We start from the raw sequence: 68051 nt of genomic DNA on the forward strand, positions 1-68051 counted from the left end.
GCTGCCCCATCTGCTGTCCACACGCCAGCTGGGGTGGCTGCCTGGCCTGAGGTTGTCTTTTGGCCCAGAGGTTGGCTCTTCCCCAGAAGGGCCAGTAGAGGGCCTCCTTCCTGTCCCCCCAGGTCCCCTGACCCCCACACCATGCCCCCCCATTACCTAGATGTGCAAAATTAGTGCTTATGTGGATGACCCACATTTGGAAAGAAGGAACCCTGAGGTGTGGGGGGGGGGGGGACCGAGCCAAGGTCACCCGGGGTGCCCCAGGATGGGACTGACCCTCATGCTTCTCAAGGCCCAGGCCAGCCCTGCCTCAAGGCCCTAGCTGTCCGAGCTGCAAACACAGATGCTAACCCTGCTCCTTGGGGACCGTCCCCAATGGGACTCCCTTCCTGTTGGGGGAGGGGGCCCTGGTGGTCCTGGAGCCACCCTCCTCTTGCAGACTAGTCAACCCAAGTGTTCAAGGTCACAGGCCTAAGACTGACTCCTGGGAAATCTCCTCTCCCTCCTGTCCCAGGCCAATCCCTTCAGACCCAGATCAAAGCTTCCATTTCCCTCCCCACCCCTGTGGGGCTGACCTCACCAGATGGGAAAGAGGGTTCCATTCTTTCTTTCCTGTTCTTCTCCACCTCCTCGCCTCCTCCAATGTGGGAGTTTGTGGCTCACACCGCACCCTGCTGGGGGGACAGGGCACTACTGAATGGGGCAAAGTGGCCGTGGCATCCCCCACAGGGGACAGCTCTGCCCACACATCTCCCCCCCCCCCCCCCCCCCCCCCCCGTCCACTGCAGTCTGCAGGGTGTCTGCCCCACCCACCCACTCCTCTCAGGTGGGCCTCACTGCTGCCCTGAGGGCCCCTGTTCCTGACCCTGGCTGGGGCACCCCTCGGGCTGTCTCTCCAGAGAACCTACCCTGGCTGGCAGCCCTTGAGGCGTGGTTCTCAGTAGCCCTCAGCAGTGCACTTCGGCTCCCAGGGCCACACAGGACCGACCCCAGCCTGGCATGCCCAGCCTCACCCTCACGTGGCTGCAGGGGAGCTCCATGGACCCCCCCACCCCAGCCCACAGGATCCCTAAGAGCTCTCCTTTCTCTCTCCGGAGGCAGCGAGGGTAGGCCCCCCCCCACCCAGGGAGATGTCACCCTCTTCCCTGTCGAGCCCAGTCCTGCTGTGGCCCCTTGGGCAGACCCTCCCTGGGAGTGAGGGGGAAGGCCGGGGCCTCTCGTAGGAAGCTGGACATGGAGGTTCAGAAGCCAGGGTGCCCGGCAGACCCCCCAGACTAGCTCACGAGAGCCCCTGGACACGGATATGAATGCCCTGCCCAGGAGCAGGGGCGCTGGACCCTGGAAGGGTGAGTGGCAGCCACTGCAGGCCTTGTGCTGCCTCCCTGCCCCCCAGGTGGAACCTGGGCCCGGGTTTAGGGACTTCCTGGGTGTGAGTCTTAAAGTTAAGTGGGGTCCCAGCCCTGCCCACTGAGCAGGGTTGGAGGGTACTGGCCTGGCATGGAAGGCACTCACCCCCTCCTCTCCACCTGGCCAGACGCTTGGGGGCCGAGGGCCCCCAACTCCCTGCCCCACCCTGCCCAGCTCCCCACGAGGCTTTTTGCTCATGTTCCTGTTGGTGACTCACTGTGGCTGAGGAAAAGCTTCTCTCTATTCCTTTCTCATTTTTTTCATGGTTTCTATTTTCCCTGGCAGAGGATGTTGGGCCCAAATCTGATCCATGTGTGAGCCAGCTGAACTCAGGAACATTCCCAGGGAAGTGACGTTCCTCAGACCACCCGCCCCCCCCCCCCAATCCCGGCCTGAGCCTCTCTGCTGGACACACTCAACTGGGGGCCAAAAGAGCAAATTCCAAGACAAAGTTTCAAGAATGATGATTCAGAGGCTCACAGAGGACATTTGCGGGTAAGAGCTTGCTTGCTTCATCCCTTCTGCCACCAGGACCAGCCTGGGGACACGTGACAGGGCAAGTCTGTGCAGGGACAGGAGGCACAGGGGGCCGGGCTGGGGGCTCAGGTGGGGGGGCTTGCTCTCTGAAGGGACATGGCAGGAGCTGGGAGCTGGCGTGTCGTCAGTGCTGATGTGGTGCCAGGTGCGGCACGGGCACAGTCCTGCTCTGCACCTTGGGGCTGCGGAGTCGTGGGGTCACTTGGTGCCATCAGATGGCCGGGAGGGCAGAGCTGGGACCCCACCTGAGTGACCAGTTCTTGACATGGTCCCACTGCCCTTTTAAGCATGAACGAGGATGAGCCGGTGAGAAGTGAAGGAAGGGCCTTGAGCAGGAGACACGCAGACCCTCCCTGAGTCCTGCCTGGTCCCCGGGCTGAGCCAGCTGCCCCTGCAGTGTCCCTCAGGCTGGCCACAGCTGCCTGCCGACCCAAGGCTTCCTGACCGGCTCGTCCTCTTTCCCTTTGGTCCAAGCTCTGCACTCTGCCTGTCGACCACCCAGTGGGGGGGGGGGGGGGCGCTGGGTTTTCCCAACGACCTCACCAGGTCAAACCCTCACAGACCACCGTGGCTCAGGGCTCTGCTGCTAGACTTGACCATGGAGTCCAGGCGTGCATCTTCTGGCTTCCGCATGTCTTCTGCCCTGGGAGCTCTGGCCACAGGTGGATGCCCGTTTGGCGCCAGCCAACATCTGCCCTTCTAGAAGGCTATGGAAACACCAGGCCCGCCATGTGATGATTTCCTGTGCCTGCACCCATGACAGACACGATCTACTGTGGGATTTCTGAACTTTGCTGGCAGCCATGCAGATGACCTGGGCTGGTCCTGACATTCTCTGCCCAGTATATGTGCCCCCAGGTCCATGCGGTGGCTGGAGCCACTGGATAGAGTTTAAAAAGCAGTTCTGGTAGGAGGAGCGAGGGGAACGGCTGTTTGTCCTCACTGGGATCTGAGCTGCTGGGGAAGCAATGTGTGTCCAGAGGTGAGGCAGTGCTCACTGCAAGAAACAGTAAAAATGGTTGGGGGGGGGGACCCAACCAGGGCCATTAGTGCCCCCCCATCAGTGCCGAGGGACTGTTCCCACGGCATATCCCAGCACACAGCTTGGTTGGGTTGGATTGGGTTGAAGGCACATGTCTTCTCTCCCAGCTGGCTCCTCAGGGGTGGAATCTGGTTCACTTTGCCTTCGTGGCCCCCACATCTTCCACATGGAGCTGGGTTCACAGGCACTGCCCCTAAAATCATCCTTCAATCTGATCTGGCTTAACCTGCAGCTGCACCATTTTCAGGAGAGGCCAGATAAGTGGACTGCTGGGACCTAAGTGATCCCCAGGCCATCGGGAAGTAGGCGTGGGCAAGAAACCCTTGACCTTGTACGGAAATCACTGTGGGACTGCTGAGCCCCATTCCTGGGAATTATACACACACTTTAATAAAATGGAAAGGACTCTGCCCCCTCTCAAATTTGCCCTCCTGGGCCAGGAGCTGGGGGAGGGGCGTTGCCTGGAGAGCCCCTACCCCAGCAAAGCAGTTGGAGGGCACCCAGGGCACGTCTGCACCTGCCTCCCACCAGAGTGAGGCCCCGAAGCGCCATCCTTCCCCGCGAACCAGCACAGGGCCCATGCACCCGGGAAGTTAGCCGTCTGAAAGAAAGCTGTGACAGTTGGCAGAGCTGCAGGCCAAGCCTCCAGAGAGAGGGAAGGGTGGGCTCGCCCTGAGATTGGGGCGGGGGGCGGGGGTTGTGTGTGTGTGGAGGATCTCGGAGGCCAGACGCCGCGGCTGGGCTCTGCCGTCAGGGCTCCGGACCCCTCCGGGCGGGCCGGGTGCCGGTTCCTCGCCTCCAGGTCCCAGACGGTTCTGGCGAGGGCGGGGGTGAGGGGCGGGCATCGGACCCCTCGGACCTGCGCCCTCGGGACCTCCCTCCACCGCCCCCCACCCCCACCCCAGGCCCTCCTTCCTAGGCGCAGGCCTCAGGCCCCTGACGGAGGCGGTCCCAGTTACCGCTTCGGAAAGTGCCAGGCGCGCGGCGCCGGGACAGCTCGCCGCCACCCCCCCCCTCCCCCCCCCCGCCCTCCTCCGCAGCCCCTCAGTACACGCCCGGCTCCTCCTCCTCCTCCTCCTTCCCCAGGGGTGGGGGGAGCCGGCTCCGGAAGCCCCGGCCGCCACTGGAGCTTTGGAGAGGCGGTCCGCGCGGGAGCGCGCCACGCGGGGCCGGAGCTCCCAGCCGCCGGCAGTTCCTTGGAGGCCCCCGACCACCCCGGAGTCCCCCGCGCTCCCGGCCCCCACGCGAGCCCCGGCCATGGCGGCCGTGCGCGGGGCGCCCCTCCTCGGCTGCCTCCTGGCGCTGCTGGCGCTGTGCCCCGGGGGGCGCCCGCAGACGGTGCTGACCGACGACGAGATCGAGGAGTTCCTCGAGGGCTTCCTGTCGGAGCTGGAGGCCGAGACCCGGGAGGACGACATGGAGGCCCCACCGCCCCCGGAGCCCACCCCGCGCGTCCGCAAAGCCCAGTCGGGGGGCAAGCCGGGGGAGCCTCCGGGGGCGGCCAAAGAGGGTAAGACCCCTAGGGGCACGCCTGGGGGAGGCCCACAGAGTGATGGGGGGCCTTGGGGCGCCCTGCACCTCAGGTGAGAATGGCAGGGCTTTGGCAGCTGTCCAGCCTGCCCGGCGTGAGCAAGGGCTCTGGAAGGCAGGAGAGAGCCCAGATGTCTGGCGGGACCCGGTGCCAGGCAGAGGTCAGTGCTGGCTTGTGGCCCTTTGCGCATGGAGGCACCTCCCGCAGCTCTGCTGCCCAGTGGTTTGGGTCGTCGGGGTCTCACACCGCCAGCCCCCAGAGGGGCGAGGATTGAGCCCCCTGGGGACATTGCTGCCCCCTCCCCAGACCTGTCCTGTGAACTGCCCTAATGCCCTAGGCAGGCCTGTTTGTGGCACACCCTGGCCATGCCCGCGCCTCCACCAGTCCCAGCCTCAGACTTTCCTTGGGAGGCCTCCCCTTCCGGGAACACAGAGGCAGGTGAGGGGCTATGAAGACCCCTCCCCACAAGGCAGCCGGGAGCAGCGGGCAGAGTGGTTTCCGTGGCCATGTGACTTAGACGAGGTAGTGTATTACCGGGGCGGCCAGCCCAGGGCCCTCTTACATAATCCACTGTCAATAAATCTCAGCTGTTTATGGTGGCTTTCTGGGGGGGCAAGGGTCCTGTTGATCTCCCTCTCCCAGAAGACTCGAGGGTACCGTCCATCATTCCCGAGGTCAGCTGCCCCTCCCCTGGGTCTCCTTCTAGATCTTTCCTGGCTCCTTCCCCTCCCCTTGGGGGGCGGGTCCTAGGACATGGCCTCCCCCCACCTCTACTTCACATTCCAGACTCACTGTCCTGGCCTCTTGGATGCCACTGTGGCGGCCCCGTTTCTCCTGACTGTGTGCGTTTTGTAAATGTTTCTGTGGTTTAGGCCTTGTGGCCACTGTCCCCCATTAAGTCCTGCACAGCATTTACTGGGGGGCTGGGGGATTCCCACAGACAGCCCCCTGCCCTGCTCCCACTTCCTCCACAGACTCTGAGATGGGTGAGCAGCTACAGTGCCTGCCAGTCCCTCCGTCCTCTGTGTGGCCCCAGGACCCCCTACCTACCCCAGACCTCTTACTTCTTGAAGGGACATGAGTGGCCCTTTTCTCTGAAGCTTTTCTTGACCCTGCAGGGAGCTTCAGGGAGGCTCCAGACCCATGTCTTCCAGTGCATGTGACAGCTGGTGGGGATGAGACCTCCTCCCCCTTTAGGCCGGGCCACCCCCGAGGCCTGGGTGGCTGAGTCACGTCTCTGCCCCTTCCGTGCCCGGCACAGTGTAACGCTCCCTGACCAGCTGACTGGACATGTGGGGGAGAAGAGGATGATGAGGGTCCTCTGTTGAGTTTGGCAGGTGGGAGGGTGAGAGCCTGTGTCCTGGGCCAAGATACGGTGTTGGCATCAGAGACTTGCGGACGTTAGGCATGGGTTCCAATCCCAGCTCCTCCATGAGGCCAAGTGACTTAACCTCTCAGTTTCCCAGTCCAAGAACCAGGACCAAAGGAGGCCATGTGCGCAGGTTGTGGGCACCTTGGGGCAGCCATGTGGGGCACAGAGTGAGGACTCCATTGATTTGACCTCAATCTGCATTTACGACAGCACCTCTGGAAAAGGCCAAAGACAAAGGGAAGAAAGGGAAAAAAGCCAAAGGCCCCAAGTCGACCAAGCAGCCCCTGGAGGGGCCCCTCAGGCCACCCAAGAAGCCCAAGGAGAAGCCACCCAAGGCCACCAAGAAACCCAAGGAGAAGCCACCCAAGGCCACCAAGAAGCCCAAGGAGAAGCCACCCAAGGCCACCAAGAAGCCCAAGGAGAAGCCACCCAAGGCCACCAAGAAGCCCTTGGCCGGGAAGAGGCCCCCCACCCTGACCCCCTCAGAAGAAACCCCATGGTGGCCATTGCCCCTGCCTCCCAGCTCCAGCCCTGAGATGCTGCCCCAGGAGGGAGGTGTGTGCAGGCCCCTCCTGGGGTTGTGGGGCTTTGACCTCCCAGGCTACTGGGAGGTGGGGCGGGGGCGGGGTTCCCTGGGCTCGGCTTCCTGCAGATCCCAAGGGCCGCTTGGACAGGGTGGGCTCTGGAGCCTCGTCATTGTCATGAACGTAGCAATTGGGTGGGAGCCCCCTCGGTGCAGCGGTCACCCCTCACCCCGGCCCAGTAGGGGGTGCTTGGCAGCCTCATGGCCGGGCTTTGCCATCTACTGTCCTGGGATCTGTCCCCTGAGCCCCACCGGAGCCATCCTCCTGCATGGCTGTTGGACCAGACAGCAGGGCCTGGGCTTCCTGGAAAGCCCTCCAGCTCTCTGGCTGTGGGGGCGCCATCAGGGTGGCCAAATCCAGAGCGGCCCAGGCCTCCTGGGAGCCATGTCAGGCATCGGGCACTGTCGGCAGGACCCAGGTCTGGCTCCATGCACAGTGAGGGCTCAGGGCAGGCTTCCCATCCACCTGCCTCTGGGGTTTCTGTTGCAGAAGGGGCCCTCCCAAGTCCTTGGCCGGGTCCGGGAGAAACGGATTTGGATCGCCAGTCTGGTGAGTGGGAGATACTCAATTGGCTCTGAGGGACCGATTGCCTTGGCCAGCTGGGTTTCCAGGATGGGCCCAGGCCGGGGCATCTGTGAGTGTCTTCAACAAGGCACCCATGAGCATTTCCCACAGAGCCAGAGGAGGAGACCGAGCCGCCCACATTGGACTACAATGACCAGATAGAGAGGGAGGACTATGAGGATTGTGAGTAGGCCCCCCTCTGCCCCCATCTGGACTGTGACCCCTGGCCTGGGGACCCACTGGTGGTCGGTTCACCTGGGGCCCTGCCCTCCCGGCCCCACTGCTGTCTGGGGCGGTGGGGGGGGGGGAGTTGGACTGGCTCAGAGCCCACCCTCCCCCTCAGTTGAGTACATCCGGCGCCAGAAGCAGCCCCGGCCACCCCCAAGCAGGAGGAGGCCCGAGCGGCTCTGGCCTGAGCGCCCTGAGGAGAAGGCTGAGCCAGCTGGGCCGGGGCTCGAGGCCCCCACGGAGAGGATCGGTAGGATGGGGGCAGCCGGGGGGGAGGGAAGGGTGCCAGGCACAGAGGGAGAGGGCTCTGGACCCACCCCTGCCTCCCACCTCCACAGAGCCTCCTCTGAAGCCTCTGCCGCCCCTGCTGCCTCCTGACTATGGGGACGGTTACGTGATCCCCCACTATGATGACAGTGAGTGCCCTGCCTGCCACACCCCTGGTTCCAGTAGCTCAGTGGGAGATGCATCCCCAATGCCCTGCCACCCCTCCCCTCCATGCCCACTTGGGCTCGCAGCCCAGTCTGCTCTCCTCCCTTGGGCTGGTGCCTCCTGGCCCCCTGGGGTTTCCCTCTCTGTCCTCTGCTCCCATCCTGTGGGCTGAGGCCAGCGCTTTTCTCTCCCTCCTGCATCCCCTTCTATGGGGGCCTGAGTCGGTCCCCGCCCTTGACCTGCCCCCAGGTCCCCAACAATCTCTTGGCCCCAGCTCAGCTCTCACTCAAGTCCGCCCCTTCCTGGCCACAGGTGTCAGGTGTTACTTGAGGCCCATCCTGCGTGTGTCCCACCCCCTGCCCAGCCTGGCCTGCCTTTCCCCAGGCCAGGCCCTCCCAGGCCAGGCTGGTGACGTCCCAGGGTCTTGCCCATTCTGTCTGTGACTAGCTGGCCTCCCCTCAGGAGCCCCTCCCTCCTCATCTCTGTCTAAAGGCCCACCCCGATCCCACTTCTTCACCTCGCCCTCAGTCCTGTCCAGTCTCTGGCTCACAGTGGGGACCCTGGGGCAGCATCTGGGCCACCTCAGCAAGGCTCTCCCTCCCCACAGTGGACTATTACTTCGGGCCTCCCAGACCCAGGAAACCCGACAATGAGCTGGACACAGATGAAGAGAAAGAGAAGCTGAGTGAGTGGAAACAAGCTGTTCCCACCACCAGCCCAACGCCCAGTGCAGGCCTGCCCCCCACACCAGCCCCCTGCCCCCGGTGCAGGCCTGCCCCCCACCCCAGCTCCCTGCCCCCGGTGTAGGAGTGCCCCCCAGGCCTGCCCCCTGCCCCCAGTGCAGGCCTGCCCCCCACGCCTGCCCCCTGCCCCCGGTGCAGGCCTGCCCCCCACGCCTGCCCCCTGCCCCCGGTGCAGGCCTGGCCCCCACTCCAGCTCCCTGCCCCCAGTGCAGGTCTGACTCCAGCCCCCTGCCCTCAGCCCCACATCCATGCCCCCTGAAGCCCGGGGCTAAGATGACAGGCTTCTTCCACCTTCCACCATTCAGAGAAACCCAAAAAGGAGGGAGGTGGCCCCAAGGAGGAGGAGACAGATGACAAATGGGCCATGGAGAAGGGCAAAGACCACAAAGGTGTGTGCCCGGGGGCTGGACCCATACAGCTGGGATCCCTATGGGAGAGCAAGTGGATTCCTGAGGCTCCAGGACCCTCTGCCCCACTTCCTCCCTTTGTTGCCTCCAGGACCCCGGAAGGGTGAGGAGCTGGAGGAAGAGTGGGCTCCAACAGAAAGAGTCAGTGAGTGAGGGGCCCAGAGGCTGCAGATGGGTGTGGGGGGGCTGGGGAATGAGTGGGGGTTGGGGGCTGGGGTGTGGAGGGGGCTGCAGATGGGTGTGTGGACTGGAGGGTATGTGGGGCAGCTGGGGCTGTGTGAGGGTGCTGAGAGGTGGGTATGGGGGCTGGGGTCCCCACAGCGGCAGCAGGGTAAAGGAGGTGGGGGCAAAAGACCCAAAGTCACATGTAGGTCGCAAACCTGGATTTCCTGGTAGTGCTTCAGGTCTCCAGAACTCTTCCTTGCTCTTAAATTCTTGGGGCCCAGAAGGGAGGGAGAGGTGCTGGAGTGTCTCTGCCCTGGGATGAAGCCTAGGGGACAACTCACAGCACAAGGTCCTGATATGGATGATGCCTGTGAGTGGCTGAGCTCTGGGGTGGCTGTTGCCTGTGGTTTCATGTGAGCCCGTGGCCCTTTGGAGCTGGCATCATCTGCCCACGCTCCAGATGAGGAAGCCGAGTCCCAGCAGGGGAAGCACATGTTGAGGTGGAGCTGCCCTGACTGGCGTCTCCTGATGTAAGGGGGGTGGGCTCTGGGCTCCTTGTTCTGGGTTTGGTGGAGGGAGTGACCAAGCCAGTGGGCCACCATTCTTCGGGTGCTATGTCCCCAGAGTGTCCCCCCATCGGGATGGAGTCCCATCGCATTGAGGACAACCAGATCCGGGCCTCCTCCATGCTGCGCCACGGCCTGGGGGCCCAGCGCGGCCGGCTCAACATTCAGGTGGGTGTTGGGATGGGCCCATCTTGCGGCTGAGCACGAGCACGGGGCTCTTGCAACCGCTTATTCTCCCCACTGCCCCCAACAGGCCGGTGCCACCGAGGACGATTACTATGACGGGGCGTGGTGTGCTGAGGATGACGCTCAGACCCAGTGGATCGAGGTGGACACCAGAAGGACCACCAAGTTCACAGGTGTCATCACCCAGGGCCGTGACTCCAGCATCCAGTACGTGAGGGGTGGATGGGACATTCCAGGGGGCCATTTAGGGGCCCTGTCCCCAATCACCCCTCCGTGGCACATAGTGGGCAGGGGAGCCACTCCCAGGGCCAGCTCAAGCACCATACAGCCCTGCTAGCTCTTAAGTTCTCAGGTCCGGAAGAAGGGGCTTCGGCTCCTGAGTGCCCAGGACCTGGGGCAGGGAAGGCAGCCTTGCTCTGACCGCCATCTGCTCCCCAGTGACGACTTTGTGACGTCCTTCTTCGTGGGCTTCAGCAACGACAGCCAGACGTGGACGATGTACACCAACGGCTATGAAGAAATGGTGCGCACTCAAGCTGTCAGCTCTGCGCCCACCATCTGGGCTGAGGGTGGGCTCTTGGCAGGGGTGGGGGGCTACTCTGAGGTCAGCCTCTCCCCAGACCTTCCATGGGAACGTGGACAAGGACACACCTGTGCTGAGCGAGCTCCCAGAGCCGGTGGTGGCCCGCTTCATCCGCGTCTACCCACTCACCTGGAACGGCAGCCTGTGCATGCGCCTGGAGGTGCTGGGGTGTCCTATGTCCCGTGAGTGCAGGGGGCCGGCAGGGCTCAGAGGGGTGGCTGGGGCCACCTGGGGGCTGGCTGGCACAGCTCAGGGCCCTGCCTGTCCCCCTCATCTCCCCCGCAGCTGTCCACAGCTACTATACACAGAATGAGGTCGTGACCACTGACAACCTGGACTTCCGGCACCACAGCTACAAGGACATGCGGCAGGTGGGGTGCTTGTTCCCTGGCTCAGAGCTTGTGTCCAGTGCTCCCATCCCAGACACGCCCCCCTGAGAGGGCCGCCAGCCAGTGCTCAGCTGGGGGCCCCTCCCTCTGGCACTAGGACTGGAGAGGGGCTGGGGTTGCCTTCAGGGCCCACTCCTACCACAGAGGCTTTCCCCACTGTGCAGACCAGGACGGTGGAGAGGCCTGGCCCTCCCCGCAGCCTGGACCGCTTCCATGGGAGGTGGGTGGGGGGCTTCGTAACTCCGTGTTCTCTCCCGAGCCCAGCTGATGAAGGTGGTGAACGAGGAGTGCCCCACTATCACCCGCACATACAGCTTGGGGAAGAGCTCACGCGGGCTCAAGATCTATGCCATGGAGATCTCGGACAACCCTGGGGATCACGAGCTGGGTGAGGGCCCCGTGGACCCCTGGAGGCCTGGCCCTCCCTGGCAGGGATTCGAGGCGAGGCTCTGGCACTGCAGCTGGGCCTCTGCCTGTCTTTGGAGCCTCTCTGGGGTCCCAGTGTGCCTTGCCAGGGCCAACAAGCGTCATCTGCCCCCATCCTACTGGGAGTGAGCCAGTCTGGGTCCTTCCTCAGATTCCCCGGGGCGTCAGGAGGCCTGGTGGTTGCTGAGGGTCCTGCTCTTGCAGGGGAGCCCGAGTTCAGATACACGGCCGGGATCCATGGCAACGAGGTGCTGGGCCGCGAGCTGCTGCTGCTCCTCATGCAGTACCTCTGCCGCGAGTACCGAGACGGGAATCCCCGTGTGCGCAGTCTGGTGCAGGACACACGCATCCACCTGGTACCCTCACTGAACCCGGATGGCTACGAGGTGGCAGCACAGATGGTAGGTGGGTGGGGCGGGGCGGTGGGGGCCAGAAGCTGTGTGGGCGGGTGGGGCAGCGAGGCGGGGCGGGGTGGGAGAGTTGGGGCGGAGCCGGATGACACCACACCCACCGGTTCCTCCAGGGCTCTGAGTTTGGGAACTGGGCGATGGGGCTGTGGACTGAGGAGGGCTTTGACATCTACGAAGACTTCCCAGATCTCAACTCTGTGCTCTGGGGAGCAGAGGAGAGGAAATGGGTCCCCTACCGGGTCCCCAACAATAACCTGCCCATTCCTGAACGCTACCTCTCCCCAGACGCCACGGTAATGCCTGGGGGAGCAGCCCGGACCCTGGGGTCCTGAGCTGTGGACTTGAGGGGTGGGCTGGTGGGTGACCGAGCCAGCACAAGCCTGGGGGGACAGAGGGGGCATGAGTACTGGCAGGGAGGGTAATAGAGGCTACAGCTCAGACGCATGCCCTGGCCACCCCCAGGTATCCACAGAGGTCCGGGCTATCATTGCGTGGATGGAAAAGAACCCCTTCGTGCTGGGGGCGAACCTGAACGGCGGGGAGCGGCTTGTGTCCTACCCCTATGACATGGCCCGAACACCCACTCAAGAGCAACTGCTGGCCGCGGCCATGGCAGCCGCCCGGGGAGAAGATGAGGATGAGGTGTCTGAGGCCCAGGAGACCCCAGACCACGCCATCTTCCGCTGGCTGGCCATCTCCTATGCCTCTGCCCACCTCACCATGACCGAGCCCTACCGGGGAGGCTGTCAGGCACAGGACTACACCAGTGGCATGGGCATCGTCAACGGGGCCAAGTGGAACCCCCGGTCTGGGAGTAAGTCAGCCTGGGAGGGGCCGAGGCGGGGGACGTGGCGAGGCACAGGGCTGACTGCGGTTCCGTGTCTGCCCCCCGCACAGCTATCAATGACTTCAGCTACCTGCACACCAACTGCCTGGAGCTCTCCATCTACCTGGGCTGTGACAAGTTCCCTCATGAGAGTGAGCTGCCCCGGGAGTGGGAGAACAACAAAGAGGCCCTGCTCACCTTCATGGAGCAGGTGGGGGCACGGCAGCATGTGGGCTGGGTGGGGATCGCGGGGGAGCCCTGTCCAGAGGGGCAGGGACCGGACAGGGGAGCCGCTGGAATGCGTGGGGCCTTGGCATGCACGTCCACGCTTGCCTCCTCCTGCAGGTTCACCGTGGCATCAAGGGCGTTGTGACGGACGAGCAGGGCATTCCCATCGCCAATGCCACCATCTCCGTGAGTGGCATCAACCACGGTGTGAAGACAGGTACCTTGTCTGCATGTGGGTACGGGCAAGCAGATCTGTGTGGCAGTGGCAAGGCAACGCCCGGCAGAGCCCTGATCCCCCGCGTCCCCACCGGAAGGTCTACCCTGGGCACAGGGAGGGCCAGGAGTTTGGGGGGCGGGGGCATCTCAGAGAGGAGGGCTGGAGGCTGGGGGTACGGGAGAGTCCAGGGCAGTAGAACCTGTCCTCTCTGTGCAGCGGGCGGTGGCGATTACTGGCGCATCCTGAATCCGGGTGAGTACCGCGTGACGGCTCACGCGGAGGGCTACACCCCGAGCGCCAAGACCTGCAACGTGGACTATGATATTGGGGCCACCCAGTGCAACTTCATCCTGGCCCGCTCCAACTGGAAGCGCATCCGGGAGATCATGGCCATGAACGGGAACCGGCCCATCCCACACATTGATCCATCGCGCCCCATGACACCCCAGCAGCGGCGTCTGCAGCGCCGCCGCTTGCAGTACCGGCTGCGCATGCGCGAACAGATGCGGCTCCGGCGCCTCAACGCCACGGCGGGCCCCACCACACTCGCGGCGCCGACACCAGTCACCACGCTGCCCCCCACCCCCTCCCCCACCTTCAGCCCTTCGCCTGCCCCCAGCTCCAGCCCGGGGCCCTGGCACTTTCCACCCGAGACCACCACAGTGGGCTGGGAGGAGGCGGAAACGGAGACGGAGACCTACACGGAGGTGGTGACGGAGTTTGGGACAGAGCTGGGGCCCCAGGAGGAGGAGATGGAAGTGGACGAGTTGGAGGAGGAGGAGGAGACAGTCATGGGTCCAGATTTCCCATTCACCACAGCCGAGACCTACACAGTGAACTTTGGGGACTTCTGAGCACAGGTCGGCCCACATTCAAGCCCTCGCCGCCACAGGAGCCCCAGCCATCGGCGTGGGCCTGGCCAGGAGGGGGCCCAGTCGGGCACGAGATCTCCGAGCCCAGGTCTGCGAGGTGCTCCTGCCCGGCCTGCCAGCCTCAGACACAACAGGCACGGTGGGGCGGGGGGTGGGGCACACTTGTCAGCCACCTGCCCGACCACACCAATAAAGCAAGCTCACGGCACACGTGTTGGTGGGGAGGGGAGGAGGGGGTTATTGTTGGCCAGGCATCAGGTCTGCAGGAGCTCAACGCCAGCACAAGGTCAGGCTTTTATTACAAAGCACCCCCTGCTGTGGTGCCAACACTGTGGGGAAAGGGTGGCCAGGGTCTCTGTGAGTCAGGGGTCCAGACCCAGGCCCCCCAGGTCCTCCTCCTCAGCTCCGAAGCCTGAGAAGCTGATGGGCTGGCAGGCCAGGCTGCGCAGATTCACGAGACAGGCGGTCTGCGTGCTGCTGAAGTCAGGGACAGCCACCAGCAGCACCCTCTGGTCCTCTGGGCCTAGCAGAGAAGCCACACAGGCGCCCCCTCAGGTTCTGGGTGGGCCTGGCCTCCGAGGGAAGTCACCAGAAGCAAACAGGAGTTCCCCATCAGCACCATCGGAGTGCTGGCCTCGGAAGCTCCTTCTGGCCAGATGCAAGGGCCCAAGACAGCAGGACGGTCAGAGGCTAAAGCCATGCTGACCGGGGTGAGCGTGAACACCACTGCACACGTGTGGGCCGTTTTAGCCCCCACTCAGCCAGCGGGCCACCAGGCAGGCTGCCTAACCCCACGGGGCCTGGGGACTCCAGTGCGGCCTTTTCTGCGAGCCCTGCCCTCTCATGACAGCCCAGGCCTGAGGCCCCCAGAAGAAAGGACTTACCTCGGAAGATTTTAGAGCCAAAGCTGGGGGTGTTCCCACAAAAGTAGACATGAGGACACTCGGGAAAGATGAACGGGTCTGTCTTGTAGAAGGGGTAGCAACCTGGGGAAGGCCCACAGTGGTTGCGGCTTCTGGGCTCGGCACCGCACACGGCCGGGGTGGGGTCCTCCTCACCGAGCACCACAGCCCACCCGCTCACACACACTCAGGCTATGCTGGTAGCAGCCCTGCCTGCTAGGGTCCAGACATCGGCACATGAGCCTGGGGACAGGTGAACGTGCCCGCCACCTTCACCCTCCTGGGCGGCCCTGTGGCAGCGTGCGAGGCTCTGACCAGCCCAAACTCCTGATATGCTCCCCGTGGCCTTCAGCCCTGAGGGAAAGCTCCAGAGTACCTTCCGGAATGAGGGCCAAGCATCTGGACTTTTCCTTAGATAGGTCAAGGCAGGATTGCTGGGTACAAATGACGCCCACCCTCCAAGCACACAGGCCCCCTCATTGGGACCCTCTTGGCCCTTGACCCCATTACCTAGCGTGTCGGGGGCTGTGGGGCTGATGTGACGGATGCGCAGCGTCCACTCCAGTATCTCCAGGTGGTCCTCCATGCTGCTGTACCGGAAAATGTCGCTCACATTCTGTCCTGATGTCCCTAGGAATCTGCAAGGCAAGGCTCAGCTGATCCCCACCCTGGGGGCCAGCAGCTGTACCCCCAAAGGGCCCAGAGCTCCCCCTGCATTCTCACGGCTGCTGTCCCAGGCCAACTTTGACAAAGACACTAGGTCCCGGCCAACTGCAGCCCTGCACCCAACCCTCCCCTCCCAGTGCCACCGAGGCAAGAGGCCAGTGCTCAGCTGGGGTGTGGCCACAAGTGGCTACCTGACTCCATCAATGGTGGCCTGGTAGGGGTTGGTGACCAGCTGGAGGGTTGAGTAGGCAGTGGCCAGCGGGAACATGCAGGGGTGCAGGGGCTGCTGGGGGAGTGTGTAGTTGGTTGGGTCAAATTCTCCCGGCATCACATCCACGGGTACCGAGGCCTGAAGGCATAGGGAGAGTCAGGGGAGCTTTGTAAGGCCCAGCGCCCTCCATATGTGGCCCCTCCAGATCTCACCCACCCCTCCCCCGGCCCGCCTTCCGATGCCCAGCTGCAGCCTCAGAGACCCCAATGTCATCACCCAGCTGGCCCCCAGCTCACTCACACTCAGCTGCAGGAGGATCTCATCCAGCATCTTGACGGCCTCCACGCTGGCTGCCTGGGTTTTCTTGGTTAAGTACTTGGCCTGGGGATACGAGTCAACAGGCTGTGAGGCCCCCGCTGCTGGGTGTGGTTAGGGTCTGCACCACGGGCTCCCCTTCCCTCAGAGTGGGCCCCGAGCAGAGGTCCTGGCATCACCGCAGGGCACGTCCCACCAGACATGTGAGGCCCTGGACCCCGACTCTCCCGGGGGAAGGAGGAAAGGAGGAGCTTGAATGCAGGCAGGCAGGCACTGTACCTTGTTGATGGAGTCTCTGCTCTGGGTGTTGTGGCTCAGGAGGTTCCCGGCCAAGATGACCCGGGACACGTGCGCGGCACTGCACTGCTCCCCCTCGTCCCCCAGCTGCCCGGTCACCACATCCACCAGCAGCTGGGTGCCCAGCAGGCTCTCGCCCCCACCTCCACCCAGGCCCAGGCCAGACACCAGCAGCACAAACCTGCGGGAGAAGTCGGGGTCCTCGTGGGTGCCCAGACGGCAGGTGTCCCTGCTCTGCACCCACCCTGGCCGCCATCATGGGTGAGCAGGGGACATGCAGCCCGGCACCTGTGATTTCCCGGGACCACCGGCCGGGCCCCCGCGCACCTGCTCCTCACCTGTCTGTGTCAAGGCAGGGTGCGGGCTCCTGAGGAGCAAGCTCTGCAAAGCAGTGGTCCTCCACCAGAAACTTCCCAGTGTCTCTCACGGAGCCGAGCACGGCCAGGACCGTCCCTGCAGAGCAGTGCTATTAGCCTCCAGGAGGGAAGCCCAAGAACCGCTTCCTTCCAGTCACTCACAACACAAAACCGTCCAGTTCTCCTGTGCCGCGCTGGCAAATGATCATCTAGGACTTGGGACCTAGTGTGCTTCCCGGGGTCACGGCCTCTGGGTGGAGGCAGGAACACTGGCGCCCCCCTCAGGCCTCACCCACTGTCTGACCCTGAACCCAGCACTCCAGGGAGGCAGGGATGTGCCAGCACCTGTGTGCACAGGCCACCCCTCCTGCCCCTACCTGTGACCAGCTTGCACACATCAATGGTGCCTTCCAGTTTGATGCGCTGCAGTTCATCTTCCAAGACCAGCTCGTCGTCCGGATGGATGTATTTGCTCCGTGGGGGCTGGGGGAGTAGGTTGTGCTGGAATTCGGAGACGGGAGGTAGTTTTGGGGCTGGAGGCCACCAAGGCTCCTGCGCCCCACAAGTGAAATGGCACGGTGACCCCGACCCCCGATTCCCTGGGACCATGGCAGGAGGTCCCACGGGCGCCCACAGGACATGTCCCAGGGGAGGCATGCGTCAGCCAGCTGGCTCACCTCTTCGCTGATCTCCCGCAGGATGGATGGCTGGAGCGGCATGGCCTTGAACAGGGTCCCCACCACACAGCACTTCTCCCCGGGCTGTAGCTCACACAGCTTCTTTATTTGGACTCCAGCACCTGAGTGTGACGGGCATGAGCTCAGACCAGGCAGCCCTCCCAGCCCACCCTGGGGCACTGCAACAGGCTTCACGGAGCCGTGCAGCCCACGGGCCTGGGCTCTGGAGGAGAAAGAGACCTTCGGGGGCAAGGACCCCCAAAACTAGTAGACTCGGCCCCGGGACAGAAGGATCCGGGATATGGTTAGGTCCCTGGATCCCGTGTCCTTATAAGAAAGGCAGACGTGCAGAGGAGGCACCATGAAGACGGAGGCAGAGACTGGGAGGCCCAGGCAGCCACCAGGGACTGGAAGAGGCAAGGAAGGGTCCTCCCTAAGAGCCTCCGGAGGGCACAACCCTGCCAACACCTGATGTCACACTCCTGGCCTCCAGAACTGAGATCACATTTCTGTTGTCCTAAGCTGCTCAGTTTGTGGCTTTGTCATCTGCTGCAGCAAAAAGCAATAGGGAACCAACAGTCTTACATCATTTATACCTAACTGTGACACTGGCTCTGAGGAGGAAGCATGCCAACTCTCTATGCAGCCCTGCCCTAAAAACATCAGAGAGGCGCAGTCGGCCAGACTCGCGGGCAGGAGAGAGGGAATCCAAGTCCCAGGAGGCCTGTGGGTTTGTCAAGAGAGACCCTGAGCCTGGGGAAGTGCTGTCAGGACCAGATGGGGTCCTGTGTATGCTGGACCAACCTCTTCCTGAGCCCCTTCTGCCCTGGAGTAACCAAGAACATTCCACAGATCTACATCCCAGGGAGTGGAGGTGGGTAGTTCAAAACAAGAGGAGAGCGCCAGCACCAGACAGAAATGGCATGGAAACACACCCCCAAAGCCTGTCTGCAGGGCCCTCGCTCAGCCCTGGGGGGGGCCGTGCCGAGCAGCGAGTGGAACTTCTCCACACTGACAACACGCCGGAGTAGATGTTACTGCCCCGACATACAGCTGAGGAAACGGAGGCACAGGGAGATTGAGTGACGCGTCCAAGGGTACACAGCTGGGGCCCAACGTGCGCAGCTGAGCACCTGGTAGAGCCACACAGCCCTGTGTCGAGGGCAGGACAGCTGTCCAGCTGGACAGCGTGTGGGCATCGGGCCAGACACCAGCACCAAGAGTGAACACCAAGGCCTGTCCTCACCCTCCGCAAGCTTCCAAACCAGCGGGAGCCAAGGCAAAGGGAACAAGAAAGCCCTGAGGGCTGCTGTGGCCTCTCAAAGCACAGGACAGTAAGCTGAGGTCACGAGGGAAGACGGGGAAAGAGTGTGCCAGGCAGAAGTGATGCCAACACTGAGAAGGGGTTCAGTGTGGTCGGGAAGCTCAAGAGAGACAGACAAGTCCCGGGACAGGCTGAAGTCTGGTCGGAAAGCCTGGCAACATGCGGAATCCACGCGCAGGGATGCATTCTGGGAGAAGCCAGCTTCAACCCCAGCCAAGGCCCCATTCACCATGGCCGCTGTCTGAACTACTGACCCATCTGTGGGCAGAGTAAGACAGCTGTTTTCTGTCACTGGGCAGCTTTGTTAGCAGGAATGGTGACTGCAAGACAGGTGTGGTACCAGAATGATAGCAGTGACACAGAAACCGAGGAGAATGGAGGAAGCTGCAAGGGAAGCGAGGAAAAGGCCACTGGGAGCCAGAGGAAGGAGCCCCTCATCATGTGAAGAGAGGAAAGGTGACAGCACTCGTGCCTGCAACAGAGACAACAGAAAACATCCCTGGCAGGTGTGATGGTCTAGTTCTCGTGCCTATAGTGAAACCAAAGGCGATGCCGTCGGCTCAGTGGGGTGGGACGGGACAGGCGCCTCTGTCCCACAGCCTTCCTGCTGCTTCCAGTGTGCAGCCAGAGCTGGGACCACCGAGTCCAGTGCTGGGGGCAAGGAAAATGAGTAAGACACGGTCCCACCTATGAACATTCCAGTTTAACAACGTAACAGAGGAGTTGAAAACTACATGGAAAGCCACTCTTATAAACAGAAGAATTGAGTGAGGCAGCAAAAGTCAAAGGTGGGAGTCCTGCAGGAGAGAGCACAGAAGAAGTGGGGAAAAAAGAAAAGATGTGCCTTGCCCAGGCCCCTTGATTAGGAAAGACAGGAGAGCCCCAGGGACAGGAGACTCATGCCCAACCAACACGGAAGGTGCAGAGGAGAAGCAGACAGACAGACAGACATCAGCGAGCACACAGGAAGCCCCCTAGAGAGGCGGTGGGTGTCTTCACGGACACCCTGGTTCCCAGTGCCTGGTGGCTGGCCTGCCACACTGAGCCCCTTGCTAGCCACAGCATGGACACACAATCTGAACTCAAGAAAAGGAAAAACGTACGCTTACACCAGTGAAATCATCACGGCTACGCCAGAGCTCAGCCCCATCTCACCCAGCCTCGGAATTAAACCTCACTCTAAACCTAGCAATTCCTAAGCTAATCCTCATGACTACCTGAAGAAGAAACTGAGGCACAAAGAGGTTTACATTCCCAAGATAACTGAGAAGTGGGATAAATTGAAGAAGGTTCCAGCTCTACCAGGTCCCTCATATGACATTTCTGAAAACTCCAGGGACCCTCTGGGCTGGTGGGGAGGAAGCACTTCCCCGAATTCATCACTTACCCCAGTGCTGTTTGGCCCGGCTCACCAGGAAGGGCCTCATTTGGATGAGGCGGGTGGCATAAATGTGGGCATACTGCCGGCTGAAGCTGCGCTCCCCAGCCGGAAGGGCTGCGAGGAGTTGGTGTACATGGACACAGGCACGCGGGCAAAGGTGGCATTGCTGGCTGACGGCGGGGAGAGCAGAGTATGGGCCCTCTGGGCAGCCTGCTCAGAGAACATGGCTGCGCTGGATGCGTCCAGACCTGGTGCTCACGCCGAGGAGGAGGCAGTCACTGTGAACACACAGACGTGTCCCTGCAACCCCTGCCCACTCCATGGCTTTCCTGGTGTGTCTCCACTGCACCCATGGGCACTGGGAGAGGAGGGGAGAGCTGCGGCTCTCCCCACACATGGTTCAGGATGGCACCTGGAAGTCAGCTGTGCTGGATACCAAAGTGTGCCTTGGAATCCTCATCCAGAAAGGAGAGCTAGGAAATGCTTCTCCCACCCAGAGCTCTCCAGACCTGCCCCAGGTATCCACGGCTGGCCTCGCACCTCCACCTAGACAACTAGCGGGCGTCCCAATTCTACCTGCCATCCACCCCCATCTTGCTCCCCCGCACCTGCCCCATCTCAGGGCATGAGGGCAGTCTCATTATCATATAAGTCTACCATAAGATAATAAGCCTATTTTAAACAAAACAAAATATTAATCAGTCACTCCTTTGCTCAAAAGGCCCTCCGTTTCAGTGACTAAAACCCCAAGTCTCTACTGACATCTGCCCCAGCTCTTCTCCCTCCACTGCCTACAGGTGCAGACTCGCTGGCTCCCCCATACCCTGCTCTCCCTGTCTTTGCTAACGCTTCACCCTCTCCAACTGCAACCGTCCCTTGGCACTTCTATTTCTCCCATTTTCCTGTTTACTGAGCCCCGACCCCGCCTCCCGGCGGCCGCCCAAACCGAACGCAGCCCCGACCCCGCCTCCCGTGGACGCCCAAACCGCACGGAGCCCCAACCCCGCCTCCTGGCAGCAGCCCGGGCCGCACCGAGCCGCGCTCTGAACCACGAGCCGGTGCAAACCATCGGACAGAGCACATGGGACGGCCTTCGGTCCCTCCTTTTTCGTGCATGGTTTCGGGTACCGCTAGGTGCCCGTACCCTGCTTGTACCGCACGGCTCTGGGCCGGGGCGGAATCGGACTGACTTCCGGCCCAAACGAGCTGAGCGGGGCCGCAGCCCTGGAAGAAGTCCTGGCCCGCGCTCTAACTTCAGCTTGTCGAATGCAGCAGGGACCCTGAGAGAGGCCGCCCAGCCTCCGCCACGCGCGGACTCGGAACCCCGGCCCCGCCGCCGCCACGCGGGCCGGGGGACGCGGGCCCTCACTCACCAAGCCGCGCGCTGCCGGCCACCTCCCGCCAATCCGCGCGCACCACCCCGCCCCTCTCCGCGTGCTGCCTCCAGCCAATCACCAAGCTGCCCGCTCCGTCTATCACCTTGGGGCCCGCCCACCTCCCTGGGCTCGCGCGCCCCGCCCCTGACGCCTCTACCAATCACCAACCCGCCCGTTCCGTCCATCACCGTGGGGCCTGCCAATCCGCGAGCGCCCCGCCTCTGGTCGCGCCCCGCGTTTCCCGGACTACGCGGGCCGTTGGGTGCTGCGAGACCCGAGCGTTCGCGTGTCCCGAGGTGTGCCTGAGGTCCGCGGGCGGAGAGCAGAGCTGGGGACTGCGGTCCGGGACAGAGAAGGAGCGCTTCGGGCTAGGGTTAGTGTTAGGGAAGCGGACAGGCCGTGGCCCAGCGTACACTGAACTCTCCTTCATCCTGCACCCGCCCTCGGCTGTCCCGGCGCCGCGCCCGCTGCGGGGTGCTCTCCCCCGCACGGCACGGATTCCCGGAGCCAGGGCGCCCTGGCCGCGGAGCTTGCTCCCTCCTTCGCACGCGCAGCCGCGGGGCGGGTCGCACACACTGAGCGTCATTCCCTGCGCGCCGCTTCCGGTGCCGGTCCGGTCTCCAGGACAACGGGGGTCGTGAGGGCGGGTGACACCCCAGAGCTCCGGCTGCAGGAGGTCCCTCACACTTGCTGCTGCATCGCATGCTGTCACAGCCCGGGGAAGGCGGCGGGGGCCCAGGGCCGGTGCCGTCGGTCGTGGGGGTTGGGGCGGGCTCCCGACGGTGGGGACGCGTTTGTGCAGCATCTGGAGAATTGTGCTCCTTGCTGCCCCGAGCTCGGGCGCAGACCTGCGGCCCACCGATGCCACGTGGCAGCTGGACCACGGCTGGCAATTGCTAAGTTCTTACTTTGCGACAGAAAACGAGCCCCGATTTGTTCTCTCCACATAGGGCTCTTTGGACGTGAAACCAAAGATGTTCTTAAATGTGTAGATACATAAAAGGCCTCAGGGAGCTGAAGGCTCGACAGAAGCTGCGCCTTTGGGAGTGGGCCCCTCAGAGCCTGATAGAGTGTCCCCGGAAAGCCGGGGCTGGGTGGTTGCGCCTGCGGTGCAGGGTAGGGGTCTTCTATGATGTTCACTCGCGTGTTTTTATGTGCAGTTTTTTATTCTGGAAAAATACCGTTTCACCCGCTGTGAAGTGTCTAGTTCAGGGGCATTAAATATATTCACAGTGTTGTGCAGCCATCACCACCACCCATCTCTGGATCCGTTTCATTATCCCAAACTGAATCTCTGTCCCCGTAACACAGTAATCCCCCACTCCCTCCCCCCATCTCCATTAATTCCAATTTGCTGTCTGTCTCTATGAATGAGCCTCTTCTAGGGTACCTCATACAAGTGGAATCATAAACATTTGTCTCTTTGTATCTGGCTTATCATGTATTTAAGGGGTACATCTTCAAGATACCTCCATTTTGTAACGTGTCAGAATTTCCCTCTTTTTTATGGGCCAATAATACTTTGTGGGTACAAACCACCTTTTGTGCATCCATTCAGTTCGTCAATTGACATTTGGCTCGTTTTCATCTTGTGACTACCATGAATAATGCTGCTTACCTACAAGTGCAATTGCTGGAGCAAATGGTAATTCTATGTTTAATTTTTTTTTTTTTTTTTTAAAGAGAGAAACAAAGCATCAGTGAGGGAGGGGCAGAGAGAGAGGGAGACAAAGAATCTTAAAGCAGGCTTCAGGCTCCAAGCTGTCAGCACAGAGCCCGACTCGGGGCCCAAACTCACAAGCTGTGAGATCATGACCTGAGCTGAAGTCGGTCGCTTAACCAACTGAACCACCCAGGCGCCCCTTCCATGTATAGTTTTTTGAGGACCTCCCCCTACACACACACACAGTTTTCCACAGCTGTTGCACCACTGTGCATTCCCACCTACAGTACACAAGGTTTTTCAGTTTCTCCACATCCTGGCCAACACTTGTTCTTTTCTTGTTTTTTAACACGAACTCCTTTTTTTTTTAAATTTTTTAAATGTTTATCTTTTTTTAGAGACAGAGAGAGACAGAGCATGAGCCTTTTTTAGAGGCAGAGAGAGAGGGACACACAGAATCAGAAGCAGGCTCCAGGCTCTGAGCTGTCAGCACAGAGCCCGATGTGGGGCTTGAAGCCATGAACTGCGAATTCATGACCTGAGCTGAAGTTGGACGCCTAACCGGCTGAGCCACACAGGTGCCCCTCTGGTTTTTTGATGGTAGCCATCCTAATGGGTGTGAGGTTGAATCTCAGTGTGGTTTTTATTTGCATTTCCCTAATGATTAGTGACACTGAGTGTATGCACTCTGTTATTTTTTTTATAACCTGTGCCTTTGGTGTCATAGCCAAGAAGTCATTGCCAAATCCAGTGTCATGAAGCTTTCCCCCTATGGTTTCTTCTAAGAGTTTTATAGTTGTAGCTCTTAGGCTTACGTCTTTGATCTGTGTAGGATTAATTTTTATATATGATTTTAGGTAAGGGTTCAACTTCACTTTTTGCATGTACATATCCAGTTTTCCCAATGCCATGTGTTGAAAACACTGTCCTTTTCTCATTGAATGGTCTTGGCATCCTTGTCAAAAATCATTTGGCCACGCATCCAAAGGTTTATTTCTGGGCTATTTCACTGGTCTATCTGTCTGTCTTTATGCCGGTACCACAGTTTTGATTATTGTAGCTTTGTTGTAGGCTTTGAAATCAGAGAGTGTGAGTCCTCCCACTGTGTTCTTTTTCAGGATTGTTTGGCTATTTGGGGTCCCTTGAGATTCCATATGGATCTCAGAAAGGGTTTTTCCATTTCTGCAAAAAATATCATTGGGGTTTTGATAAAGATTGCACTTAATCTGTAGATCACTTTGAGTAATACACTTTAACAATACGAAATCTTCTAATACATGAACATGGAATGTCTTTCCAGTTATGTCTTTAGTTTGTCTTGTTTTTTTTCAGCTAAGACAGCAGAAGAGATGATTTGTTGTACACATGTTATATTCAGCCACAAGTGGAAACAGAGTTAGTCCTGAAAGTCACAGGTCCAGGGCAAAGGACTAAAAGGGACTGCTTTGGTATGAGCAAGGCTTGTGCTGTGTCATTGCAATCAGATGATGATGGATGTTCTAGAGCCATTGAATCAAGTTCTAGAAAGTAGGCATGCAGTCCAACAATTCGTACCAGCATCCCTGGCCTCTGGCTTTCCTTGTTTCTGCTCTTGGGGCTTCTGTGGGTGCACAAGCTAGTGGTTTACTTGGACCTCTGCCTCATCTTTCTTTCTTTCTTTCTCTCTTTCTTTCTTTCTTTCTTTCTTAATGTTTATTTTTGAGATAGCAAGTGGGGGAGGGGCAGAGAGAGGGAGACACAGAATCCCAAGCAGGCTCCATGCTGTCAGTGCAGAGCCCGATGTGGGGCTCTAACCCACAAACCGTCATGACCTGAGCTGAAGAAATCAAGAGTCAGATACCCAACTGATGGGGCTACCCAGGTACCCCTGCCTCATCTTTTACACTTAAGCCTGCACATTCGCTTCTTCCTCCACTTGGCTTTCATGATGCAGAGGTTTCCAAGAAGATGGTGCTAAGGCTAAGAGAGTATGTCCTTGGCTGTTTTCAGCAATGTATTTTAGTGTCCAGTGTACAAGTGTGTCACATTCTTGGTTATGCTAATTCCTAAGTGTTTTGTTCTTTTGATACTATGTAAATGGTTTTTATTTTTATCTTTTTTATTATTTTTTAAGTTTATTTGAGAGAGAAAGTTTGAGTGGGGGGGGCAGAGAGAGAGGGGGAGAGAGAATCCCAAGCAGGCTCTGCACCGGCAGCATGGAGCCCCATGTGGGGCTCAAACCCACGAACTGCGAGATCATGACCTGATCCAAAGTCGGACACTTAACCGACTGAGCCACTCAGGCACCACTTCTTCTTCTTGATTTTAGAGGAAAAGCTTTAAGTCGTTTATAATTGAGTTTGATTTTAGCTGTGGGTTTTTCGTATCTGTATTTTATTACCTAAGGTACTTTCCTTCTATTCTTAGTTTGTTGAGTGGGTTTTTTTTCATATCATGAAAGGATGTTAAATTTTGTCAAGTACTTTTTCTGCATCAGTTAAGAAAATCTCTGTTAATGCGGTCTGTTACAGTGATCCATTGTGGTATGTCTAACCATTCTTACATTTCAGAAATAAATCCCACTTGGTGGATTTATGAACCAGTTGATGGAGTTACAAAGCAATATTACCATAACACTAGCTGAGTTGGAAAGACACGCTCCTCTGTGGTTTCTCTTTCAGCACACACTCACAGTACTTCTGACATAAGATGTGTGGGTTTTCCACACGTTAAGCAATTCTCTGTGATGCCAGCTGAGTCTCCTCTAGTTCACTTGACATCATCTTCCTGGAGTTACTGTCAGATCCCACGAGTAAGGGCTCACACCCACAAGACTGTCCCCACTTCAGATGCCAATCTCAAGTTCAAGGTGTAACTTACACTTCTGACCAGTGGGTTATAAATCAGGCTTCTCACAACCCTGAACTTTGGGTTGAATAATTTGCTATAATGGCTCATAGACCTCAGGGAAACACTTATATTTACCATTTTATTATATAAAAGGATATGGCAAGGGAGACTGATGAAGAGCCAAATGAAGGGATATACAGAGTGATGTCAGAAGGGATCATGAGCATAAGAGCCCCTGCCTCTGTGAAGCCGGACTGTGTCACCTTCCTGGAATATGGATGTTCCCTGGAGCTCTGGGAACCCTGTACTGTAGGGACTTTATCATGTCGTCAAGATCAGTCATTGGCTCACTGTCCAGCCCCTCTCTGCTTCCCAGAGGATTTGTGGGGCAAGGCTGAGCACTCCAAGCTCTTAGTCGTGGCTTCATGTTTCTGGTGAGCAGCCCTCCTAAAGCCATCCAGGAGCCCACTCAGAATCACCCATTAGAGCAAAAGACATTCCTTTCACCCAGGAAATCCCATGAGATTTAAGAGCTCTGCGTCAGGAACTGGCACCAGAGACTGAATATTAAAAAAAAAGATGTGCCCAGGGCTCTCATTACTTAGGAAATTACAAGAGTTTTAGGAGCTCTATCAGCAGACAGAGGCAGAACCCGACATGTACATCTTGTTATTTCACACTAGCTTCTATAATTGTCCATGTATTTATCTATACCGGAAATTTACTTCTTCATTTGGCTTTGAGTTACTGCCTAGAGTCTTTTCATCTCTGCCTGCAGGACTTCCTTGAGTGTCTCCTGTAGGACAGGTCTCGTGTGATGAACTCTCTCAGCTTTTGCTTATCTGGGAATTTCCTCATTTCCCCCTCATTTGTGAAGGACAGTTTTCCAGATATAGGATTCTCAACTGACAGGTTTTTTTTTTTTTTCTTTTAGTGCATGAATCTATCAACCTACTGCCTTCTGGCCTCCAAGGTTTCTGATGAGAAATCTGCTGACATTCTTTTTGAGGACACCCTTGCATGTGATGAATCACTTCTGTCTCTCTTGCTGCTGTTAAGATTTTCTCTTTGTCTTTCACTTTCAGCAGCTTGACTGTAATGTGTCTCTGTGTGGCTCTCTGAATGTTTCCTACTTGGAGTTTGTTGAGCTTCTTGGATGTTTGTATTCATGTCTTTAGTCAAATGTGGGGAGTTTGGGGGCATTATTTCTTCAAATAGTCTCTCTGCCCCTCTCTGTCTCTCTTCTGGATCTCTCACAATGTGTGCGTTGGTCAACTTGACCATGTCCCACAGGCCATCAGGCTTTGTTCACACTTCTTCATTGTTCATTCTTTGTTTCTCAGTCTTGATGATTTCAACCGTCCTGTCTTCAGGTTTGCTCAAGCCTACTTTTGAACACTTCTAGTGAATTTTTCACTTCAGTTATTGTACATTTTAAACACAGACTTTATTTTTAGGGCAGCTTTAGATTCCCAGCAAAGTTAAGTGAAAGGTACAGGAATTTCCCAAGTGCCCCCTGCCCCCCTCTCCTATTGTCAACATCCCCACCAGATGGAACATTGGCTACAACTGATGAACCTGCACTGACACATCATCGTCACCCAGAGTCCAGAGTGGACATCCAGGCTCACTCTCAATGTCGTATATTCCATGGGTTTGGACAAATGTATCATGACATGTACCTACTACTATAGATTTGTACAGACACTTCCCTAAAAATCCTCTGTGTCCTGCCAGTCATCCATTCCCTTCACCCTAACCAATCGCTGGTTTGTTTTTTGTTTTTTGTTTTTACTGTCTCCATAGTTGTATGCTTTCCAGAACATCACAGAGTTGGAATCAAAGTATGCAGCATCTTCAGACTGGCTTTTTTCACTTAGTGATGCATATTTCAATTTCCTCCAGGTCTTCATGGTTTGACAGTTCATTTCTTTTTAGCACTGAATGATATTCCACTGTCTGGATGGACCACAGTTCATTTATTCATCTACCTACTGGAGTACATCTTGGTGGCCTCTCCATTTGGGGAATTATGAGTAAAGCAGCTATAAACATCTGTGTACAGGTCTGTGTATATGTGAGTTTTCAACTTCTTTGGTGAATACCCAGGAGCATAATTGCTGGAATGTATGATAAGAGTATTTAACATGGTAGTAAATTGCCAAACTACATTCCACAATGGCAGCTTCATTTTGCATTCCCACCAGCAATGTTGCTCGACATCCTCACCAGCACTGGGTGTTGTCAGCGTTCCAGATTTTAGCCATTTTAATAGGGGTGTAGTGGTATCATTGTTATAATTTGCATTTCCCTGATGAAACGTTGTGGAACATCTCACATGCTTATTTGCCATCAGTATACTTTTCTGGTGAGGTGTCAAAATCTCTGGCCCATTTTTTTAAAGTGCCCATGCTAGGGGTTTAATGCTTTGTGGCCCCCTTTTGTAACTCTTAATAGTTTTATTTTTCAATATTTTTATTTATTTTTTTTTCAATATATGAAGTTTATTGTCAAATTGGTTTCCATACAACACCCAGTGCTCATCCCAAAAGGTGCTCTCCTCAATACCCATCACCCACCCTCCCCACCCTCCCACCCCCCATCAACCCTCAGTTTGTTCTCAGCTTTTAAGAGTCTCTTATGCTTTGGCTCTCTTCCACTCTAACCTCTTGTTGTTGTTGTTGTTGTTGTTTTTCCTTCCCCTCCCCCATGGGTTTCTGTTAAGTTTCTCAGGATCCACATAAGAGTGAAACCATATGGTATCTGTCTTTCTCTGTATGGCTTATTTCACTTAGCATAACACTCTCCAGTTCCATCCATGTTGCTACAAAGGGCCATATTTCGTTCTTTCTCATTGCCACGTAGTACTCCATTGTGTATACAAACCACAGTTTCTTTATCCATTCATCAGCTGATGGACATTTAGGCTCTTTCCATAATTTGGCTATTGTTGAGAGTGCTGCTATAAACATTGGGGTACAGGTGCCCCTATGCATCAGTACTCCTGTATCCCTTGGGTAAATTCCTAGCAGTGCTATTGCTGGGTCATAGGGTAGGTCTATTTTTAATTTTTTGAGGAATCTCCACACTGTTTTCCAGAGTGGCTGCACCAATTTGCATTCCCACCAACAGTGCAAGAGGGTTCCTGTTTCTCCACATCCTCTCCAGCATCTATAGTCTCCTGATTTGTTCATTTTGGCCACTCTGACTGGCGTGAGGTGATATCTGAGTGTGGTTTTGATTTTTATTTCCCTGATGAGCGACGTTGAGCATCTTTTCATGTGCCTGTTGGCCATTCGGATGTCTTCTTTAGAGAAGTGTCTATTCATGTTTTCTGCCCATTTCTTCACTGGGTTATTTGTTTTTCAGGTATGGAGTTTGGTGAGCTCTTTATAGATTTTGGATACTAGCCCTTTGTCCGATATGTCATTTGCAAATATCTTTTCCCATTCCATTGGTTGCCTTTTAGTTTTGTTGTTTGTTTCCTTTGCTGTGCAGAAGGTTTTTATCTTCATAAGGTCCCAGTAATTCATTTTTGCTTTTAATTTCCTTGCCTTTGGGGATGTGTCAAGTAAGAAATTGCTACGCCTCTGGCCCATTTTTAAATTGGATTGTTTTCTTATTTTTAGTTTTAAAAATTCTTTGTATATTTTGGATAACAGCCTTTTATCAGATACCTTTTGCAAGTATTTTCTCCCATTATTGTGGCTTGTCTTTTCATTCTCTTGACAGTATCTGTCACAGAGCAGACTTTTTTTATTTTAATGGTCCCACTCAGACATGATGTATAATTCTTTTTATATGTTGCTGGATTCTGTTTGCTAGTGTTTCCTTGAAGAGTTTTGCATTCCTCTTTATAAGAGATATTTGTTGTTTTATTTTCTTGTGATGTCTTCGTATAGTTTTGGTATCAGGGTAATACTGGCCTCAAATAAGATGTGAAGTGTTCTCTTCCCTTTTATTTTTGGAAAAGTCTTTGAAGGATCGGTATTAAATTTCTTTGAATGTTTGGTAAAATTCAGTGGTGAAGCATTTGGCTTTTTGTGGATTGTTTTTTGATTACTGATTCAGTCTCTACACTAGCTAATACGTCAGTTCAGACAATCCATTTCTTAAGTCAGTTTTGGTAATTCATGTCTTTCTAGGGATTTGTCCATTTCACCTAAATGACTAAAATTTTGGTGTACACTTTTTCATACTATTACTTTAAAGTCCTTTTTATTTTTGTACAGTTGGTAGTAGCGTCCTTACTTTCATTTCTGATTCTAGTAATTTAAGCCTCTTCCCTTTTGTTTTAGTTAATTTAGCTAAAAGTTTATCACTTTTGTTGATCTTTTGAAACAAACAGCATTGGTTTCATTGATTTTTCTCTATTTTTTTCTATTATCTATTTCATTAATTTCTGTTCTGATCTTCATTATTGTCATTCTTCTCCTTGCTTCAGGTTTATTTTGCTCTTCTTTTTCCATGATCTTAAATTGGAATAGCTTGTTGATTTGAGATTTTCTTTTTAATGTTGACATTTACAGCAGTAAATTTCTCTCTAAGGACTGCTTTGGCTGCATTGTGTATGTTTTGATATATTGTGAATTCCTTTTCCTTTAGGTTAAAATATTTTCTGATTTACTTCTTGCTTTCTTCTTTGACCCACTGGCTACACAGAAGAGTGTTGTTTAATTTCTATGTATTTATGAGCTTCTAAAATCTCCCCATTATTCACTTCTAATTTCATTTCATTGTGATTAAAGTACATACTTTGTATTATTTTATCCCTTTAAATCAATTGATATTTCTTTTGTGATGTAGTATGTAGTATGCCCTATCCTGAAAAACATTCCCTGTGTATCCTGCAAGAATGCATGTTTTGTTGTTTGTTGGCGTGTTCTGTAGGTGTCTATTTGGTCTGGTTGGTTTATAATGTTGGTTGATTCTATTCCCTTATTGATCTTCTGCTTAGTTTTTCTATCCATTCTTGAAAGTGGGTACTGAAGTCTCCAACTGTTATCATTGATTTGTCTATTTCTCTCTTTCTGTCAGTTTTTGCTTCATGCATTTTGGTGCTCTTTTATTAGATGCATGTATGTTTGCATTTGTTGTATCTTCCTGATTACCCTTTACCTCTAGTAACATTTTCTCTTTAAGGTCTGTTTTGTCTACCCTGCATATAGTCACTGCAGGGTATTTTTTTCATCCTAATACTTTCAGTCTATTTGTGTCTTTGAACCTAAAGTATCTCCTATACAGAACATACAATTGAATCATTTTTTTTTCAAATCCAGTCCGATAATCTGTTTTAAAAAGCAGATTGGGTGACTTATTCCATTCATATTCAATGTTATTGATATAGTTGTATTTACTTCTGCCATTTTACTTTTTACTATTGTCTGCATTGTGTCTTTTTCCTCTCTTCCTCCTTTACTGCTTTCTTTTGCACAGAGTGATGATTTTCTGAGATAGCACTGTAATTTCATTCATTTTTTCTAAACTATGTTTTTGATTGTGTTTTTTAGTGGTTGCTCTAGGGTTTACCCTATCCATCTTAACTATCAGAATCACATTCAGAGTTATACTAGCTTAATTCCAGTAATATGTAGAAACATTACTGGGGCACCTGGCTGAGTGACTTTTGATCTTGGGGTTTTGAGTTAGAGTCTCACACTGGGTGTGAAGATTACTTAAAAAATAAAATCTTGGGACACCTGGGTGGCTCAGTTGGTTAAGCCTCCGACTGGATTTCAGCTTAGGTCATGATCTCATGATTCAAGATCTCATGGTTCATGAGATCAAGCCCCACACTGGGTTCTGCACTGACAGTGCAGAGCCTGCTTGGGATTCTCTCTTTCCTCTATGCTCCAGACCCTGCTTGTGTTCTGTCACGCTCTCAAAATAAATAAACTTTAAAAAAAGGGCGGGGGGGGGGGGCAACTGGGTGACTGGGTCTGTTGAGCAACCAGCTTCAGCTCAGGTCATGATCTTGCAGTTCGTTAGTTCGAGCCCGGCGACAGCACTCTGCTGTCAGCGTGGCTCTCACTTCGGATCTTCTGTCCCCCTCTCTGTCTCTCTAAAATAAACCTTAACATTTTTTTAAATGGAAATTAAAAAATGAAACTGTCAGTTATTTTACCAGAAAACGGGAGGGGGGGGGGGTTGGAGGGGGAGGAATAACATTATTGGAATCCAGGACAAGCAAGCTACAGCAAAACCATAGGCAACTCCAGAGAACAAAGCAGAGGTTCTTCCACAGAGAAAAGGGGGGCTATTGTAAACTGAAAGTCCATTGGAGTAAACTGGGAGCTGGAAGTGTAGTGGCTTCCCATTGGCTGAGCGGTGGCTGTCTCTTATTGGCTGAGCTGTTGCTGGGGTAGGAGGAGCCCTTTTTTCCTCCTGCAAGGGTAGTAAAGTAGGAGCCACCGCACCAGGGAGCGTGTCCCTGTTGAATCAGCACCAACAACGACAGCGAGTGGTGGTGTGAGAGCTTTCCTTCCTCGTATTCATCTCCACATTTTCCACTTTGGTCAAGATCTTTCTTTGAAAATATCCCTAATGGAGGGTCAGGGTTTCCTCAGTTCCGGGAAGAAGCTTCCCTAGTTGTCCTAGGCTGTATGGGAGGGACAGGGCGGAGACGGCTGACCACTTAGGCCCCACGTGAGCAACAAGAAAGGGTCAGGAGGGAGACCTCGCAGGTGCTTCCCATCCCAAGTCTACATTTTCTCTAGGTCTCGAGTGTCGGAGATCATCCTGAGGCACAAAGCCAACATCACTATTGGACACAGCATTTTTTTAAAAACAAAATATGAAACTTAATTATACAAAACAGAAGACGTAAGGCTACAACTCCAAAGTGTTTGATGGTTGTAAACCAGGACTATATCTGAAAGTAGCCAACTGAAATATTTACTGGCATTTATTCTGACTCAGGGGTGGAGGGTTGTCTCCACAAAGGGAAACCAGGGGGTCACGCATGCCTCCTGTTAAGTGACCAGGAAAGCAGAATAATGGATACCATAAGAACACAATGAGAGAAAACCCAGGTGCCTTTGGGAAGATACGGGGTGGGAATAAACGTGAAGCAACAGCTGATAAACTTTTTGGAAAACAGCAAAACTTCAAAGATGTTTTAAAACAGTATTGGTATCGCAAAAGAACTGTTTAGAAACATACATTTTATCAAAAATAGTCCATAAAGTTGTAAATTCAGAGACATGAATTTGGATAAGAATCCAGAGTCAGTTAACAGTTCAGATGAAAGAAAGACTTTTGTGAACTCTGAACCTTCTAATCCTTCAGAAAAAGCAAGAGAGAGATTAATTTTTCCAGGGTGATGATGAGCCTGTTTCCAAAAGATCATAATCATGGAAGAGGTATCCTCCTTTTGTAATAGTTTGGGAGTGCAGACAAGGGCATTTTCTTTCCATCAGAGAGAGAGAAGACGCAGAAGTGAGGAAAGGTACACAGGCCAGTCCAGGCATCTTGGGACAGAGTCTCGTCAGATGTCGTCCACGTGGATTCCAGACAATCTGCACTTTCAGGCCACCACACGTAGTGCAGGGCCAGTCCCGAGATTCCAAGAGTCTATTCCCAGGAGTGTGTCTACACAAAGTTGCTCAACAGATCCCGATAAGGGTCTTTCCAGGAGGGTTGAAGAGTCTGTCTGGAGGTGTCTCTTCCAACAGATGAAATCTCCAGGCTGCAAGGTGTGAGGCTTCGGCATCGTCTCCCAGGAGTGCACCATGAGGGGTCTCCATAAAAAGCAAGACTATTTTAATTGAAGCAGCTAGGCCTTTGCGATATGAAAGTATATCACCTTTTACGTCAACCGTGTGTCAGAGGAGGCAGAGGCCAAGTGTACCGGATGTCCTGTGACAACCTCAGAGTGTGAGAATCTGTGAGCTCCAAGGGGGTGGATCCCAGATGTAGAGGACCAACAGCAATGCTTTAGGCCACGGTATTTGGAAGGTCTTTACAAATTTTGCCAATTGAGTCTTAACAGTGCTGTTAGTGCATTTTATTAGCCCTGAGGATTGAGGACGTATGCACAACGGAAGTATTGTAAAACCAGTCAGACTGCAATGAACTCATCAAGGCGTCTGACTGGTAAAATGGGTTTCCTGCTAACCGTAAAGGGGGTTCCCTAGGTAGGGGGTTATCTTTGCTAATAAAACTTTGGCCACAGAACAGATGTTGGCCTGTCTACAAGAGAAAACTTTGGTCCAGTGAGAAGGCAAAGCAAAAATGACTAAAACATGTTTATATCCATGAGAAGGGAAAGCTGTATGAAATCCATTTGTAAGAACTGGTTTCTCTGGATTTATACTTTGGGGAGGTGGGACAAATGAGGTTGACACTTGTCATGGCCTTATTCAGACTTGCCCATCAGCATTGGTTCATGAGTGCTGTCATTTTGTCACTAGAACAATAGTTCAATGCATGTACAGTGGTAAGTAGGATTTTTAGCATTTCTGGGAGGGCTGGATTGTTATTTGGTCTAAACCAGAGTTTCCTCTCTCTCTCTTTTTAATTTTAGAAAGAGAGTGTGTGTGCACTATTGGGGGAGGGAAGGAGAGAGAGAGAGAGAGAGAGAGAGAGAGAGAGAGAGAGAGTCTTAAACAGGCTCCACGCCCAGCATGGAGCCCTGGAGCCCAACACGGGGCTCAATCCCACAACCCTGACACCATGACCTGAGCCGAAATCAAGAGTCAGACTCTCAACTGACTGAGCCACCCAGGCGCTCCCAGAGTTCTCTTTTTATGGATCCAAAAATTATTAGATTCCCAGTATTGTTTTTCCTTTTCTGGGGCCTGTTTTTGGGCATCTCTTGTCACTTTTTCCAAGTTACCATGTAAGAGAACATCTCTCTGCACTGTGACAGAGGCTTGGCCTGAGAGCAGTGTTTTTGGCAGAAATATCAGTGGGGTGGTTCACTTTAGCCTCCGGGGAGTTGAGCCAGAATGCCCAGGAACTTTAATGACAGAGCCAGCACAGCATGGAGTCTACTAAGCTTTGCATATTGGAGCCATTCATAATTTGATCCCATTGGAGGCAAGGACACCTTGCTATTTTCATAATATTTCATATTTAATATTTAAATCATTAAAAATCTTCATTGTTTTCTATACATTGTCATGGGGATTCAGAAGGCAACCTGTCAGCACCAAGCAGTTGTGAAGGGCTTCATCTGGATCCAGATGTAGCCCTCATTTCAAGATCAGATGCTGCAAGTATCAAAACTGAGTTTGAGCAAACTTACAGTTTCCTTGGGGATTTTATGTCCCTTTAAGGCCAAAAAATTTTCTTTTTTAACTTTTTTAACTTTTTTATTTATTTTTGAGAGAGAGAGAGCAGGATCAGGGGAGAGGCAGAGAGAGAGAGGGACACACAGAATCCCAAGCAGGCTCCAGGCTCTGAGTTGTCAGCACAGAGCCCCACACGGGGCTCAAACTCATGAACCATGAGGTCATGACCTGAGCCGAAATCAAAAGTCGGACGCGACTGAGTCCCCCAGGTCCCCACAAGACTTAACTTTAGAGGGGCAGGGAGGAACTAGGGAGAGATTCAGAGGAAAAGGGAGTCTTGGCAGAAAGAACAGAGCACAGTGGCCCCGGAGGCGGGGCTCTGGCACAAGGTGGCCACCACTAGCCTGTAGACAGAGAAGACAGGAGGGCAAAAAAGGTCTCAGAAGCCTTTCTGACTTCTTTCCATTCATTGCTTGCCTCAGTTACTTTATAAATAGTATTTTGCAAAGAGGCAAACATAGAATCCTGAAAATATTTAGAAGCCTCAAGGTGTCATCAATTAAAATAGGCATCCCACCAGGCTCCTGGACAGCTCCATCAGTCAAGCTCAGATCATGATCTCACAGTTTGTGGGTTCGAGCCCCACATCGGGCTCTGTGCTGACAGCTTGGAGCCTGCTTCTGATTCTGTGTCTCCCTCTCTATCTGCCCCCCGCCCCCCCACAAAATAAACATTAAGAAAAATAGGCATCTCATTCAGCCTTTTTTTTTTTTTTTTTCGTTTAGAAGCTGTGGCTTTCTAATTTAACTTGGAGGAAAACAAGTTGAGAGAGATTGCAGGTTCCCCATAACTGAAATTCTAAATACTGAGCCCTGTCCATGGCAAGGCCTCTCCTTGCTGAGGCCCATGTAGGGAGGGTCCCAGGGGCCGGGCAAGGCCAGTAGCAGGAGCCCAGGCTGTGGAGGCCTCTGTGCAGGAGGCGCAGAGGAGAGGAAGGTGAGGCTTGAAGGCCCAGACCCAGGGCACACAGCAGGTATGCCCTGGGCCAGGCAGCCAAGAACATCCATTCCCCAGAGCAGGGCCTGAGGCAGGGAACTGGGTCCCAATCACAAGTCACAGGAACCAGCTGGAGGCACCCAAGCACAGTGTGGGTGTCATCACATAGGCACAGGTCTGCGGATGAAGGGCAGGCAGGACACCCCCTTCCATCTGTCACCTGGCCTGCACTCCCCCCCAACCCCTACCTCTCTGTCCCCCACAGACCTGCTGCCTCTGTTCTGTGTCCCTCTGGAGCAGTGGCCACCCCATTTCAGTCGCCAGTGGCCCAAGGCAGGGTCTCATCTCCCTAGAGGACCATAGCAAGGAAGGCCAGGATGGAACCTGGCGGGAACTGGAGGTGGTCCAGCCCAGTCGGCCATGGGAGGGGGCCACAGGGGCCTGCCTGAAGCCGGGGAGAGGGGTGCAGAGTGGGGGAGGAGGAAGAGGAAGCGGGGAGTCAGAAGGGGCCCTGCGAGAGGGGCAGTGGAGGTGATGCTGACGCAAAGCAGGGCAGGCCGGGGCGACAGAGTTCTATTTCGGTGCTGTATGTGTCTGCGTGTCAGCAGCACATCCCTGTGGGGATGGTCCCCAGATGGTGAGAGGGCTGGCTGCAGGCAGGAGATCAGGGGGGTTCTGGACCCCTGGGGTGGGGGAGACGGTTACCAAGGGGCCGCTGTTTGTCCTCATCAGGACGGAGCATAAGACCTTGTGTCACTCTGCTGCCATATCACAAGCCGTCCGAGTCTTGCTGACTTAAAGCCACAATTTCTCATTTCTCATGGTGCCAGGCAGCTCGCCATCTCTTCTCGCCTGAGCTTGGACGTGGCCACTGGACTGGGGCTGGGGCGCAAGAGTTCAGCCTGAGGTGGGAGGGTCCACGCTTCTCCTTCCCTGAGATTTTATCTCGGGCTTTGTCTTGGCCTGGTGGCCTCTGGCTTCCCTGAAGCCACCAGGCTGCTAGAAGCCAACAAGCTGCCAGCCTGGACTCCCCTGGAGAAACAGGCCGGGCCTTCCGATAGGAGCAGCCCCAAAGACAACTGGGCACACTGTATACCTTAACCACCATGCAGCCTCCCTGCCGCCTTGAGGCCACCAAGTTCCGTGGTCTTGCCACTGCCTTCTTTTGTGCTAGGAAATTGTCAGGTCGCCCAAATAGACGGCAAGAGAGCCTGACTGGGCACCAACAAGCCCATACGCCAGCCCATCCGCACGTCCCAGTCTGCACATTTAGTCAGGAAAATGAAATCAAGTGCTAGGTGGTGCCCGGCCCTGTGGATATGTCCAGTGGTCCCCAACTGAAACTAGTGTCACAGGGACTTAGTCTGGGACTTAGATCAGTCCTCAGAAGAGGAGGCTGGGAGGGCATGGTGGGCGCTGTCAGACGTCCTCATTTTCAACCCCCGGGTGTGTGTGGAGCCTGGAGACATCGGGGCTCACAGACCCAGCATGTGGGCAGACTGTGCGGGGCCTTCCGTGACCCGTTTCGCTCCTGGCAAGGGAGCCCCAGACCCACTGCCTCGATGGCCACTGCTTTGCTCTGGGCTCCGTCTGCACAAAGATCAAAGCAGGTCAAACCTGGCTCAGCTGCCACCTGGCTCTGTGTGGTCTTGGATGGGTGGCTCAGCCATGTGCTGCCTCAGTTTATCTGGGAGTGGGGATAGTGGTCAGACGGTACTGGTCGGGACCAGGTTCTGCTGTAAGGGTAAGAAAGTCCAAATATCAGGGCTGTAGTCACACCAGAGCTCACTCCTCTTTGTGTTGGATATGAACGGGGGATCTGGGTTGTGTGGTGCCTCCAGGCATTGGGGACCCGGCTGAGTCCAGTGCAGGAGCCCTACAGTCCCGGGGGCCATGTCCAGCTGTGTTCCAGGGACGGAGGTGGAGGAGGGCACACATCTGTCTCTTGAGGACAAAACTGCTCCACGATACAGGTCTGACACCTGCTGGGTCACACCTCCCAGCAAGTGGTGAGCCTGAGAAGTGTGCTCTTTGCTCTGGGGCCAGAAGCTCACCAAGGCACGTGGCACACACCGGCAGCCTCTCCCGCACAGATGAGGAAAGCGCACTGCTGAGGAGGAGTGGGGCTGGTTCGAGGTTGCTCACATGCACAGGGAGGGAGGCTGCAGGCTGACTCCCGGGGGGCCTTCTCCAGTGCAGGGCCCTGTGCCTCCACACCCCAGCCTTTCAGGCCTCGAGAGTCTAGAAGGCTCACAGCAGAGAAGAGGCCAGTGTACTTAGACCTATTATTTACTCGTCTCCCCACCTTACTAGACACGCCTGCTTTCAGAGCAAAGCACCAGCTCTGCAACACCCCCCAGACCCTCCCGCCCAAACTGGAGAATGGAGAGGGTCCAGCCTTGAGGAGGAGTGAGGGGGGCTGGGGTGACCGTCCAGAAACCTAAGCACCGCCCATGCCCCCAAAGCAGCTGCACACCCCGTCTTTATGGTGGTGGAAAGAACTTGTGAGCCACCACCAGCCAGCCAGAGCGGCCCCGGGTGGGAGGATGCGGGGCAGGGGACGGGGCCCAGGCTGGGGGGGGGGGGGCGCTGGAGGGACCCCAGGATAAAACGGGAAGCAAACAGGCCAGGCCCACACAGACGGAGCTGCGCCGGGTGGACACGGATGGAGATGCAGGTCCCCTGGGAAGGCGGGGAACCAGCCACAGGAGTTCCGAAAGAAGGACCGGGTCTCTTACTGACTCGGCACTCACCCAGAGCTCATCACAGCAGTCCCCTAAGAGATCCCGCAGGCAGGTCTTCTCCGTTCTCCACGGAAGTGGCTGAGCTCAGGGACCTGGCTTTGCCAATCACCTTCAACCACACTCCCGTCTTCCTTCCGAAGTGGGCTTGCTGCAGTCCCCGGCACTGATGCTCCTGCCCTCCCGGGAAACTGGAGAGGGGGCTTCCTGTGTTGTGAAACTGGCAAGAGGCTTCTTAGCTTTCAAATAGATGGATGCAAAAAGAGGTCGAGGAAGAAGGTTCAAGTTTTCTTGCCTTCACAGGGTCCCTGCCTGCCACTACTCCAGCCCAGCAGGCCACACTGGCTCCAGGGCCCTCCTGAACAAGTGTTTGCCGGGGTCTCTTGAGATTCTGCGTTTCCAACCACCACCCCCCTCCCGTGAGGCCTGGGCTGCTGCGGGGATGCCAGCCTTCACATCTAGGGTCTGCAGGGTGTTGGGGGGAGACGGGGCAGTATTTCTCTGTGAACCCCTGGAGAAGGAGGAGGAAGGGGCTGGAGCTGAAGGAAGTTCCCCAGAGTGGACACGGTCCCCGTGAGGACAAGAGGCTGGAAGCCTCCTTCATGGGCTCCAGCCAAGGAGCGGATGCTCGTACACCTGACCCTTGAACAGGGCAGGGCTGAGGGTGTGCCCCGCAGCCGGAAATCCGTGTATGACTTGTGACCCCCCCCAAAACTTAACCACTGACAGCCTACTGTTGACTGGAAGCCTGGCTGATAACGTGAATAGTTGTGTAACACGTCTTTTGTGTGTCGCATGTATTATATGCTGTGTTCTTGCAGTCAAGTAAGCCTGAGAACGTAAAATGTTCAGAAAATCATAAACAAGTGGGTATGTGGGGCGGTCCTGTATTTGTCAGGGAAACTCTACGTGTAGGTGGACCTACACAGTTCGAACCCGTGTTGTCCAGGGTTGAGGGTGCAGTTCACAGATGCTGGCAGGAACTTCCTATTTTATTTTATTTTATTTTTTATTAAATTTTTGAAAAAAAAATGTTTATCTATGTATTTTAGGAGGGGAGGGTGGGACAGAGAGAGGAGAATCCCAAGCAGGCTCCACACAGACAGCACAGAGCCTGACCTGGGGCTCAAAACCATGAAACCATGAGATCAGGACCTGAACCACTATCAAGGGGCAGATGCTTAACCAACTGAGCCACCCAGGCGCTCCCAGAACTTGCTGTTTTAATAGGTGCAACGATGGCTTCTTCCGCAGAGGAAGAGGGGGGTCCTTTGTTCTTCCCCTGGGTCACGTGTTTCTCTGTGTCTAGGGATGGGAACCCTTGGCCTTGCTGTAGGTCATCTACACCTTACAGAAGACAACAAGGTCACAGGGGCCCTGCTGACCAGCACCTTTTTGAAGGCACTGATATTTTTGGTCCCTTGCGTCTTTTACAACTTTTCTCTGCAGAAGCTTGACTTCTGAAATTGCCCCTTATCTTTTGAAATCAGTCTGCTGAACAAGCAGGACTCATGCGAGAATTATAACACCTGCTGGGCTGTGTCTCCCGCCATCCCTGCAGGCCTGCTCTCCTCATGAAGACGGCAGTTCCACGACTCCTGCCATCACTAATCAGCCATAGAAAGTGCTCTGCGGACTTTAAATCTCAGGTCTCAATGTCGTAATTGCAAGTGCAAGTCCCAAATAAAAATAAAAACTGAACACTTCTCCAGGGGAAAATGGCTCTTTCCTCCTGCTTGCTGCCTGCAGGGAGGGAGTGTGATCAGCTCCTCCCTCTTCCAGCACCCCAGCTGAGGGCTGCAGCCAGGCTTGCTGGAGGGGGCGGTTCAGTGCAAGCCCTTGCTTGGCCCTTCCTGTCCCCCTGCTGCCCTCCAGTTCCCAGATGGAGACATGACCCCCGTGCCCCCAGCCCGTTTTCTGCACATGAGGTGGGGACCAGACACTAACAATCCCTTCCAGAGAAAAACTCTCCCTCTCTCCAGCCGCCTGACCCTTCCCCGCCCATCCCCTCCCCCCGCCCTGCCCTGCCAGGAGACATGAAGCCCGTTCTGGCCCCTGCTTCCTGTTATGGAACCTCTGCATTTCCAAAGTGAAGTAAGTCTATTTCCAGATGGGTTCTCAGTGCCTTCCACACAGAGCCCAGCACACCCAGCACACATGCACACACACACACATCCAGTACACTCACGCACACATGTGCACACACATACCCAGAGCACATGCATGCACGCACATGCACACACACGCCCAGCATACACGCAGCACACACAGAGCACACGCATACACAGGGAGGCCCACCTGAGCCAGCACACAGAGACAGGGTCTGCCCCACCAGCGGGACCCTCCCAGAACATGGCTGAGCGGCCTTAGGATGCTGAGTGCAGGGCCCGCCGTGGGGCTGGTTCGGGACTGGGAGGCTGTGCTAAGCCCACAGGTTCCTCTCCTAGAGGTGTGGCCTATGTGTCCCCATCTGTGAACCGGGCAGATGATGGCTCATAGTCACAGAACTGCATGGGGCACCTGGAGGTGAGCTGGCAAAGTGCCTGCCTCATCTCACAGACCCCTCCTGCCTGCCCCCACCCCATCTGTCACAGAGAGGCCACTACAGCAGGTCTGATCGAAAACAGCATTTATTGTGGTGACCCTGGGGGCTGCTCCCCTCACTCCTCTTTCTCATCCCCATGGGTGATGATGTAGCACAGAGACTTGTAGTCGACGTCCCCCGCCAGGTCCATGGGCGTCAGGGCGAACATCTGCTCCACCTGGGGTGGCGGGGACTGGTGAGAGGCAGTCCATCCAGCAAAGCCCGGTGGGGGCCGACCCTTCACCCCCCTCCCCATTCCCAGGGCTGTACTTTGGCCCTACGTCTCTTCGGCTGGGAGCCCCAAACTCTGAGTTAATGTTTTTGTTACCTGACCGTGGGCAGACTAGGGACACAGGGGTGGAGGGTGGGGGCCCGAGGGGGCCATGGGGATGCCTCCCCTCCCTTCCCCGTGCTGCTTGACACTGCACGGACAGAGGCTCTTCCAGATGCCAGTGCCGCTCTCTCGTGCTCAGGCCTTTACATGCACAGCTTCTCCGGCCCAGGACACTCCCATCTAACTCCATGCCTGTCACCCTTGGTAGAGACAGTCCCTCCTGCATGGAGCCCTGCTCTAGGCCCACGAGGGTGGGGGGTCCGCAAGTCCTGCGGGGCGAGGACCCTGTGAAGGGGTCGGCAAGGGAGGGGTGTCTGAGGAACCAGGAATCCTCACCTCAGCCGGAGAGAACTTGTCTGCCTGGGTCAGGAGAAGCTGTTTGAACCTGGTGGGGGAGAGCCAACGGGTGGCCTGATGAGGGGGACGAGGCTCCTATGGCCCAGGTGGCCACCCCCAAGGCAGAGAGAGCCCCACAGTACAGGCGGGGGGTCACCCTCATCTGGGCCTCACCCCCTGTCATCCCATTGCTCACACTTACTCATCCTTGTTCACCACGCCCTTGCCACTGGGGTCAAACATGCGGAAGGCATTCAGGATGGCTTCCTCGGGGTCTGTCCCTGGGAGCCGGAGGGAACAGGTGAGCACCCACACCCCCAGCCTCCCTGGCCCCACCAAGGAGGAACCCGGGGGGGGGGGGTGTCATGTCCCAGAAGAGGTAGGAGCATCCTCCCTGATACACAGCATCCCTTGGGGCTCAGGGATGCTGGGCGGGCCTTGCAAGCAGGCCTGGCCGGGAGACTAGGATCTGGGACTTGGGAGTGGAGGCTGAAGGCACATTTCCCAATTCCAAGTCGGGAGCTGGGGTGAGCAGTGCCCATGGGTCTGGGGTGCAGAGGAGGACTCCATATCCTCTGGGTGGGCAAGGGCCGGCAGCGGGGTGGTCCAGCTGAGGTCTGGGCGGGGTTCAGGCAGACTCCAGGCCTGGCTCACCGTTGAGCTTCTCCCCGAAGAGCGTGAGGAAGACCGTGAAGTTGATGGGACCCTTCCCTTCCTGCAGCATGGCATCCAGTTCCTCTTCCGGGACGCTCACCTTCCCTGGGGGGGTGATAGCCACAGGGGTGGAGAGGGCCAGGGAGGGAGGTGCCCTGGAAGGAAGCTGGGCCCAGTGGGGGTGGGGCAGGGGAGGAGACAGAGGGGAGCAGAGGCAAGAGCAGTGGAGAGTAAGGGGCCTGTCCTTTCTCAGTGGGCGGTGGAATCCCGCTGACCCAGCAGCCCTGGTGAGAGCAGGCCCAGGGTGGGGAGAAGGGGGAAGTGCTCACCGAGCTGGGAGTAGGTCTCCCGAAGGTCTGACTTGCAGATGATGCCATCACGGTTCTGGTCAATGCAGCTGAAGGCCTGCAAGGTGGGGGGCAGAGTGTCTAGGCGGGAACAGCCCCCACCCAGGGAGGGCCGGAGGCGGGAGGGTCCTGGATGGCGGGCATAGTAAGGACAGGGGCCAGGACAGGTTCCAGGCCACTGGGGGTACACCACTTACCTCCTTGAATTCCTGGATCTGGGCTTGCTCGAACATGGAAAAGACGTTGGAAGAGCCTCGCTGGGCCTGCTTGGCAGCTGCGGCCTTGCCCCGGGTCCCTGCCTTCCTGCTGGCCTGCAACACGTGTGTGGGGAGAGGCCCCCGTTTCCAGGTGCACCCCCAGAGCTCCCAGGAGAGCCCAGGCCAGGGCCCTCTTCCTGTCCCCAGACACCACCTCTCCAGGCCCAATGTGGGCTCCATGACACCACCACCCCCAAACCCCTCCTGCAGCCCAAGGACAGCACCTGGTAGTCTGCTGGCCTCTGGCGACCCTACCTGACACTCACCATCCTCTCTCTGTGGCCGCCTGGTTGCTGCAAGGGGCCCACAGCCCCTTTTATGCCTCAGTCTTATCACCTGGAGCACCAAATAAGGACAGGAGGAGAGGACAGGCCCAAATTTGGTAGCCCTGCCTGGGCTGGGGGAGGACAGGGCCCCAGGCAGATTCCAGCCACGTTCCTGGTGACCTTCAGGCCTCCTGATGTGTAACATCCGGGAATGTACCCATCAGCAGCAACGTGTCCCAAGGGCAGAGCTCACAGGCTCCTGGCTGTCACCACTCTGGATGCTGAATGAGGTGTCCCCGCTGAAGGAGAAGTCTCCCCTGTTACCCTACTGCAGGTCCAGCCCAGAACCTGCCCAGGCCAGGAGGACAGGAGCGCTGGCCTGGGGCCTCTATTGGCTTGGGAAGAATAGTGTGTGGCTCTGAGGATGGTCTCTGGCCTGAGCCCAGGGACTCCCAGAGGTCTGGGTGAGGATGGCTGGTCCTGGCCTCTGGCTCGCTGACAAAGGGGCAGAAGGCAGCCCTGAGCTGGCTGTGGCCCCAAACAGCACCTGCATGTGATGCTCTTGGAGCATGGTGCCCTACCCGGACCCCAAGTACCCCCTTGGGCCCCCATGACAGCGGTCACGAGCCCTTCATGTGAGGCTCCACTGTGGAGCCGGAGGCCCGTCACCCTCTTCTCTGCCAGAGTCGCAGCCTCACTGGCTGCTTCCGGGCCCAGGGCAGAGAGGGGCTGGGGCCTGTCTAGAACACAAGTTGGGGGCACACTGGCTGCCCGCCGCCTCTACCCCAGAACCTGGCTCTGCCCCTGGGGCGAGGGATGCAAAGAGGCCAGCTGCTGTGGCAGGGATCGGCGTCAGTCCGCCAGACCCAACGCCCCTTTCGTGTAACAGTAACTATTTTATAATTCCTCCCTGACTATAATGAAATTCATAAAATATATAACCTACCTGCAAAGAAAACTTAAAAAATCAACAGGATGCCCTGAACTGCACTGTGAAGAACAATTAGGAGGTAGTTTACACCGACACGGGTCCAACATGCGACTGCGGGGAGAGGAGCAAGTGGTAGTGATGACAAAGTGACTGGGTGACGCTCCTGCAAATTCTCGTGCGGGACTCCAATTCAAGAGAACTGAAAGGGCCTGGGGCGTCTGGGGGGCTCAGTCGGTTATGCATCCAACTCTTGACTTTGGCTCAGGTCATGATCCCACATTTCCTCAGATCCAGCCCCGCTTCAGGCTCTGTGCTGACAGTGTGGAGCCTGCTTGGGATTCTCTTTCTCCCTCTCTCTCTCTCTCTGCCCCCCACTCACGTGGGTGTGCATGTGCTCTCTCTCTCTCACACAATAAATAAACTTTTAAAAAAGCTTAAAAAAATAAGAGAACTCAAAGGCTCTGACCAGTCCCACACGAGACATCTAGGAACACAAGAGAACATCTGGACGGGGATGTGACAGCTCCCAACCACAGCTGCAGGCTGAGTTCAGAGTGAAATAATAGTCTTTCCAGATTTGCTGGTAGCTCCTGTCACTGAAAAACGAGCATATGTTCTAATCCTGTAAATGCGTTTGTAGGTAACCAGGCTAAGGTGAGAGTCGGCAGTGTCAGGCCCTGGGCTCAGCTAACTCAAAACAGGCCTCACCCAGGAGCACTGCAGGCACCTCAGCAACCCCTTCCCCCCTCACCCCATCCCTGTCACAACCCAAGTGGATCCAAGGGGACCCCTGCAGAGACCGACCGGAAGCAGGAGCAGCCCGGCCCACTTCCCAGAGCAGTGCCCTGGCCCCTAACTCCTCGCAGCCCCTCCCTGGGGCTCTCAGACACCGCAGAGCTGCTGAATGAGCAGATACAGTGGGTCCACACCCACGTCCCCACAGGCAGCCAGCCGGGGCAATGCAGCACCTACCCCCACCACCCGCCAATGCCACCTCATTTCTAACCCTTAGGTCTGTGTGTCACTGCACACTCCCCATCAAGGCTGGGGGGGGGGGGGGTGAATTCCAAGACATACCTAGGCTTGCAAGTGTCTGTGTGCATGTGATCAGGTCTCCCTACTGTCCCACAGCCAGTATGCACAGACATCAGAGAACACTGGTCAAGGCCATGTTCTAAATTTTTACAACTTTTATTTAAAAAACCACACAGTCCCAGGTTGGGCATGAGAGGTTGGTGTGGCACATGGAGGTCTGGTGGGAAGAGGGAGGCCTGGGGTCCCTGGGTGCTGAGTGCTGCCCGAGGTTTCTCTCCAGGCCAGCCCCATGGGAGCTGAAGACTCCATCACAGAGGTGCTCCCAGGCCTGCTGGTGGGTGGGAGTGTGGGGGGCTCCTCTTCCTCCTGGGTCCCTCTGGGCAGGGGCTGTAGGGGCTCTGTGTCTTGCACCCCCTGTGAGGGTGCATCCCAAAACCACAAACCACTGGTGGATGGCAGTAGGACAGCACAAAAGCCACCATCTCCAGGCCTCAGGGACAAGCTGCCTCCACTGTGGAACCGGTCCTGGAGCCCATCCTCTCCCACTTCCCAACCCCCACCAGGCAGGAAAACAGCCAGGCCCGGGTGGCTGGCAGCCTGGGACCCCTGTGGAACCCGGGTCTAGGTCCATCCAGGTCAGCAGGGCTGCATTCCCAGTGGGCTGAGTCCCCATGCCACCGCAGGGTCCAGAGCAGGGCCCACGGGAGGCTGACATGGCCAAAGGCGCCAAGAGGCAGGCAGTACAGAAATGAAGCAAAGTCCTGAGTGAGCAGCTCCCCTCTGTGTGGGTCCTTGATTCCAGCCGGATAGGTGGGGGGCTTGGGGGGTGGTGGTCTCCATTCCTGCTCATCTCAGCTCCCAACCCAGTCAGGGCTTTGGGCTGTCCCACCAACTGCCTCTGAGGCAAGAGGCCTGCCCTGGGCGCTGCAATTCCCCGTCCCCTCCTCCCCGCGGGCCTTTCCGCATCTTCCAGGGTCACCACGGGGATGGAAGGCGAGGCGTCCAGGTCCTTACAACGAAGAGACCTCCTCACTGGGCCAGGCTGGGGGCTCCTGTGGGGAGCGAGTCCCCGGGAGCCCAGGTCCAGCGAGCCCTGCCTCCTCCTTGCCTCGTGGCCTCTGTCGTCACTGGCCCAGCATGCAGGCCTTCTTACAGGCCACCGCGGACACCAGGGCGGCGCCTCGGCCGCTGCCTTCCTCCGACTCGATGAAGGTGATTTCGCAGCTGGGCGTCAGCCTGCGCACGATGGCGTGGAACCTCTCCTTGAAGCTGAGCAGGGGAAGCAGGGCTGGCGCCCCCTGTCTTTGCACTCCCGAAACGCCGCCCCCCCCACCCCGCCTCTTCAGAGCAGCTCAGCTTCAGGGTGCACGCAGCACGCAGAAGGGGTAAGCCTAGGGGACCCTCCCTCCTCCTCGTCTGGCAGACGAGGAGATAACCCTTGGGTCCCGGGATAGCTCGTTTCCGCTTGCGTCGCGCCCTCAGGACTCGCACCCACGAGGGCCGCGGGGCCGGACGGGAAGGGCAGACGTGCCGCGCTCACCTGGGGTGCAGTTTGTACACAGAGCCGTCCACGCCCACGGTGATGCGCATCACGTCCTCGCTGCGGCTCTCGCGCATGCGGTTGATGACGCCCGCCAGCCCCGCGGCGCACATGTGCGCGGCGCGTGTGGACACGCTCTCGCAGGCGCGGCGCACGATGTCGCAGTCGGTGGCTGAGGGCCTCAGCCCCAGAGTGCTCAGGATGTTGTAGATCTGCTTGCGGTCGCCCGAGTCGCTGCGGGGCAGGGGCGGCCGGAAGGGAGGGTGTCGCAGGAGGGTCGCTCGGCCCCGGGCCGGCCCGACCCCGACCCCGGCGGCGGCGGCCTCTACCCCTCCCCTGCCCACCTCACCCAGGCAAAGCCCTTGGGGCTCGGGCTCCGGAGAGGAGCGGGTCCGATTCCATCAGGGACCAGCAGTAAGCTGGTCACTGCGCCTCTCTCTAAGCCCAGGGTCTCCGCTCTAACCTTGGCTACACAGACGCGCCTCGAGGCTGTTGCGTGGATCAAGTGAGACGACGTCCACGGCGGTGCGGAGCCACAGAGGGGGCGCGTGGGTCGCATCAGCTGCCCAGGAGTGGGCTCCACTGCCCTCCAGCCCCCAGACCTCGCCCCCTGCGCCCCGCCCGGAGCCCCCTGCGCTCCTTGCGCCCCGCCCCTGGAATCCTGCCCCGAGCCCCCTGCGCCCCGCCCCCTGGAGCCCCGAGCCCCCTGCGCCCGGCTCCCTGGATACCGCCCCGAGCCCTTCGCGCCCAGCGCACCTCTCCACCTGCGACACGAAGCGCGTCTCGAAGGCGCCGCGCGTGCGCAGCTGCTCCGAGGCCTCCCCGCGGAAGAGCAGGTTCTCGTCCACGAGCTTCAGCAGCACGAGCCGCACCAGCTCGCCCATGTACTTGCCGCCGATGAGCTTCTCGTATCTGCACGGAGGGCGGCCGGGTCATCTCCCGCAGCCGGGGGCGGGGGGGGGGGTGGGGGAGAGGGTGCGGTGCTCAGCTGCCCCAGGGAGGTCCCCACGCGCAGCCACGAGGAGGGCCAGGTGGGGCACTTGACACTGCGTGCAAGCCCGGGTTCCTACCTGTTCCCTCATTTATCAACCTGGGTTTGGGGCCTCTGCACCCTGCCCCTCGGTCCAGCCCCTCTGAGGCCCAGGCATCGTCCCACCCCCACCGCCGTGTGATGGGTGCTGCGCTCACCGCCCAGTACCGGTGCGGTTACAGAAACTCGGGCGCGGAGGGACTGGTGACCCTCCTGGGGCCTCGGCCACCGCTCGCGGCCCTGGGCCCTGCGCCCTGGTGTGCGCAGAGCTGGCGCGTACGTGCTCCGCATTTGTGAGCCCGCGTATTTTCATCGGTAAGTACACTGGGTACGACTGACAGAGCGGAGGTCATGAGGGCCAGAGACGAAGCTCAAGAATTAGGAGAGCAACGACTCAGGCTCTGTGCGGCCGGTGTAGAGCTGTCCAGGCTACACCGCAGCCTTCTGCGAAACCCTACTGTACATCCTGTGAACGTGAACAGAGGTCTACTCTGGGGAACTCTGGGCTGAACCCGTTGCTTGGGGGTCTCAGAGCCGCCCTATGCCGGTGGTCACCTGCCGGCCGGGGGAGAGCCCGGCTCATCCGCTCACAGCCGCTCTTTCTGCGGACTAACCCTTCACATCTCTACTGTTCTGGGTTCACAGAGTGCGTGTGAGCCGAAGGAGAGAGGAGCCAGCTGGCGAAGGGATGGTCGGTTTGATTCCCCCCACCGCCCCCGAGTTGTTTAAAAACAAGCCCGTCATCTGCCTGCAGGGGCAGGACGAGGGGGAGGGGTAGTCCTTACAGCTGCTGCCCAGGGTTCAGGGAGTTCTCGTCCACCACGCGGTCGTACTCCAGCAGGAACTCGTCCAGCTCTCCGGAGTCCCCGAAGGCGCCCCACTCGGTGTTGACGCACATGCGGCCCTCGTCCCCTTCCACCAGCTCCACGTTGTGCATCTCCTCCATGTAGCAGGCATTGCAGCCTGTTCCTGTGGGGGGCGCGGGGTCAGCCCCCCCCCCGAACCCGCCTCTCCACCCCCACCCTGCAGGAAGCCCCCTGTGGCCGGGTCTTCCAGGAGCCCTCCACACCCGCCACTGCATTGCACGCCTTAATGGAAAGGCGGCTCTCCCAGGCACTAGAAGACCTGGGTTTGCTGTGTGACATGGCACAAATGAGGCCACTTCTCTGGGCTTGTTCCCCTTCCTCAGGAAGGGATGGTGACACCTTCTCCTCCTATTACCCGGGGAATTGGGAGGACTCCATGAAATGTGTCCAAGCACTCTGCCACCTAGAGGTGTGTGGGGTTATGGTTTCATTCTGTTTGTGCACGAGCCTTGCTTTTCGGTATTTTCCCTGCATGTGCTTGAGCTTCTCTGGGCCCTGTTTTCAGGGGCACTCAGAGGTGAGTAAGGCACAGCCTGGGCCCCAGGGAGCAGCACGTGGGTTACTGCACATGGCGCTGGTTCTGGGATTTGTAATTTGCAGAGTCCCTTGCAGAGTGAAAAGGTGGTGTCCTTTGGTGATAAATTATCAAGTTGCAAAATGGTTTCTGAGGGTGACTGTATGGGCAGCACGCCCCTAAAGCCATCAGGGACATCATCTCAAATGCTAGTTGTTGGAGCTGCCCAGGAGGAATGGGGGCCCAGTGATGCAGGCCCTTCCAGTTTTTTGTAGGAAAAAACCCAGAAACCCAGACTTTGATGTGCATTATCCCGATTTTTGGACTCTGGTAATTATCATAAACATATTTGTTTTGGTTTGGTTTTTAGAGAGAGAGCATATGAGCAGGGGAGGGGCAGAGGGGGAGAGAGAGAAAGAGAAAGAGAATATGTCCCAAGCAGGCCCCATGCTTAGCTCAGAGCCTGACGCCTCTGGGATCAGAGTTGAGGTTCAAGCAACTGACCCCCCCAGGCACCCCACAAACATGTGTTTAAGCCCTGAGCAGAGCGTTTGCAGGGTGGTTGTGAGCACAGGCCCCCTCTGCCGTCTGTGCTGGGCAGCAGCTGCAGGGCTCAGGCACCAAGCCGGGTGTCCTGGGGAACTGTGCCCCCACTCAGCTGCCCTGGGCAGCTCCGAAGGGGAGAGCCAGGACAGCGGGTTCCTGCAGCCTCTGTTCCGTTGGTGAACTCAGAGGCAGCTTGCCATCTGAAAGTCAAGAACGGAAGCAGAAGATGTGAGAAACAAAAAGAGGGACGAAGCGGTTAGGCTGAAGGTGAGGATGTGTGTATGGCTGGAAGTGGGTTCCTGGGGGCACAGACAAGCTGCAGGTCTGGCTCTGAAGGGCCCAGTGAAGCAAACAACTTTGCCACTGACTTTCTGGGGACCCAGAGCCTGGAGGCTGCAGGACACTCGAGTAGCCTGTGTGCCCAGTAGATAAGTAATCAAATGGGATTGATCCTCAGCAAACACTCCTGAGGCCTCAGGAACTTCTGGAAAGTCCTGAGGCCGGTGTGGAAGGCCCACTGGGCCAGAGCTGCCTCCACTCCCAGCACCGGCCTTCACTTCGGGGTGGGACAGGCCGGCTGCTCTGGGCCACAGGAAGACCGTCCAGGAAGGGATGACGTCACTTGTGCTAACCCTCGTCCACTTGGACAAATGTGTCCAGTTTGGTCGATTTGCCAGACAAGGTGGTGTGATTAAACCCTGACGAGCCCGACAGATGTATAGCTGCTGTGCCGTGCAGTGCTGTGCATCAGCAGTGAGCACTGGCTGCACCCAGGACACCCCTGCATCTCCCCGAGACCACCCCAGACCCTGTCACCTCTGGGGTTTCTGCCTGGCACAGGGGCCCTGCTCTGACCATCACTGACTGCTCAGTCCTCAGGTCTGGAGACCAAGGCCAGCAGGGGTGCACAGCCTTGCTCTGTCTCTCATGGAGGCCAAGGCCCCCAGACAGGGCAGGGCAGGGCATGGATCCTTACCCACAATCATGCCAACCTCACACCGGCGGTCTTCATAGTAGCAGGAGATCATCGTGGCCACAGTGTCATTCACCATTGCCACCACGTCCATTTCAAAGTCCTGCCAGGAGGCACAGAGGCAGCAGTGATGGGGCTGGTGTCCAGCCAGGTGAAGGATGCCCAGAAGGCCCTCCCTGGCATCCTGGCCTGAGGGGAGGGGGGTCCCAGGTCAGTCACGGGGAGCCACCTCACCCCTCTCCGTTTGATGGCATCACGTAGGAGCCCCACGATGTTGTTCCCTTCTGCTCCTGAGGCCTTGAAGCCCTTGGTCCAATTGAGGAGGATGCCCTGAGGGAAGAGGTGAGGTCTTGTGGCTCCTGATGGACACTGGGGGCAGGGTGAGGGTCTCCCGCTGCACAGTGCAGGAAACAGGCTCCAAGCGGACCCATAAGTTTGAGAAGCATTCTCTATGAGTATTTCCTATTTCTGCAAGGCTGGGTTCCAGCCACTGTGACAGTGTTTATACTGTCAAGCCCAGAGGCATCCTCCCAGAGTAGGGATGAGGTCCTGAGGAGAGCAGCCCCATATGGAGCTGGGGTTCATGTCCCCCAGGATGCCCCCTCAGGCATGAGAAGGTACCATCTGGCCCTTGGTGTGCTGTGGGGAGGGGGCTTGGGAGACCAGCATGGGATGCCGTTCCTGCCGGAAGTACCGAGCTGGCTTGTCTCTGAGAGGCCATATGTGTGTGCAACATGTTTACACTTAATGTGTGCAACTTACATGTGTACACATGTAGTTGGTGTGTGTGCACCTGTTCAGGGCACACAGTTGATGGGTGTACGTATGTATGATGTACACACGTGTGTATGCACGTGTATAACCAACGTGTGTTGGTCTGTACATGTAATTGACCTGCGTGTATATGTGCGTGTATGGTTGACACGTACATGTGTACATAGCGTCTATAATGCACGTGTGTGTACACTTCACGTGTGTGCACGTAGGGGAAGCCTCAGCCCATCGTGGTGCTACACAGCTGTGCTGGTGTCTGGTAGTCTGTGTTTGAGCCCCAGCACCACCTCCTGAGCCTGTCTCCTGATCTCTGATGGGTGATGGTGCTGCCGGCCTGTAGGGCGCTGGGGGACTAAGGCAGACAGCATCAGCCGTGTAACCGGTTCCCAAAGTCTCCCGAAAGGTAAGTGATGGAGCCACGGGTTGGACCAAGGCTCTTCCCCAAAGGGGGCTGCACGTGAAGGCACGGTGGGGTTCATGGGGGCCCTCCGCCCCTGGCCCTGCACCTGCCCCACCTTGTCGATGTCCTCGTGCCTCACGGGGAAGGAGAAGGTGAAGCCCAAGGGCAGCTTCTTGTGCTTCATCTGGTGCTTGTCCAGGAAGTCGGAGATGCACTCAGAGATGTAGTCAAAGAGCTGGAGGACACACAGCAAGCTGGCTGTCAGCCATGGGAGAGCTGGCTGCGGGACCCCTGCTGCGGGACTCCTGCCCAAGGCCGTGCACTGTCAGCCTGTCCCTCCCGGCGGACCCAGTGACATCCAGCCACAGACTCTGGACAGAGGCACAGCCCTGGCCGTAATGTTGATTTCTGTCTCCACCACCCGCTGGCCTCCAGCCTGCCCGTGTGAGCCTGTCTGCAGCACTGGGTATTGCCCCCTGCTGGCAGCTGGGGCTGCAGGAGGCATCCGCACCATCCCTGCTGCCTTGTTTCACGTCCAGTCCCACAGCATGCAGGGGTGTGGTGAGGCCCAGGCTGCCACGGGACTCCTGCCTTGAAACCCTCTGCCTCTGCCCACCTCCCCCAAGGGCTCATTGTACTTCTGCACCCTCTCCTGAGTCCCCCCACCATGGGCAGATGTGATGACTGCAATCACCCCACTTGATGTCCATGCTGGTGGAAGGTGATGGGGTGACACATAGGGAGACGGCAGAATGGGCTGTGTGCCCATTGGAGGGGCATGTTCCCGCAGCTGCTGTCACATGTCTGGCCTTTCTGGAAAACTGGGCAGGAATGTGACCTGCTGGGGCCATGCCTGGTGGCCACTCAGCCCCCTCCCTGGGCCCTCTGAGGCCGAGTAGCTCTCCTGCCAATAGGTGCCCCTGCCCCTGGTGGACAGGTAGGCCGTCCTGCCAGGACGAGGGAGTGCTGAGATCCCAGGCAGACTTGATCCCAGCCCCTGGCCCCCAGCTCCCCAGGCCCCTGACCCCCAGTCCCCTGGTCCCCATCCCTAGTCCTCTGGCCTCCCAGCCCCAGCGCCTTGGCCCCAGCCCCACGGGCCCCTGGCCCCTGATGCCCAGCCCCCACCCTGGCCCCCCAGCCCCCAGCCACCCAGCCCCTGCCCCTCACTGCTCACCATCTCAGCAGTACCCGTCATGGCGTCCTCGGGGATGGAATACATCTGGTGCTTGGTCTTCACGCTCCACTGCCCCTCTTCGCCCTCCCCCACCTTCACCAGCATCACCCTGAAGTTGGTGCCGCCCAGGTCCAGGGAGAGGAAGTCCCCAACTTCTGCAGCCACAGGGAGAAGCACATCAGCCTCTGGGTGCCAGCCGGCAGGACCCCAAGACCAGGGAGGGAAGGAGAGGAGGGCAGGGTGGGGCTCAGAGGAGCTGGACAAGGGGCTGCTGGCGCCAGGCATCTGGGGATCCCTAGAGTCAAAGGTGAGCTAGAGAAGTCAGTGGAGTCCCCTGCCTCAGACAAAGTCACGCCAAGCCCAGGGCCCAAGTGAAGGCCTAGTGAAGGGCCCAGACTCAGGATTGGGCTTGGGGTTCCCCCCGACTGACCAGAGAACCGGTTTCTCAAGATGACAAAAACAGTTTTCCTGAGGTGGGGGCCGGGGGCAGTTATCCTTAAGATGCAGGGTTGGGCCAGTGGAGCCGTCCTGAGCCTCTGGGGACAGTCCGAGCTGTCAACACGGACTCTGGCTGCCTCTGCCCCCTGGGACCGGGGACAGCCGCCTCCAGGTGAGGAGCTACCAGCTCCCCAGTGGGTCCTGCCCCTGCCTGTCCCGGGCCTCGGTACCAGAGCCTTCCGGGGTGGAGCGCACGTAGGTGGGCAGCATCTTCACGCTGGCCTCCTCGTGGGTCTCCAGCCGCAGGCCTCGCGCCATCTCCTTCTGCATCCGCCACATCACCTTCTTCAAGTCGGCCTCCTGCAGCTGGAAGTCGGCCAGGATCTGCTCTGCCTGCGGGGGTGGGGGTGAGAGCAGCTGGGGGGGGTGAGAGCAGCTGGGAGGGTGAGGGCAGCTGGGGGCGTGAGGGCAGCTGGAGGGGGTGAGGGCAGCTGGAGGGGGTGAGAGCAGCTGGGGGAGAGAGCAGCTGGGGGGGAGAGGGCAGCTGGGGGGAAGTGAGAGCAGCTGGGAGGGGTGAGAGCAGCTGGGGGGGGAGAGGCAGTTGGGGTGTGAGAGCAGCTGGGGGTGTGAGGGCAGCCGGAGGGGTGAGGGCAGCTGGGGGGAGAGAGCAGCTAGGGGGGAGAGGCAGTTGAGGGGGTGAGAGCAGCTGGGGGTGAGGGCAGCTGGAGGGGTGAGGGCAGCTGGGGGGAGAGAGCAGCTAGTGGGGAGAGGCAGTTGGGGGGGTGAGAGCAGCTGGGGGGGGTGAGGACAGCTGGAGGGGTGAGGGCAGCTGGGGGGGAGAGAGCAGCTAGTGGGGAGAGGCAGTTGGGGGGGTGAGAGCAGCTGGGGGGGTGAAGACAGCTGGAGGGGTGAGGGCAGCTGGGGGGAGAGAGCAGCTGTGGGGGGAGGGGTAGCTGGGGGGAGAGAGCAGCTGGGGGGAGTGAGGGCAGCTGGGCGGGTGAGGGCAGCTGGGGGTGCAGGGGTGCCACACGCACCAAGGGCCTCCCTCGTCCTCCGGCCCTGGGTCCCAGATGAAAACAGCAGAGTTCCGAGAGCAGTCCCTCAACACGTGTGGCCTGAGGGATGCCGAAGGGTGGGGTGCAGACAGGGCAGCCCCCCTCGGTACTGCAGATGCCTGCCGTGGGGGGAGGAAAGTGCCGCCCAGGACAGTGAGTGGGTCATGGCTGCAAGAGCCTGTTGGGAGCCTGTCTGGCGGCCAGCGGGCAGCTGGCATTACCGCCAGAAAGCTCTGGTCGTCCTGCCTCTACGAATCCATGCCCAGGGACTGAGGGGAGCAGTGTGCACGGAGGCACAGGTGTAGCACATTCGAGGAAGGCAGTGCCTCCCCAGGCCCCAGGGACAGCCTGTGACGGGGCTAAGCCAAGCACAGCTATCCTGCGCCCTTTTGCTGGGGATCTGGTTGAGCGTCAAGCAGGTGGCCCAGTTCCAGCCAATGACAGGGAGAGAAGCCTGGCTTTAGCAGGACCATCCCTTCCTGGAAGGTCAGTGCCCCTCCATTCTGTGAATGCAGGTTTATAAGGGTGTGATGACCGGCACCAGAGCAGCTGCCCTGTAGCAAGGCGGAGGCGAGGCTGAGGGAAGAGCTGTTGGCAGACCACCAACGGTGGGAAGAGAGGCAGGGCGGCCCCGCCTGAGGGGGTCGCGGATCTTGGCTGGCTCTGCACCCACCCACCTCCAGGCAGTGATGGGGGAGCGAACACTGATCACCGAAAGCCGCAGTTAAGGCAGGGCTTTCATTCCCTGCACCCGACAGCATTTCTGATGGACACAGACCTTTGCTTAGGAACCATGTCTCCTTTCGAGTGACATTTCCTTAGGACCCTTCGAGTCTCCATACTTAGAGTTTGAGCCCAGGGAATGTCACAAAGGGATGGGGCTGAATAAATTTTGTGACTAGACACAGAACCACACACCAGTGTTTGCAGGGCCATTTGCGGCTCCAGGCTGTCCCTGCCCGAGGCTGTCCCTCCAGGGCACAGCGCTAGACGCCCTCACCGCCCTCACCGCTCTCACCGTTTGGGAAGCGATCCAGGCGCGTTCGCAGAGGCCTGGGGCTGCAGTCTCGCAAACATAAAGTGCCAGGAAGGAGTAGAAACATTAACATTTGCAGAATTCTGCCAACACGCCGTGCCTGGAGCTGAGTGCACCACATAAGCTGCCTCCCATCCCATCACAGTGTCACAGCACCACAGCGTCACAGCATCAGTGTCACAGCGTCACAGAGCACGGGGAGCAGCCACCAGCAGCTGCTCATCTTCCAGATGGAGCGAAGGCTCTAAGAACCTCAAGTGCAGGTGCGTCAGCCAGCTCGCTTCCTGGCCAGCGCCCGAGGCCGCACATGCAAGAGCTGCTGTCTGAGGCCCTCAAGAGGCTGTTGGGCGGCTTCCCGACACAGAATTGTCCCAGGGACCGACTGTAAGACATCGCAGCCTCCGCGAAACAGAGGCAGACCCTGCGCAGGTCCAGTCTCAGGCCCTGCTGGGCCGCGTCCTGGCCCATTTGCTGTGACACCCCCCCACACACACACTCGGCATGGCTGGAGCCCAGTACAGGAGGGGCTTTTCACCCTCTGTGTCCAGGCCCACCTGGCTCCCTGCCACTGACATCGGGTGAAACCCCAACTTGGCCGGCCGGCTTCTAGGTCCTCTAGAAAGACCCTTCTGTGGAACCCCGGAGATCACAGGAAGTCACACACCTGGTCAAAGAGCAACCTGGACTTACTAATGTTTCATTCCACCCAGCAACTTCTGTCCAAGATCCTGTTCTGCAACAGCATGGTGCTTGGCCAGCTGGGACTCTAGAAGACCCCATGTCACCCAGACCTTCCTGTCCCTGCCGTCCCTTCCCAGACACCACACAGCAAGGAGGGGACAGTGCACAGCAGGGAGGGGAGGGGACAGTGCACAGTAGGGGGGACACTGCACAGCAGAGAGGGGAAGGGACACCACACAGCAGGAAGGGGACAGCCCACAGCAGAGAGTGGACAGCCCATAGTAGGGAGTGGACACTGCACAGCAGGGAGGGGACAGCACACAGTAGAGGGGGATACTGCACAGCAGGGAGAGGACAGAACACAGCAGGGGAGGGAGGGGACAGTGCAAGGTAAGGAAGCCCCTTGTCTGAGGGGGAGTGAACCCGTGAGGTGATGTTTGTTCACTAGAACCTGATTCCATTCTGTAAATAAAGTTGCATCAATGTGGGTTTCATTTGTCCAGTGCAATATTCTCAAAAACTTAAATTTGCTGCCAACATTTAAATATAGCCACTTTCCCAGGCAAATCTGGATTTCTGATGGCATTTCTGTAACTGTAGGTCTTGGGGCGGCCACTGCTTGGGCAGGGTGTGTGGTGTGGAGGCCCATGTCTGGCAATGTGGGGCATGCAGGGAACACGGGGTCACCTGCCCTCGCAGCATGCCCTGCCCAAGCTGGGCACTGCAGGGTCCAGCACTGTCCACACCACAGGACCGTGGGGACCCATTCATTCCCCTGCCCACCCTGCTGTGTTCATTCCCTGTTCCTGGGGGTACAGGCTGGGGAGGGATGCTGGGAGGGTCTGTGGCAGTGGTCCAATACTCTGGCTGGCCGCAAGCTGACACTGGCCTCCAGCTGACCTTGCCTCTCACTGTGGGAGGTGCACACCCCTCAGACGCATCAGGGCCTGCAGATGCCACATGTTGTCAGCACCCAACCCTGACAGGAGGGGCTCTGACCTGCGCAGCCCCCTCCACCCTCAAGGCTGAGTGTCTGGGGGACGTGGGTGGGGCTCAAGTCATGGGGTGGGAGTCTGCCTCACAGACCCCTTGGGAACATCCCAGACCAGGCCCTGCTCAGAGCTTCTGCAGTTCTCCCTTATCCTGCAAAATCACCCCAGGACCCAGGTACTGTAGGGGTCCCTGTTCTTACAAATGAGGAAACTTTCCCCAGCCCATGGCGCCAGCCGGGGGCCCACCTCCCCACCCCACTGGGCTGCTTCCTGCCCGATTTCAGGCCCCAGACCCCACTACAAAAGTCTCCTACGGGTGTCATGCTGCTGTCAGTCACACTGGCTTAAAAGACTTGCCTGGGAAAGTCATGGTGTTGCCTGAGAAGCTCCAGGAAGCTGCCTGCCCCTCCAGACCCAGCCTTGGGAGAACAAAGCTCACACAGAGCCTGTCCCCCTTTTCCCCACAACTACCACCCACCCCCTGCTTGCGAGGAGGCCACAAGACACATCACTAGGGCTCATGTCTATACCCAAACATGGAGGAGGGGGGGGGTCTCTTGCTGATTGTCTCCCCCACGTTCCAGGCAGTGTTTCTGGCGCCCTGGCCTGGGCTCTGCAGGAAGACAGACTGCCCAGTGCTCTCCGACTCGGGGGCATGTCCAACTGGTTCTTCTGATCCTCATGGTAGGCCTGGGACTGGCACTGGGGATCCTTTTCCTCAGGAATATGTGGGCAACTGGCCCACGGTTGCCCACTGTGTGTACAGACGCTGAGGTCCCACGAACACAGGGGCCAGGCTGCAGCTGGACACGTGGCAGGGCCCCCACTGCCCTCCAGAGCACTGGGACAGGCTCAGAGACCTCAATCCCTGACTCTCAGGGGCCTACAGCAGTCTCAGCCTGCTGGCACAGGAGCAAGTACCCTAGAGACCCCTCCTGGCAAGTCTGCACCATGGGTGTCAGGATAGGCAGTGACAGGGCCAGTGACAGGCACAGCTGCCTCTTGGCCCAGATGCCTCCTTCCAGGGGCACAGCACCACCCTACGTCTGCTCTGCTGAACCCATTGCCCTGTGTGCCCCCCTCGTGGCTCTGGGATGACCCTCACCAGATTCAAGGGCATCTGGGTCTGGCTCCTCGTGGCATCCATTGCCATCTCTCCGAGGGGCCAAGAGGTAGGATTTTGGGGAGGTGGGGACACTCCTACCTGCTGAGAGGCAGGGAGGGCAGCAGCCCTGGAGATTGAGGTCCACCTGGGCAGGTGTGGGCCACCTTGCCAAAGAGCTGCCCTCGGCAGACTGCCCGGGGCTTCTGCACCTACTGAGCCCAGCAGGCAGCTGCTGAAATATTCTGCCCACTGCCACCAGGTCGGTCAGGGCAGAGGGCAAAGAGGGCCTGCCTGGGGTCAGGGCTGACAACAGGTGCGGGGACAAGGCCGTGGGGCGGTGTCCACGACCTCTGCACAGTGGTGTGGGGATTAGCTGCCCAGTGATTCTGGGGAGGGGACAGGACTAGTCCATGTGGCCTCCAGTCCTCGGATGTGCCAGGGCTGGTGGTCAGCACGCTGGGGGGCAGGAAACCGCAGTGGAGAGCCCCCCACACATGGAGGGGCAGGGAAGAGCCTGGCCCGCACAGGCCAGAGAGGGGGACAGGGGATCCCTGGCGGACTTTCATCTGAAGAGGGGTCCGACCTGCGTTTCCTACGCTCCGGGGGTGGGAGTGGGGTGGGGGTAGGGCTGTGCTGCGCCCGGGTAGGCGGGAGAGAAGGTGGGGACCAGACCCTCGCCTGGCCTAGGCAGACCCCCCAGGGAGCTGGATGCTCAAGGCTCCCCTCCCCTCCTCTGGGGGTGGGGTGCGGGCGTGTCCCTTCGGCCAATCAGCCGCAGGATTGGTCCGTGGGCGTGCGCAAGACCTCATTCGGGCCAATGAGAGCGGAGCCCAGGGGAGGGGGGCGGGGCGGGAGAAGAAGTGGGGTGAGCTGTGGAGGAGCCGGGTGGTAGGTGGCAGGTAGAGGGCGGAGAGGTAGGTGGGAGGTAGGGGGCGGGGAGGTGGGGGGACCGTATGCCGGGTGGAGGGCCCAGGGCCATCCCCCCCAGGTGGCAAATACTTGTTTCCTTCCGGGCTTGTAAACCGTAAACTGCCTCCAAACTGTCAAAACTTGCCTCTAAAGGTCAGGAGGTCATTCTTGGGTTTTGGGCCTGCAAGGTCCAGGATGGAACTCGCTCTGGATGCTGGATGGTGCGCAGCGCCCCCCGCCCGCGGAATGAACTTGTCAAGCCCCGTGGCACCTGCCAGGCCATGCTAAAATTAGCAGGGGCTCCTGAGTGATTAGGGTTAGGGATGGTGGGTGGACAGAATGCCAGGCTCTCCCGCCAATGGCCAGTGTGGTCACCCAGAAGAAAACCTTGACAAGATCAATCCCTTTCCTAAAATAGAGCGAAAGCGCCTTCACTACACCCAAGTGTGATGGGTCACTGACCCACCAGTCCCTGGCTCTGAGCCACTGTTTTTTCTGTGTGTGCGAGGCAGTGGCACTCGTTCCAGGTTTGGATGGGGCAGGGCTTCTGGACCAGCTGCCCTTCTCCTGTGCACAGCACCTGGGAAGAGGCTCCGGGTCCTCTGGCTCTCTCCTCCTGGTGGCAGGGGTGGACAAGGCCTCCACCTTTCTAGTCTGTCGGACTTGCGCTGCCCTCTCTAGCTTGCACTCTGACCAGCGTGCATCCTTCCCCAGAGCCCGTTCCTGGGGCCACCTCCTTGCATTCTGGGTGTCCAGTGTGGCAGGAAGAAGGTCCTAACGTCCCTACACCAGTCAGTCCTGCGGAGCCAGACTCCCAGCCCTCCTATGCACCACCAGTTGCTTCATGTCACTGCTTCCTCTTTAGATGCGGAGGTGACACCAAATGGCTCAGTACTGGACTCCACATGAGGGTCTGACCTGTCCAGAGAAGAAGGTCCTGGAAAGGCTGGACCTCAGAGACAATGGCTTATGAGGGACATACTTAGAGCCTTTGGTGTCTCAAGGGTGGTCCTAAAGAGGAGTGGATAAACATAGTTTCTGCTTAAGGGTTCTTAAAAACAACAACAGTGCAGAGCTGCCCAACAGTGGGCTCCCCCCCCTTAATGGGGAGAGGCAGCAGGACATGTGACAGAACAGGGTCACAGGAAACCATTCTCATCCCTTGATCACTCAGAAAGCGGAGCAACAGCACTATTTCATTTTCTTCTTAATTTATCTCTAGGAAATAATCTGACATGTTTAGTGATAGAAGTTCTAGGATCAAAAGTGGCACACACAAACAAAAAGTGGCACGTGACCCACATATCCAAGTACAGGCAACCAGTTCAATCAGTTACGCTACATTCACGAGTCACGGAAGATGGTAGGACTGATCTGCCTTTGCTGGCGTGGAAAGATGCCCGTGACACGCTCTCTAAAGAGAATGTGCTGGCTCCGAGAGGGCCTCCAACCAGCCCTCCTCTGTCATTTGCCCCCTGTGCGGTCCCCACTGATGCTGAGTAAGCCTAGCCTGTGTAAGTACGAGGATATTGCAGAAATGGCAGTGTGACTTTTGAGGCGAGGCCGTCAGAGACACGGTGGCTTCCACCTCGCTCTCTCTCTTGGATTCTTCACCCTTCACAGGCTTGGCCAGTGCCAGCCTGGGAGGACAGGCAGGTCCTAAGGGGAGGTCTCCTGAGAAGAACTGAGTCCAGGCTCTGAAGGATGGAGGTTCACAGTTAAATTGTTCAACTTGGCTGACCCTGTATCCCCATGGGATAGAAAACAGGGCCAGAGCACCCAGCACGAGGGGCACCTGTGCGGGGTCTCTCTGCACTGATGCAACAGGGCCTGGAGGTCAGCACAGTGTTGCAAGTGTTTGCTTACCGCGGGGTAGACTGGCTGTGCCCTCGTGTGAGGGCCGGCCCAGGCCCGGGCCCAGGGGAGGGAGGGTGTCAGGCACAGAGCAAGGCGGAGTTGAGCCTAGATGCCGCAGAACATAAGGGGTCATGACACCGAGCCCCCAGCGGCCTCCACACACTGCCTGCTGTCCCACATGCTTTATGTGGACCACAAATGACCTGTGAACTCAGGGCTGGCACTTTTTACGTGGAGAAACCGAGGCCCATGGGAAAGGTCCCCAGGTCAGCCTGACCCCAGGTGTGCTGGAAGGTCAGTCAAGGCCAAGCACACACCAGGGATCAGGAAATAGCCTCTGGAGCTGCTTCCAGGCTGGAAATGTTCAGAGACCTCAGCTTCAGCTGGCAGGTGAAGCGTCACAGCCTCCGAGGTCTGCAGTGCCCAGGGCTTGCTTCTGACAGCAGGTGGGGCTGGGGCAGGAGGCCTGGGCAGAAAGGGGCAGAGTGAGAGTGAGGGAGAGGAAGGGTTCTGCACATTGGTAGGCAGAGTGATGGATCCTCCAGGACCCCTTGTGGGGGAGGCAGGGTAGTGCTGGGGTAGAACAGGACTGTGAGGACTGACTGCCTGAAGACTGACTGCCATTCTCTGCCTGTAGGACTTGGGCAAGTCACTTAATTTCCTGAGCTTCAGTTTCCCTATCAGTAAAGTGGAGATAACAATTTCCTTCCCTCACAGCGCTGTTGACAGGACAGGACAGTGCAGATAAGATTCTTGGCTATCCACACTATTCAATAACTTGTAGCTATTTTTGCTACCAGAGGTTGCTTTAGTCCCCGGGTCAGAGTTTAGAACACAGGCCATCCCATACTCTAGGTCTGTGTGGGTCTAAAGCCAATCTTCTGTCCCTGTGCCTGCCGATTATTTTGTAGTGTTCTAAGGAGACAGGCAGGGAACACAGTCTTTTTGATACCCGCCTTGCCCTAAATCAACGAGGCTTATCATCTGAAAAGAGAATGATTGGGGGACACCACAAATAATGGTGGAGAGAAAGAGAGAGAGAGAGAGAGAGAGAGAGAGAGAGAGAGGAACCATTGGCTCAGTTGTGATCATGTGCCATTTGGCGTCACGTACAACTTGTATTACAAGACATCACTCGTTTTTCTTCTTTTAAAAAAAATTTTTTAACGTTTATTTATTTTTGAGACAGAGAGAGACAGAGCATGAATGGGGGGAGGGTCAGAGAGAGAGGGAGACACAGAATCGGAAGCAGGCTCCAGGCTCCGAGCTGTCAGCACAGAGCCCGACGCGGGGCTCGAACTTGTGAACCACGAGATCATGACCCGAGCTGAAGCCGGACACTCAACCGACTGAGCCACCCAGGCGCCCCTCATTTTCAAATTAAAATTGTTAGAAACGTTTGCTCATCTTGCAGAACCCTCGCAGAATAAGTTACTCGCAATCCAAGATTCTGCTGTATTTTGGAACTGGGGAGTCTGATCAGACAGTTACAGCAGCCAGGGGAGTGCTAGAGAAGGGAGAGGTTGCTGATGGCTTGTGAGTGAGCAGTGTGCACAAACCAGCCGCCACACCTGATCCCTGTCATGGCATGGGGACAGAGCCCGTGTCCCGAGAGCAGCTGGCTGACTGAGGCTGTGTGTGTATTTTGCTTACTCTGGGTTTCTTGAGGGCCTAGTGCACACCTTGTCTTTGTTTCAGCTCCAGCCCCAGCAGCTTCCCTGGCCACATGTAGCAGAGGACTTAGAGAGATACACAACGCCAGTTCAATGTTTTTGCTTTTGTTTTTGTTTTTTGTGTGTTTGTTTTTAAATACAGATATTTAAGGAATTCTCTGTCAGGTCAGGTTTCTCTGATGCAGAAACATCAGAATGGAAACTTCTCCAGTGACCACATACAAATACAGACTTTGAAAAACATTAAAAAATAAATACAGACTTTGCAGAAAATAGTTTGGAAAAGTCACTATACAAATGGACAACTGCAGTCCTCAACAAGCAAGAAAACCAATCCTTATGGGGGAGAATCTAGTGTCCAGAGCTGCCATACTATACTACTCAAATGCCAAGGTCTCAGGGCACCTGGGGGGCTCAGGTCATGATCTCACAGTCTGTGAGTTCGAGTCCCGCGTCGGGCTCTGTGCTAACAGCTCGGAACCTGGAGACTGTTAGGATCCTGTGTCTCCCTCTTTCTCTGTCCCTCCCCTGCTTACACCCTCTCTCTCTCTCTCTCTCTCTCAAAAATAAGTAAACATTTAAAAAAAACTTAATGCCAAGTTCTCAACAACAACAAAATTACAAAGAATACAAAGAAACAGAAAAATACGGTGCATTCATAGGAGAAAAAGAATTAATAGACATTATCCCTGAGGAAATATTGAAATTACCAAAGACATTCAATTAAACACATTCAATGAGCTAAAGGAAACCACAGACAAAGAGCTAATGGGAATTAAGAAAATGATGTATGAATAGATAGAGAATGACAATAAGAAGTAGAAGTTATATAAAGGAACCACACAGAAATTCTGGAGCTGAAAAGTACAATAGCTGAAATGAAAAACATAAAATGCTAGAGGGGTTCAACAGCAGATGTGAGCAGGCAGAAGAGAGAGTCAGTGACCCCGAAGGGAAGACAGAGGCTATCCAGTGTGCTCGACAGAAAGGGAAAAGAGTGACAGAAAATGAACAGAACCCGAGGAAACTTCAGGGTGCCATGAAACACATCAGCATGAGTATTGCAGGAGTCCCAGAAGGTGATGAGAGACGGAAAGGGGCAGAAAAAGTATTTGGAAAAAACACGGGGAAACAACTTCCCAGACATAATGAAACACATGAATATACACATTCAAGAAGGCTCAAACCATAAAAATTTTTTTTAATTTTTTTTAACGTTTATTTATTTTTGAGACAGAGAGACAGAGCATGAACGGGGGAGGAGCAGAGAGAGAGGGAGACACAGAATCAGAAGCAGGCTCCAGGCTCTGAGCCATCAGCCCAGAGCCCGACACGGGGCTCGAACTCACGGACCACAAGATCGTGACCTGAGCTGAAGTCAGACGCTTAACCGACTGAGCCACCCAGGCGCCCCTCAAACCATAAAATTCTTAGAGGAAAACGTATGTGCAAATCATGACCTTGTGTTTGGCAATGATTTTTCTTAAATATGACCCCCAAAATAGGTAAATTTGACTTTATCAGAGTTGAAATCTTGTACATGAAAGCCCGCTGTCAGGACAGTGAGATGACACCCACGGGATCTGTCTGATGAGGGTCTGATATGCAGGTTTTAGTACAAAGAACTCTCACAACTCAGCGACAAAGAGACAAACGACCCAGTTGAAAAACGGGCAAAGGATGTGAACAGACACTTCTCCAGAGAAGACAGACCAGTGGACAGAAAGCACACGAGAAAATGCTCAACGTCAGTAACATTTAGGAAACACAGACCAAACCACAGTGAGATGCCACGTGAAGCCTTCGCGGGCAGCTAGATTACACATCAAAAGGACGTGTGGCTGGGGTTGTGGAGAGAGTGACACCACACACACTGCTGGCGGCCGTGTGAACTGGTTCAGCTGCTGTGGAAAACACGGGCCGCCCAGCGATTGTGGGCCTGGGTACACTCCCCGCAGAACCCAAACGAGGGACTCAGACACCTATGCGTCAATATCTGTCACCATGGTGAGCAAACAGAACACGCGGGCACACACACTGTTCAGTCATGAGACGCGATCTGGTCCTGACACGCGCCCAATGGTGGCGCCCAATGGCTGCGCTCAGTGACCTAAGCCAGACCCAAGGACACATGGTAGGTGACCCCGCTGACGTTAGATACGGCACATTCATAGTGACGGTAAGCAGATCGTGGCTCCCAGGGGAATGTGGGAGGAGGGATGAGGTCTTCCTGACTTTCTCGCTGGGACAACGGAAGGGTTTTGGAAGAAATGGTGACAGTTCCACAATATCAAGAATGTAATCAGTGCCACAGAGTTGTACATGTAAAAAGTGGTTCAAGTAGTGAATTTTATGTTTTACCACAATAAAAAAGGAGAGAATTGGGGGTGCCTGGCTGGCTCAGTCGGTAGAGCACGTGACTCTTGATCTCAGGGTGGAGAGCTCAAGCCCCATGTTGGACGTGGAACCTACTTGGAAAGAGAGAGAGACTGATGGCCACGCTGCTTATTTTACAGTTAAATCATGTCTCTTCCTTCCCCAGACGGGTCAGCACTCAAGCATGCACTCTGCAGGCGCCTCGCACTGGGGGTGTGAGCAGGGCAGGGAAGTCAGCGTCTTCTGGACCCCCTGGACTAGACATAAGCCTAAAGTGTGTTTTGAGAGGGCCCCTTCAGTTGTCTGGTTAACAAAGAGCCTCGGCCCTACGGCGAAGACTCATTTGATGGTAAGGCCCTGTCACCATGACCTTAGATGCTACTAAGCCACCAGGGGGAGGGTTAGGGATAGGGGTTAGGGGCTAGGGTTAGAGTTAGGGTTAGGGGTTAGGGTTACAGCCGAGGTTAGGGTTAGGGTTAGGGGTTAGGGTTAGGGTTATGGAAGAAGGAAGAAAGTAGATGTGAAAACCATAACTGAGAGAGAGCCCGGTTACTGTTACTGTCTGTGAGCCTGCAGGTGGTACGTCTTCGTAGTTTTTGAGGAACTGTTTTGTGAAAGCCTGATGGGTGTGGCCTGAAAATTCCATTGCTCTCTCAAGCCATAGAATAACCCGTGGGCCTTAAACTTTGTCGTAGAGAAGTAGGGTGTGAAGGGGTTTTTTTCTTGGAATGTTGGCTCACAGACGGATCCCCCCAAATGTGAGGCTTGTGCCACTGCTTTTTCTCCACAGGGAGCAACCTGAGTCCCTGGAGACACGTGTCCCAACCTGCCTATCTTCTGTATTCTCTATCTTTCCCTCTTTCAATGTGGATGTTTGCTGAAGACACCTGCATGTGCTCCCCTCACCCAGAAGTGTGGAAGAACACAAGCTTCCATGGCTCCCAGACCACCGGTTCACCCTCAGTGGTGCGTGTACGCAGTGGAGATGCCCACACTGGCCCCTGCTATGGAGGCTGCGCGTGATTTGGTGTCATTGCCTTTGTAGGCGATGAGTGTGCATTCCATGGTGAAGAACATAGGCATTCGTGGACATGCAGTGGCCGGGTGTGTGGACCGTGGAAGAGACTGCCAGGTATGGGCCACAATGCACCATGGTAACAGCACCAGGCATGTGGCTGGCCTGCGTTCTATATTCCTAGCCTCCCTGGCAGTGACTCGTATCTGTGAAATTTGAGCAGAAATGATCTGTCCATTTGTGGGTCAGGCTTTTCAGAAGTGAATGGTGCTTCCAGGGTCTTTCTAAACTTTATGTGGGCTACTCGGGCAGGGAGATGAGGAAGAGGCCCCAGTGGCTGGCTAACACCTGCACCTGGTTATTAGGGGAGTGAGAGATACAAGTCCACGGAGTTGACATATTTCCTGTTTTGGTGAATTGGCTACAGCAATTAAGCGTGGCCTAATTAATACCCAGAATGATAGCATCAGTGAATAAAAACAGAGATCAGAAAGGGCCTTGAATCGCTTTGTAGTTACCATTATCGAGTACCTAATTTGTGCTCTGTCTGAGGTTACGGAAGTGACTCATGTTCAGTTCTGTAGCTGCGAACAATCTGGCAGAAGAAATAAGCAAATAACCAGCTCAAGCTGACGCTGGCAGAGCACGGCGTCTTTCGGGGGTGTGGAGGGGACTGACGGGGCTCTGGACGGGGCCTCTCATGTCTCCTTCCTACAGTCCTTGTGTGTGGGTGGAAAATGGCAGGTAGAGAGTGACATTCCCTGCACAGGGGCCAGCAGACAATGCCAGAAGCATTTGGAGAAACACAGACACTCACAGTGGCTTGAACTTAACACACACCCAGCAAGTGGGGCTGTTGTAAATGGCACTTGGGCTGAACAGGAAGTTTGAGTTTGGTTACTGACCCTTTATAAATGAATAACCATGAGCATTCTGAACACAAAATGTATGGCTAATAGCCAAAGCAGTGCTCAAAGGGACATTTCATACCCTTACAAAAGTCAGTGAGCTAAGCATGCGCCTCAGGATGCTAAAAACCTTAACATGCAGAAAACAAAGTAAGCCTAAAGAAAATTAGAATTAAAAATTCAATAATGGTAAAAGCAGAAATGACTGATACAGAAAACACAAAAACAAAACCAACAGTAAAGCTGATCTGCAAACCCCAAACCCTTGGAAAAGGACAATAAAATAGCAAAGTCTTGGTAATCTGATCAAGGATAAACTAAAGGCATCCACAGGCAACTTTAGACATGAGAAAGGGAACTTGAAAAGTTTTCTGACTTATAGGTAAGGCTTCCTTCAGGGGCGCCTGGGGGGCTCGGTCAGTTAAGCATCTGGCTCTTGATTTTGGCTCAAGTCACAATCCCAGGGTCATGGGATTGAGCCCCACATCAGGCTGTGTGCTGATAGCACAGAGCCTGCTTGGGATTTTCTCTGTCTCTCTCTCTCTGCTCCTTCCCTGCTTGCACACTCTCTCTCAAAATAAATAAATAAACTTAAAAAAAAAAAAAGAAACAAAAGGCAAAACCAAAGACCAATGGTGTCCAGGGCCTGGGAGAGGGAGGGGGTGCTGACAGCCAGGAGCAGGGGCCAAGGGAACTATTTGAGACAGAACCTCTGGACGGTATCCTCATGGTGATGCCGGTTACCTGTGTTCATTTGACAAAA

At 56.4% G+C, this 68051-nt stretch overlaps 4 protein-coding genes across 6 annotated transcripts; 1 reads left to right on the forward strand and 3 right to left on the reverse strand.

Annotated features, from left to right (window-relative positions):
• Nucleotides 1-3689: 3689 nt before the first annotated feature.
• Nucleotides 3690-13923, forward strand: AEBP1 (AE binding protein 1). 2 transcript variants are annotated; one of them, XM_043588337.1, is made up of 21 exons: nt 3690-4496; nt 6100-6444; nt 6963-7022; nt 7149-7220; nt 7381-7515; nt 7604-7681; nt 8305-8382; nt 8746-8829; nt 8939-8992; nt 9637-9746; nt 9832-9971; nt 10203-10287; nt 10385-10529; nt 10633-10718; nt 11001-11124; nt 11367-11563; nt 11686-11865; nt 12035-12386; nt 12470-12609; nt 12744-12843; nt 13060-13923. In XM_043588337.1, the coding sequence occupies exons 1-21, from the start codon at nt 4244-4246 to the stop codon at nt 13695-13697; spliced, it is 3456 nt and encodes a 1151-aa protein (XP_043444272.1). In that variant the 5' UTR covers nt 3690-4243; the 3' UTR covers nt 13698-13923. The 2 variants fall into 2 exon arrangements, with proteins under 2 accessions (XP_043444272.1, XP_043444273.1); XM_043588338.1 differs by lacking the exon at nt 8746-8829 and having other exon boundaries at nt 4076-4496.
• A 72-nt stretch (nt 13924-13995) lies between these two features.
• Nucleotides 13996-20963, reverse strand: POLD2 (DNA polymerase delta 2, accessory subunit). The gene is given in 12 exon segments (XM_043588339.1): nt 13996-14238; nt 14600-14701; nt 15128-15255; nt 15475-15632; nt 15795-15875; nt 16089-16287; nt 16445-16559; nt 16840-16963; nt 17140-17261; nt 19851-19949; nt 19952-20122; nt 20877-20963. Coding segments are annotated over 11 exon segments (1407 nt in total). The 5' UTR covers nt 20070-20122; nt 20877-20963; the 3' UTR covers nt 13996-14077.
• Nucleotides 20964-41294: 20331 nt separating this feature from the next.
• Nucleotides 41295-43487, reverse strand: MYL7 (myosin light chain 7). 2 transcript variants are annotated; one of them, XM_043588342.1, is made up of 7 exons: nt 43461-43487; nt 43135-43248; nt 42920-42995; nt 42591-42695; nt 42139-42217; nt 41937-41985; nt 41295-41444 (listed from the first exon to the last, which is right to left on the reverse strand). In XM_043588342.1, exons 1-7 carry the CDS (start codon nt 43461-43463, stop codon nt 41343-41345), a joined length of 528 nt encoding a protein of 175 aa, XP_043444277.1. In that variant the 5' UTR covers nt 43464-43487; the 3' UTR covers nt 41295-41342. The 2 variants fall into 2 exon arrangements, with proteins under 2 accessions (XP_043444277.1, XP_043444278.1); XM_043588343.1 differs by having other exon boundaries at nt 43450-43467.
• A 2079-nt stretch (nt 43488-45566) lies between these two features.
• Nucleotides 45567-58701, reverse strand: GCK (glucokinase). The gene is made up of 10 exons (XM_043588344.1): nt 58551-58701; nt 53912-54074; nt 53244-53398; nt 52185-52304; nt 51130-51225; nt 50899-50998; nt 48782-48965; nt 47723-47878; nt 46967-47200; nt 45567-46695 (listed from the first exon to the last, which is right to left on the reverse strand). The coding sequence occupies exons 1-10, from the start codon at nt 58596-58598 to the stop codon at nt 46551-46553; spliced, it is 1401 nt and encodes a 466-aa protein (XP_043444279.1). The 5' UTR covers nt 58599-58701; the 3' UTR covers nt 45567-46550.
• Nucleotides 58702-68051: the final 9350 nt, after the last annotated feature.

This window comes from Prionailurus bengalensis, chromosome A2 (assembly GCF_016509475.1).
Source record: "Prionailurus bengalensis isolate Pbe53 chromosome A2, Fcat_Pben_1.1_paternal_pri, whole genome shotgun sequence".
NCBI classification, from domain to species: Eukaryota; Metazoa; Chordata; class Mammalia; order Carnivora; family Felidae; genus Prionailurus; species Prionailurus bengalensis.

Excerpts from the sequence above, each read along its gene's own strand:
- AEBP1 (XM_043588337.1), top strand. The coding sequence starts at position 4,244 with ATGGCGGCCGTGCGCGGGGCGCCCCTCCTCGGCTGCCTCCTGGCGCTG. Across the intron at positions 4,497-6,099 it reads TCCGGGGGCGGCCAAAGAGG|CACCTCTGGAAAAGGCCAAA; the intron begins GTAAGACCCCTA and ends CATTTACGACAG. Across the intron at positions 10,719-11,000 it reads GCTACAAGGACATGCGGCAG|CTGATGAAGGTGGTGAACGA; the intron begins GTGGGGTGCTTG and ends TCCCGAGCCCAG.
- MYL7 (XM_043588342.1), bottom strand. Across the intron at positions 42,696-42,919 it reads GGAGACCTACTCCCAGCTCG|GGAAGGTGAGCGTCCCGGAA; the intron begins GTGAGCACTTCC and ends TCACCCCCCCAG. Across the intron at positions 41,445-41,936 it reads ACAAGTTCTCTCCGGCTGAG|GTGGAGCAGATGTTCGCCCT; the intron begins GTGAGGATTCCT and ends CCGCCACCCCAG.
- GCK (XM_043588344.1), bottom strand. The coding sequence starts at position 58,598 with ATGGCAATGGATGCCACGAGGAGCCAGACCCAGATGCCCTTGAATCTG. Across the intron at positions 53,399-53,911 it reads CTCCACCCCGGAAGGCTCTG|AAGTTGGGGACTTCCTCTCC; the intron begins GTACCGAGGCCC and ends CTGTGGCTGCAG. Across the intron at positions 46,696-46,966 it reads GTGTACAAACTGCACCCCAG|CTTCAAGGAGAGGTTCCACG; the intron begins GTGAGCGCGGCA and ends TCCCCTGCTCAG.